General features: G+C 38.6%; 3 protein-coding genes and 2 pseudogenes across 3 annotated transcripts; 1 reads left to right on the top strand and 4 right to left on the bottom strand.

Moving 5' to 3' along the window:
- The first annotated feature begins 14,109 nt into the window (after nt 1–14,109).
- Nucleotides 14,110–15,493, top strand: LOC115977771 (transcription factor MYB114-like). The gene is made up of 3 exons (XM_031099790.1): nt 14,110–14,378; nt 14,545–14,674; nt 14,796–15,493. Exons 1-3 carry the CDS (start codon nt 14,237–14,239, stop codon nt 15,127–15,129), a joined length of 606 nt encoding a protein of 201 aa, XP_030955650.1. The 5' UTR covers nt 14,110–14,236; the 3' UTR covers nt 15,130–15,493.
- A 13,185-nt stretch (nt 15,494–28,678) lies between these two features.
- On the bottom strand, nt 28,679–32,076 carry LOC115960283. The gene is made up of 3 exons (XM_031079090.1): nt 30,887–32,076; nt 29,230–30,793; nt 28,679–28,918 (listed from the first exon to the last, which is right to left on the bottom strand). The coding sequence occupies exons 1-3, from the start codon at nt 32,074–32,076 to the stop codon at nt 28,679–28,681; spliced, it is 2,994 nt and encodes a 997-aa protein (XP_030934950.1).
- Nucleotides 32,077–36,385: 4,309 nt separating this feature from the next.
- On the bottom strand, nt 36,386–50,516 carry LOC115975177 (annotated as a pseudogene).
- Nucleotides 50,517–59,727: 9,211 nt separating this feature from the next.
- LOC115960267 lies at nt 59,728–60,775 on the bottom strand. Its single transcript, XM_031079066.1, has 2 exons — nt 59,952–60,775; nt 59,728–59,917 (listed from the first exon to the last, which is right to left on the bottom strand). The coding sequence occupies exons 1-2, from the start codon at nt 60,773–60,775 to the stop codon at nt 59,728–59,730; spliced, it is 1,014 nt and encodes a 337-aa protein (XP_030934926.1).
- A 3,498-nt stretch (nt 60,776–64,273) lies between these two features.
- LOC115974836 lies at nt 64,274–70,376 on the bottom strand (annotated as a pseudogene).
- Nucleotides 70,377–72,089: the final 1,713 nt, after the last annotated feature.

Below are 72,089 nucleotides of genomic sequence, written 5' to 3'. Positions count from 1 at the left end.
TAGAATATGTACTGGTTGAAGAACCTTGTTGCACATTCCCACCATCAATCTACCAAAACTTCATAAAAGTAGTTTCTGCATCCATTTTATGCTTAAACTCCTTGTATTCTGCTCTAGAATATTGATGAACTTGGGTACATGCTTCTTCCCATGTGTCATACACCCCAGACACACGACCAATAAAAACAACGTATGTCTTACCCTTTAGATGGTTAATAGGATAAATAGTTTAAAAACCCAAATTAGCGTTATGACATACATGTTTTTAGCTTAGGAAATGATTTGACATACAAGGCAATGTGTAAGCAAGAAGATGATATTTACCAAAAAATAACCTGCAATACAAGGTAGTGTAGACCCATTCAACATCATCTCAGCAAAGTCTCCACAATAATTGTTGTTAAACCATCCAAATTCATAAAAATATTGTAACAAGCCCAATTCAAGAAAAATGCTAATTTCAATGAACTAAAATATTCAGAAGTTGCCATATACCTTCACAAACACTATTGCAGATAGCATTATGCACATATATTTTTTTATATACAAATAAATCTATAAATAAGGATAAATAAATAAATAAATATATATATATATATATATATTGGATTTGGTACAGGGATGGGGAGTGGTCGGTTTGTCGGAGTTGCGATTGAGTGGGAAATTTTAGGGATGGGCTTTGAGGAGTTCGTCGGAGTGTGATAGATGGGGTGTGGTGGGTTTGAGGAATGGGTTTTGGGAAATTTTAGGGATGGGTGTGGTGGGATGCTCAAATCGGTATGGGTAGCTATAGTGGGTAGATTGGGTTTGGGCATTGCTCGATCTGGGCTTGCTTCATCGGAGTTGGGTTTGAGTAAGATGGAGGGGATGAGGAGTGGTGGGGGAGAGAAGGAAAGCTGTAAACGAAGACAGAAAAGAAAGGAAGGAAGATGAAAATACTACTCACCGTCGCGTGGAGGGGACGAGGACGGTGATCTTACTGACGAGGCTGTGCTTGGGTTGTCTTCAGGTGGAGTGGACTTTGAGCTCTCTCTCACTCTCTCTCTTCGGGTGTGTAGTTTGCAAATAGAATGAAGGAAAAATAATTGTGTAAAAGGTTTTACGGGTCAGCTAGGGGTATTTTACAGTCAAGGGAAAATGATTTTCAGTTTGACCTTATTTGCATGTTTACCCAAACACACAGGATGGTGTAAAATAATTTCCCAATTCTATTCTCCACCGAAACAAACGCACCCTAAAGCAAACTTTTGAAATCCATTCCGCATACTAGAATGGCCAGAATTTTTGATGTCAATGCATAGATTGGTACAACCAATCCGGTTATTCCATCTCAATTAAAATTTTGGCCCATATCGAGCATTCTAGCGAAATTCTAGTTATTTTGGAAAATATCAATTAAATTTCAAGGAAATTTCAAGTCGTACCTTTGTCTATGAAATTTTATGAACCATTGCATCTTTATTTATATAATGTTATAAACCTTATATAGTTATCTCCTTTCTTTATTTGGGTTTTTTTGGGGGGGGGGGGGTGGGAGATGAAAGAAGCTGCAGTGGTATCTCACGAACTTCTTTCTAGGGCACTCCCTCCTTAATATATAAACCATCCTTCTCTTAGGTAAACTTTTAGGATATGTTTGGTAACTATTTTTTTTTTCTCTTATTTTCTGTTTCCAAAAACAATTTTCTATTTTTGAGACTAAAAAATTTGTTTGGCAATCCAAAATAGACAAAAAAAAAAAAAAAAAAAAAAACTGTTCTTAAAATTCATTTTGTGAAGGAAACTGAAAACATGCAAAAGGCTGTTCTCAATTTTTAATTTTCAAAAGTCAATGAAAACACACATTTAATTTAATGAATCTGTCTCATTTAATGAGTTAGCATTAGAGTTTATATCCTAGTAACAACATATTTTAGTATTTTTTTCTTCAAAAAACTATCTTTTTAATTTCAACTAACCAAACATATTTTTGATTTCAAAAATACAAGAAAATTGTTTTTTCTTTATATTCCCCGAAACAAAATTTTGAGAATAAAAAATGAAAACTATTACCAAACATAACCTTAACATCTGGGGATTTGATAGGTCTATTGTCTGCTGAGTCATTTCATGCTACTACTTTTTAGCTTAGAAAACAACCAACTTTACCATCTAAAAATAGTAATTTTTTTGGCATAAACTTCTTTGGATACTATTCATTTTAATGCTTGTGGACTCTCTTTTGTGCCCGGTATAGGAGAAATTATAAAGTCCTCTGGTGGAATACGTCACTTGTCCACCATTCCACTAAAAAACTTCCACTTGTTTAAAATTGCTGACTCAGTAATTAATTTTTGTTTAAAAAAATTTTCTAACTAACAATTTTAAACATGTGGAAGTTTTTTAGTGGAATGGTAGACCACATAACTTGTCCACCATGTGGATCTTATAATTTCTCTCGGTATAGGGGCATTCTATTACTTTGTCATTTTTTCTCGATAGTTTTTATGTGTTTATGTGGGTCTATCTTTATGATAATCACGACCCTAAATTATCCCTCAATTACGAATCTCAAGATGGAGATTCTACTATCAATAATGATTCCCCCTAATTAAGGGATTTACATGGAATTAAATTAATTTAAAGGAACATTAAGAAAAAAACTTACAAAATTACTCTTTATCAAATGTTAATGAAAATTACATACAACTTCTCAAGATAAAATATTTTACAATTCTTTGGTCTTAGATACAATCTAAAAAAATAAATAACATAAATACCACAACTTCATTTCCTAATTACATTCTAAACATTAGAAGAAGGAAAATTGCACATAAAGACCTAATTTACATCTCATAAAAGAAAAATAACACAACTTAGATACAATCTAAAAAAATAAATAACACAACTTCATTTCCTAATTACATTATAAAAACAAGAAGGAAAATTGCACATAATGACCTAATTTACATCTCATAAAATATGTTTAGGAACTAAGTTACCAAGTAAGAATATATTAGGCACCATATAACTCCAAGCACATATTGTTCACATAATAAAAAATAATAATAAACTATAACCTTGATACAAACGAAATGGAAACGATCAAGTAGAAGTGTACCTTTTTTTGTTAATGTTACATCATTCATTTATTATTAATGTATTCAAAATCGGACCATTGATTTACATTTTCATTGTCCTTAACATGGATGCCCAACTGATGTTATTCATAATTTAATAAAATATATTACAAATAAAAATAGTTTTTTTTTAATCTTTGATGATCTTAATATTTTGCAAGTATTTATAAAGAGGTAATGATATTTGACAAAAAATTTAAAATTTTAAACTCATTTTAGTAACATTATATATAATCGAAATTAATTTATCAAATATAATTGATGATGTGTAATATAATCAAAATTAATTTTCCAAATATTATAGCATAGTTAGTATTATACATGTTGGTACATATTGAAAATTTTCAAGAGACATGTTGAAAATTTTCAAGAGATCTCTTAGTGTAAAATAGAGAGAGTTTTCTAGAGTAAATTTAAAAATGAGTGGAGATAGTAAAAAATTGAGTGAGAGAGATGGTGTATACACCCGAAACAAGATATACAATCTCCATAAAAGGATGAATACGCAGATTAAGATGGTTGGTTTATGCTCCGAATATTCTCTAGACACATAAGGAAGGTTGCATGGAAAGGTAGGGTTTCCTACCTCTTATAAAAGGTCATATTTCCTGCTATCTTGAAGGTGTGGAGCAATACGCTGTTTTCATAACAAAAGTTCTTTTGCTAATCCTTCTGTTGGCAGCAGGCATCCATTGCGCATTTGACTCTAAATTTAGATGAAGTTATATTATTCTCTATGATTCCACTCTTATTATGACAAAATTTCCATTTCTTCTTCCCTGTTGTTTGACATCCATTTTCTTTTTATTTTATCTCTTTGGAATCCTCCATTAACCTTATTTGAGAGCACGTTCTCAATAGACTTAATAACCAGATAGCAAGGGATCAAAGTATTTTAGTATTAGTTGATAACGGTGTACCATTTGGGATTATGCTAAATATGTGTGTGTGTTTATTTATGTAAATATGAGTTTATTAATTTTTATTGTGGGGCTAGAGAATTTGTGATCCCTACCCACTTTACATTAAGGCCCAAGGCCCACGTCGAGGATAGGCGTTACTGAGGACATGCAACGGAAGTCCAAATGGCCTAAAGATACAGCCGATGACGATTCTGTTCTCGGCATCCTAAGGCGCTCCTAGAAAAAATGGCGAGTATGGTATAGGAGCGGTTCAAGGAAAAGCTAGACACCTCCGCATTAATGGGTAAAGGATCCCTGAGCAGTGTGGCGACAAGGGACAAGGGAAATGTTGCCATTATTGCAATTAAGTACTTTGCGCCTGACAGAGCAATACTTTTCAGCTTTACAACCACCCCCAACCACTTTGGGTATGGGCGGATAAGACAAGTATCAGCCCTAGAAAGTTGGACCTACACGTGGACGTTGGAGGGAGGGTAAAGACTAGTATAAAAGGAAAAGGAAGCAATCCATAAAGGGGGGCGGGGGGCCAGGGCTAAGAACCAGAGTCACCCAGGCCGTGCCAAGGAGAAAAATCTTCTTGGGCAAGCATAGTTCACCCCAATACAATCATCTCAAACACCATGACTGACCACTGTCCAGTGACCAAGGCCTAGCCTTTTAGCCCACTCTCTACAAATTTTATTGTTCGGGCCTTTAACGTACGAATCCAATACTAGTTTGGGATCATTACAAATTGAGTCCTTATATTTATGTTTATCAACATAAAATTTAAAATTCATATATAGTCTAAGTACATTAATCCAATATATTAGCTTAAATAATATGTTTTTTTTTTCAAAAGAAATTTTAATTTTTTTTATTGTACCAGCCGAAACACTAGAAATATCCCTAGTACAGGTTGGTACAATTTGACATTTTATCTAATAATTTTAGAGGAGTACTGATACCAGTTTAATGACCAGTATGGTATATTTTCTCAATATGATAGATACCATTGGGGTATTTATTTCCTTGCAAGACAAAATTTGTCCTCGTTTTGAAGCTAGGCCTACTTAGGTTTAACATAGTATTTTCTCAACTTGTAGAATTAGGCATTTTAAAATTTTTTTTTTTAATCTAGAATGTTTTTATTTTTTTTTTCATCTATATTATATTTTCATGTTTCAAAAAGGATTAAATAAATTGTCCCTTTCTTCTGGCAAAGTTTGTGATGCGCGAGAAATTATTCGGTAAATGAGATCTTATCCAATTTTTCATTACTACTAATCAATGAGATCTTATCCACAAGATTTCCCAAATAATTAGATTGTTGCATTTAAAAAAAATAAAAAAATTTTAAGTCCTATTATTCTCTCTTAGTCTTAACAAAATAATACAGTTCGACAACATCATCTAATAATAAATACATGCATAAAAGTGGTAAAAAAAAAGGTATCTACAAAGCATACCTCAGCCATCAATCTACTTCTTCTTTGAGAGGCACCAAAAAATTGTAATTTATAGGTATTTCCAAGCTGACCACCAACTTGTCTCTCAGGTCTTGTCATCAAACCTAGCATCAAAAGTACCTAAGGCGGTCTCACATTTCCACCTATAACTGAAATCTCTATTTCTTGCGCTGCTATAAAATTCCCTAAATTTAGTTTGCAATAGTCATCCTGCCCCCCTAGATTCTACCTTGCAGCTAGCTTTTAAGAACCATGATAGGATCAAGGTGAAATTGAAATGAGCGCTTGAAAAAGTGGCATTTTTGTGAACTAAAAGCAATGTTTTTCGGAAAGTTTGAATTCCTATTGACAATGCTTAAAGTCTATTGGAATTTGCCCCACTCCTTGCTTATTTTTTGAAACTGAAAGAGGAAATGTGGGATAGAATCCGAAAGACTTTAGCATTGTCAATAGGAATTCAAACTTTCCCGGAAAAACATTGCTTATAGTTTACAGGATGGAACTCTTTCAGACGTTTATTTCAGTTATACCATGCTTCTACCATGGTTCATTAACGCTGCATCGTGGATTCTAGGGGGCAGGGTGATCACTGCCCACTAAATTAGAGAGAAATGAGATTTTCAGTTAGAGATGGTAATGCGAGACCTCCTTAGGTACTTTTGAGGTTAGGTTTGATGACTAGACTTGAGAGACAAGCTAGTAGTCATCCTTGAAATCCCTTTGCGTTACAGTTTGTTAGTGCCAATCAAAGGAGAAGCAGATTGATAGCTAAGGTATGCTTAATAGATACTACTCTTTTTTTTTTTTTAATTTTTTTTTTATATACACCAATTCTATATATGCATGAATTTATTATGACAGTGTTGTTAAATTACAGTTTTTTGTCAAGCCCAAAAGAGATTATCATATATAAAAGATCTACTATGCTTTCCAAATTATGTTGTCTTCGGCTCTTTGTTTTAAATATTATGGATTTTTTTTTTATAAAATTTTTATTAAAAAATCTACTCTCAATGGTTTTTATATGTTTCATTAAAAACCTAGTTTTTAAATGTTTTTATTTGGAAAAAATTTTGTTTCTAAAATGTTTAACAAAATGATTTAAAATGAAAAAAAAAAGTTTTATTAAAAAAAAAAAAGAACTGTTGAGAGACATGTTGTGGAAGAAAGGGAAAAAACTGTCTTCAAAGAGAGAGAGAAATTTATTTGAAAAAAACCTAAAAAATATTTTTTTCCAGAAAAATTTGAGTCAGGTCAAGTTGAATACGTAACAAGCCCAACTACCCTTTCCCAGCCCGATCCATGACTATGGACTAGGCCCTCCCGCACGTACCCTCAAACTAAAACCCAAACCCACTCTGAGAGAAAACACACAAACAACCTAGGCCCCCCAAAAAGCTAGTCCAGCGTAGACTCCGCCCATCCAAAAAAAATACTTAGCCAAACTAATTGGTCCTTGGCCCAAATAAAATGCACCTAGCCCACACATAACAGCCTAAAAAAGGCCCAAACCCATAACAAAAGCCATAAATACATGGGTATTTGGGTGTCTCAGCCCATACTCAATCACTTCACCTAAGCTCTAGCTAACTTCAGATTTAACCGTAGCAGAAGCATTGATTGATCTTTTATTCACTTGACTACTAGGTTTAATGGGAAATAGACAGTTTTTATTTTTTATTGTATTTTTGGTCTAGGTTGGATTTCAATCCTTTTTATAAAGTTGTTAAATTTCGAGTTTTGTCCCTTGAAATTTCAAAAAGAGAATAATTTTATTCATGAAATTTGTGGTAAGTTCAATCCGATTTCTTAAATATGAGGTTGATTCAAATTTCATTTCTTAAATACATGAGATTGGTTGAAGTTGGTACTTAAAAGTTGGGGTGCCATAAAAAAAAGAAAAGAAAAAAAGTTGGGGTGCCTTAGCATTTATTAATCACTTAAACAAAATAATAAACTAATGGACCAATTATATTGTTCTCGCTTCACTTTTTAAAAAATTTGGGACCAAAATCGAATGTAAAAAAATAATAAAAAAGGGTAAAAAATGCAATATATATACACACACGATTAATAAGTAATGACTATACTACTAAGTTAAAAAACTTTTGCACGTATAATTAACATAATGAAACATAACATTTTCATTATTGTCTACGCTTCACAATCAGGGAAAAAAAGTGCTAATACTTTTGCATGTATCTCATTTGTTTTATTTGTGCATGTATCTCATTTATTTATTTATTTATTTTTTGCATGTATCTCATCCGGTTTATTTTTTTGCTCTTATTTTATTGACTTACCAAGAATTTTTGAATAAAATTGATTGATATCTTGAATTAATGATAAAGAACAATTATCATGAAGTAGATATTAAAATTTGAAATCCTATAGTATTTATAATTAAAAAGAAATGAAGTGATAGTTGTATGGTCATCATGTCAGGGCCCAGCCCATTAACCTTTGTTGGGCCAGAGACCAAATCAACCTGGCATGCGTCGACCATCCGAGCAAATATAAATAGATAGTGCCTTGGGGGAATCGCCCGCTAAGCACCATTTGGCGTCGGGTGCAAGTTTCAAGAGAATTCTTAAGAGGTTCCACTTAATTAGGAATCTTGGACAGAGGTGGGGACCGCATGATAGGAGGGATGGAACATCATCATTGAAACCCCACTAGAGGGACACTATAAAAAGGAAATGAAACAAAAAAAGAAGGGGTTGGCAAAAAAAGAGGTGGAGAGATACACGAGAGAACAAAGAGTAACGATTTAAAGGGGAGATAGGAGGATCCAGCTAGGTATTACATGGTCATTCTTGGGAAACACATAATCGGGCAAAGGATCATTACAAAGACCTTAGTACCTCCCTGTGGGCGTAGGGATGGCAATTTCTGCCTGACCCGCGGGTACCCGGCCCAGCCCGACCCTAATGAGTCGGATTTTACCCGGCCCGATAAGGAATAGGGTCGGGTTTGGGTTTTTTTTTTTCAAAAAACCCGAACCGGATCCGGGTTTTTGTAAAAATCCAGCCCGAACCCGACCCGACTCGGATATATATAATTATATAATTACTAAAATATCCTCATATATATATATATATAATGTTATAAACCCTAAAATTTCTAAATCCTCATTTCCTTTCAGCTCACACAGCCGCCCCCTCATCTCTATTCTCTTTAGTCTCACTCTCTCACTCACAAATCTCACTCTCTAACTCACAAATCTCACTCACAAATCACAATCTCACCTTCGGCCAACTACCCAACCCCTCACCGCCGATCCAAGCCTTTGTCACCGTCCCAAGCCTTCACCGCCATCCCAAGCTCTGTCAGTGTCATCGCTCTCCCTCAAGCGACCTTGCCGACAAGCACCTTAAGAGATCAAGCACCTCTCCTCACGGACATCACCTCGCCAGACCCTCCTCCACCTCACAAGGCCACAGCTCTCTCATCTTTCTCACCTCGTTGAGAACTCAAGCTTTTGCACTGAAAATCGTTCATTTTGTTCAAAGAATCAAATTTGTATTTTCTAGTTTAAGTGTTATTTTTGTTGAATATGATCGGCTTGTTTAATTTTGTAGGCTCTATATGTTAATTCTTGTTTTTACTTTTGATGTGGGAAAATTTTGTAATGAAAAAAAAGGGTTTCCAATCTGGATTTTCTTGAGTGTCTCCTACTGTTTGGTTGTTGAGAAAATCAGTATTAGGTAAACTTTTTTTTTGTGATTGGGCAACAGAGTGGGCCCTGATCTGGCAGGGCTTAACAGGGCTCGTGGGGCCCGGCGGGGGCGGGTCTGGGTCTCGGAAAAATAACCCGTTTAGTAAACAGGCCGGGTCCGGGTATGAAAAAACTCGGTCCGAACCCGACCCGTTGCCATTCCTATGTGGGCGGCTAGATCAGTTCTTGTGGGCCTTCCCCTTGTAGGAAATTTCCTACCCATCCTAACATGTAAATTGGGAGCCCAACCAAGATTTATCGGTGTTCTAAGTTTGGCACCACGATAGTAATTATTATTTCAATCATACCATAACTTCAAATTAAAATTGAATAGTGAATTGGTGATTAACAACAAATTTTCTTCCAAACATTAATTAAGAACTCCTTGACTTATCAATAATTTTTGAATAAAACTAATTGGTATCTTGAATTAATGATTAAGAGTAATTATCATGAAGTAGTCGCGTGAATATAAAATCTTATTGTATTTATGATTAAAAAAAAATGAATGCAGTAGTAATTATTATTATTATACTCATTCCGTATATATATATTTTTTTTTGAGAGATACTCATTCCATATCTTTGAATTGAAATTGGATAGTGAGTTGGTGATTGATATCAATTTTTCTGCCATTCATTAATTAAGAACTCTTGCGCGCCCAGACATCAACCTTGATACTTGGTATGTATTTTACCAAAAATTGAATTACAAATTTGAAAGGTATTGGGGAGCTCCTTCTGAGAACCAAAACGTGCCTTTTTATAATTGCGTCACGTGCATCTAACGGGGTTGCCCACAGTAATGATGGTCGTAGACTCGTAGATGTGGATGAGCCTCAAGTATGTCCTTATCATGAGTACATTTATTTATAATGAAATCTCGTAACTTCATGATCTTTATGATCATACTTCTGCCGCAAAATCCATGGAAAATCTTGCTTCTCTGCTTCACCTACTTATTATTATTGTTGACTATCAAACCTTTTTTTTTTTTTTTGATACCATATTGTTGACTATCTAATTGTCTATTCGGTTAATAAAATGCCAATAATTCTGGACAGTAATAACTTAAAACATTCGTGCTTCTTTTTTTTAAGAAGCACTAATGTTTATTTATATATCTTAATGTAATAATTGATTTTGATATTATCATTAATATAATGATGCACCTTAACAAAATAAACAATTACATTGTCCATAAAATTATTGAAGTTGCATCAAGTTGAACTATTTTTATACAAACATAATATTGAAAATGTTTAGTTTACTTTTAACTATAGAAAACATGTTTTTCATAATATTTTTTGATTTATATATAAGATAAACGGGACTTTAAAAATAAATTAAATATATACATATAGTACTTGTAATCTATGATATATATATATATATATATGATTGTGTTTGTATATGAAATTATATACTATTTAAAGAAAATATGATTTACCAAAACAATAACGTGTCAAATTGTGATGTTTTCAAAAGCTAATGTACATATAGTTTCATATACAACAACAATTCTAAAAAAAAATATATTACCAACTACTGTAATTATCAAATTATATATATCTATATATAAATATTGTAAAGACACGATTCGCGACGGACTGTAACAATATCGGGTTCGGGCCACGTAAAAAGGCCTAAACAATATCATTTGTAGAGCGTGGGTTTAAAAGGCTAGGCCTTGATCGCCAGGCGGTGGGTTTTTCGTGGTGTTCGTGCGTGTCTAGGTTATCTTCACCCATGGAGTCTTTCTCCTGGAGGTGGGCTGGGAGGCTCTGGTTTTTGGCCATTTTTCCCAGCCCCCTGGTTGGTGCACTTTCCTTTTTATTATATAGTCCGTCTTGGTTGATCCTGACCCTCCACTTGTAGGTCAGGCAGGAGCTTATTTCTGTATCCATTCCATCAACCGTCCTGTCTAACTTTCTATTAGTTGCATGGATCGAAGTTTACACCGTCCAAACGTCTTTTCTCATTAATCAGTTCTGGGTATTAGCAGGTGCATTTACTGAAGAGGGGACGCATTTTCCTTGGTCCAATTTCACACCCTGCTTCCCTATGGGCCCCATTCCGTTCACATCCCCTTGAGGGGGCTGTTTGGGGATTGCCTCCACCATGATGTTGGTCTTCCCATTGAAGCTCTGGAATGCGGAGGACAGGGTAAGTTCTCAGTCGTTCCCCTTGCTACCCCGGCCATTGATCATTCGTCCTCGGCAAGATACCTCCTCGGCACGGGCCCTGGGCCCAGATAGAGTTTGGGCCGGATTGCAGACCTCTCGGACCCACAAATATATATACATATAAACGAGAAATAAAAATTATGTAAAGTTAGACTTTACCGTGCACGCATTACCATAATAAGTTTATTTATTCTAACTTATTACAGAATTTTTCACCTCTTTATTGCTTAACTAGTTGACATATTTTGTTATGTCTAATGTAGATATTTAAGATTTAAATCTCCTTTCTTTTATTAAAAAAAAAAAAAAAACTTAACATGAAAATCACTTGAAGATGAAAAAAAAGGGGAAAAATTATTTTAATATGAATAGTAGTAAAAATAAGCTGAATAATAAAATAAGTTGACATTTTAATTTGAATCCAAACACACACTACGGGTTTGTTTGAATACTGCTAATTATTTTACTGAAAATTGAAAATTTATTGTCGAAAACATTATAACAAAATATTTTTTAATCCGCATAACACATTATTCACACATTTTTTTTGTTGGCTGGTCCATGAACAGGGCAATGCAACCAACAAAAAAAAAAAAAAAAAAACACAAACTCAGAAACCGCAACAGTCAAATGCATGCTACATGTTCATTTCTGATATTGGCCCAAAATTTTAAACTGTCTTGTTAAACTTAAATATGAGATACCAAACAGTGCATGTGAAGATTTTATTTATGGGTTGTGTTAACGGGCACCTTACGTGCCCGTTAACAACACACTTTTGGGTAACTTTTTTAATTTTTGTCAATTTTTCAGTTTTTGATCATTTTTTTTTAATTTCTTTTGGCAATTTGATAACTTTTTTTTTTAATTTTATTTTATTTTAATTGAAACGTCAAAAAAGGAGAGGTTAACAAGCACCACACAGCACTTGTTAACATTTCCCTTTATTTATTTTTCATTTTGGGGTCAGATACGTGGGGGTGCATTCAGAGACTAACTAGAGATATGTGGGGATGGACTATGACTATGTGTCATTGTTAGCTGTAGTTCTCTGTGTCTGCCACAGTGTCTCCGGGGTATTTACTATTTTTTGTCCAATGTATTTAGCATCATGTGCGCTTCTTTAATGAAGATTCTCACTCAATGCTCTTCCAACGTAGATATTTCCATAGATGTGATTCAAGGGTTCGTATAATTATTAAATCTCGGGTATAAATTAATAATCCAATAATTCCAGGTCTAGACGGTTCTGAAACTTTGTGCTCAAAACTTTTTTACTTAACTGACAATATTTTTACCATGCAGCCTAATCCTTAATTAAAACCCATAAAAAGACCAGCCACATTTTCAAATACAATGCTTTCTAGCTACAATTTGAGTTTCATTTTTTAAGAACCATGAGAATAAGCAAATTAAAAAAAAAAAAAAAATTACTGCTTGTTCAGAGCAGTTAATATTGGGAGATGGGTACTTCATATAAAGAGCTGCCACTTTTTGAAGTGTCAGGTATGGAAATGGTAAAAGACATACGAAAACCACAAAATAACATTATGAGCACCATGTTGAATATGACATTTCTTTAATCTTTGGGGTCAGAGTTTGATACATTATTCATGTCCAGAAGTTGATGAGCTCCATCTCCAAAATTTGGACCCCAAACTTCTAATCCATGACAGAAATCAATTTCCAAGTTGGACTTTATAGCAGCCTGGCAAAAGCTATAGAAAAAGGTAGGGGTAGGCTAGTATGCTTCATTATTAACAAGCTATGCTCCAGATAAGAACAAAGAAAGTGAAAACCAGAATAAGGCACAACATTTTTGGTTGTAAAGGCATTTGACTGATAGACATTATCCATTTCTCCTCTACTTGCAATTATAAATGAGGAATCTCACAATTACTTGCAATTATTTTTATGCTTCTCACTTTTGAGTGTACTTTATGTTTCCCGATATGATAACTTACAATCACTTAATTTTATGATGAATTTGACTGCTGTTTTGATCTCTATATTTAACTCTCTTGTTGTCCTCAAATTCTTCATTTCTAGTAGTCATTATTCCATTCTCTGCAAAACACTTTGAATACCGAGCGTACCACATGCGAATAAGCTTCTAGCCTTGTATTATGTTCCTTCTATAAAAAGATCTTTTCCTTTTCCTTTTTTGCAGTATAGAAAAGAACTCTTGTCTGTTTAAATACGGAAAATGTTAAAAATCACAATCAATAATGTTTCTTTTTTAATCGGAAATTTGATATGAGTTTTATAAATCTCTTAATTATTTCTCTAAATTAATAAATAAATTTGTAAGAGATATTTATAAAATTTATAATATTAGTCTGCTATCACTGTTAAGACATATTTGTACAAATATATTTTGAACACTTTGTTTTATTTTTTATTTTTTTGAAACGGCAGCCATTGTCCTGTGTACCTTTTTGTTTTCGATTAATGTGTCATATTGTTGTTTTGGTCCTAGTGATAATTGCATGCGCACTGAATCATACGTACTAACATTCACATACTACATTTTCTCATCCTTCAATCATTATCCACATTGACATCTCGTAGCAAAATTACTGAAGGCTCCAAGGTCTTGGTCTTTCACTCATTTTATAATTGGTTAGTTGGGTTTCAATTACTCTCGGAGAAAGGTAGCTAGATATAACTTACAAGGTTTGCTAAAAAACAAAAAAGATATAACTTATAAGAGACATAAATCCCACAAGCTTGTGAACGATACACACCTTGCTAACACTAACCACTTCCTTCTCTACTCTCTAAATAGAAATTGAACAACTAGAACTAGTGTTGCTTGCACAAAGAAGAAAGGAGGAAGAGAAATGCCAATGGCTCCATTGAGCAGTCGATGCACTAAGAAAGAAGCTAACAGAGGAGCATGGACAGCTGAAGAGGACCAAAAACTAGCTCAAGTCATCGAAATCCATGGTCCAAAGAGGTGGAAGTCAGTGGCAGCTAAAGCAGGTAAGCATATAAATTCCGACTTATAATGTTCCAAAATGAAAAATTTGTCAAATTTTTTTGCTTAAACCAATTTGGTCTTGCTCTTGAAGATATTTAGTTTCTTTCTTCTTTCTTTTTTGGTCATTCTTCTTCTTCTTGTTATAATGGTAAGTCCAAACTCTTGCAGGTCTAAATCGATGTGGGAAGAGTTGCAGGTTGAGATGGATGAATTATCTGAGACCCAATATTAAAAGGGGCAATATATCTGACCAAGAAGAGGATTTGATACTTAGGCTGCATAAACTCCTAGGAAACAGGTAGGCTTGTTCTTTATATGCATGCCAAGGTTTCAGTTATTTTGTCTTTGTATGCATACATGTTGAACATATATATATGTGCTAGCTGGTTTTACAGCTAAATTAATTGGTGATTGTATAGGTGGTCTTTGATTGCTGGAAGATTACCTGGTCGAACTGATAATGAGATTAAGAATTACTGGAATTCTCATTTGAGCAAAAAGATAAAGCTGAAAGAGAAACAAAATAGAGGATTCATGGTGCAGTCTGAGCATGAAAAAACAAATGTAATGGAGATGGACCATATAGTCGATAGAAGGGAAGAGGGTACCTCGACAAGAAATGTGGACTCACAGGGTAGCTTCATTGGGGATGACCTCTTTAATAGCTCTAGCGAGGGGCCTCTAACTTTGGAGTGGATGAGCAAATTCCTTGAAATGGACGAAAGTTGGTTCGAATTGTTGCATGATATGTGACTTTTTTTTTTTCTTGATTTTGTTGTGGATTATGCATCTTTCTGTGATTCTATCACCACCAACTTAGCTTTGATAATCCAAGGAAAATCCCACTTAAGGTTGTTTTTTTTTTTTTTGGTTGGGTAAGGATGGGAGGGAGAGAAGGGTTTGGGAAAAGTTTAATGTTATCTTATTGGTTATGGGTGCATTTGGGATAGTCCAAAATTACTTAAAAGGATTTTCCTTGGATTAGCAAAACAATGTTGGTGGTTTTTTTTTTTTTTTTTTTTTTTTTTTTGTGGTGAAATATTTGTTCAATATTATTTATGGGAAAGTTTATTTGCAGATTGTAAGAATATTTATGGTGAACATGAGTCATGTAACATGACTAAGCAATAGTAAATGTCGGTAATATCTTTGTCCTATCAAATGTGCCTTTAATCCGTGGACTGTCATACTAGGGAATAAACCATAGGACTCACTATCTAGTTGTTCTTTCAATGCAGGAGGAAAAAATAAAATCGAGTGATTCTAATTTTCTAATTATCGTAGAAAAAAATGTTGAAAAAGTACTAGGGCCTAATCATCTAAAAGACTAAAAGCAGGCAGTGGGGTCTGACCTAGTCATACAAAAAAGGCGCCGACCACTTTCTTGAGCGTGGTCCAAATTTTGGTCAATATATCAAATAATGATCCCACGTGTGTGAGAGCATCTCTTAAGAAAACACATTTTGCTTTCATAAAAAAAGAAAAAGAAAACACATATTGCGAGTTAATAGACTAAAAAATATATATATCAAAACTAATGTTCTCTACTAATGCTTTGAGAAACCAATAATTTTGGAAAATATCTTGGAGTACTTACCCATTTATTTCAAACAGTACCAATAATTGTCAATTCTTAAATTTTTTTTTTTTTTGAAACCGTCAATTCTTAATTAATTGCACCTATATATAATATTATCTAAAAGTAAAGAGTGATATTTATTGTTATTATGTTTTATTTAAGCTAAATCAATGTAGCATTTCAGTCCATTTTAGTTTATTTTGTCCAATTTGGATCACTTTTGTCCACTTGGGTCCATTTTAGTCCACTTGGATCCATATTGGTTCATTCGGTCCACTTTGATCCATTTTAAACTAATTAAGTCTTAAATTGATTCTTTTTGTATGTAGGTTTTTTCAGTTTTGGATTTTTTGGACTCAAAAATTCTTTTCTTTCCTTAATTTTTGGGTTTAAAAGTATAAAATGTTATTATATTTGGACTAAACTCTTTAGTTTTGGGCTAGAAAATACAAATAAAATGGGTATTAGAAATAATAGATACTAGTTGCTAACCTGTGCAATGCACGGGATAGTTTTAAAAAAAAAATTATATATATTTACTTTAAGCATGCTACAAAAGTATAATTACATTTGAAATATAATCAAACATTATAGGAAAATTAAACAATTGTATACAATTGCTACAAAATATGTAGATGAAAAAAAAAATGTAATAAATGAATGTTAACTCTATACAAATCTTGATAGGCAAATATATCATTTTTTATTTAATAAATATATTTCTTATACTCTGTAATCTAGAATATTAGATGATACTCATATTTTACATGAGCACAAAGAAATTAAAATATAATAGACGTGTGAATGAACATTATGATTGTTTATACTGGGTTCATATTGTAAGAGGTCAATCATAAAGTTTTAAATATACAATGACAATTACTGTGGGGCCCAATAATTTAAGGGCCAAGCCCAATTGCTCCTGGGAAGTCCGAAGGCCCAATCCGAGGAGAGCTGTGGCCCAAGCTCTACAATACAGAGCACAAAACAATTTTTGGGAGGCAGCCGAGGACGGTTCAGTCCTCGGCAGATCCTGAATCCCACCGAAATAAATGGGTAAAACAGGTATAGGGACGAATTCGTGAGGAGATCCAAAATATCTTGGGGAAGTTATCCTTACTACCCTTCCAGATAAGACCCAACACATGACAGAGCCGTACTCTGCAGCCTTATCAATCATACCCAACAATTCTGGGATTAGACTGATGGGACAAATATCAGTCTTGTATAGATTGACCCTAGACGTGGACGAAGGACAATCAACACGGACGAGTATAAAAGAAGAAAGTAAGTAAATCTAAAGGGGATCCCAGCCCACCCCCAAAAAGAGAAGGATCACATGGGGGAGAACATCTCAACAACACCGGACTTCACTGAAGAAAGTCCGTCGTTGGAGAACCGGGGAAAGGCCTCAATGGTCCTCGGATCAACTCCGAGGAGTCCCATCCCATAGGGTACGACGTCTTAAGGCTTAAATGTTCAAGCCCAACTCCTTTTTCTACCTGAATTCCTCTAAAACCAGGATTGGACATCGCCCCGTGACCAGCGGCTAGCTTTTTAAGCCCACTCTCTACAAATCATATTGTGAGGGATCTTTCGTACGCGAGCCCAACATCCTTATTGGGCCGCCAGAGAATTGTGTCCTTACAATTGGCGCCGTCTGTGGGAAAGCTTGCGCGTTGGCGCAGGTGGCGGTGGAGTCAGCTCTCTAGCAAGCAGAAATTTCTGGGATTTCCCCCGTCTCCGGCGACATATAGTTGTTGCTCCGACGTAAGCTTCTGCTAGGGGCTACGCCTCGCAGTGCTAAGGGCGCGGGCGTCTCTAGGGGCTTCCAGCCTCAGGCCAACTGTCCCCGCCTTGGTGTAGGGGCTGGTGGTTGAAAAATAAAACAAATAAAAAGATCACAAGTTTTGGACAGAACCAAGGCCTTGCATGGTCCTCGGACTCAAGCCTATGGGGAAACCAAGTACATAAAAGAAATCTTACAAGGTTTGGACAGAATCAAGGCCTTGCATGGTCCACGGACTCAAGCCTATGGGGAAACCAAGTACATAAAAGAAATCTTACAAGTTTGGACAGAACTAAGGCCTTGCATGGTCCACGGACTCAAGCCTATGGGGAAACCAAGTACGTAAAAGAAATCTTACAAGTTTTGGACAGAACCAAGGCCTTGCATGGTCCACGGACTCAAGCCTATGGGGAAACCAAGTACGTAAAAGAAATCTTACAAGTTTTGGACAGAACCAAGGCCTTGCATGGTCCTCGGACTCAAGCCTATGGGAAAACCAACTAAAAAAAAAAAGGAAGGAAGAAACTACTATGGCATATAAACCTCAAAATCCATCCGAAGAGAACTTCTCGTTAACAGTTGGGCCAACCCTTTAATTGCACGGGTTCCCTGGTCTGCCCTCAAATCCCCAGTGTCAAAGGGGCTGATACGATACGGCACAGTATGTTACCCCAAGGGCACGATCCAAGTCCGTCGCTGCTCGGCTGCTCTCTCGGATATTCGTCTAGCGTGCATCACGCAACGCTCAGCAGCTATCTCGGTTAGTTCCATGAATTCAATCTATTGAGGATTACCATGGTTATACTTGATAATATTTGCGAAGTTTAAACTAATAAGGGTTTGTATTAAAGTGTTCTTCCGCCCAGAGTATTGTTAAAGGCAGGCTTAGACTTAATATTCAGACCCAAAGTGGTTGTTGCAAAAAAAGAAAGTATGTATAAAGAAATAAACGCATCTTTTATTAAGACAAAAGAACAGTACAGTGTACAATAAAAGCTGAAACCAAATTACATTAGGGTTAACTGCGTAAGCAAAAGAAAAGTACAAAAGAGTAAAGATGATGCCGAGGAGATATCTCAGAGGAGAGGTTGGCTACTGATCCAAGATGTCATCTAAGGAAACTATTCCTCGACGCTTCTACATGCCCATGACTCAGGCAGCCAAAGAACCTGACCTCAGGCTAACACCATCTACAGGAAAGCTGCAGGGAGCCGGAAGTTGGGAAGCCCCCGCAGAAATTTGCCTGCTACAAGGCAGACGGCGCTGATGGCGGAAATTCCTTCTTCTGACATACCAAAAATCTGGCATGACCAGAACCTGCTTCGGATTTTGACTAAAAGAGGGAGAGACATCCTTTCCCTTCTCTCGAACTGAAATATTCTCTTGAGTCTACGCCTCCTTGGCCCGTACATCACTATCTGAAGTCTCAGGAAGACACGGCGCTTTTGTGGCGGAGAGAGCTCCTTTGCCCCAATCCTCGCCTCAAACATGATGTACTAAGAGAGGAGACTGAAGAATTCGTGCGAAGATAAAGCAACTTTCTCTCCTATCTATTTAAAAGATGAGGTGATGGCATTTAATTCACGCAGCGTCCCAAGGAACGCTACAGACAAAATGTCTCCGGCTCGATTTCCAATGCCGTCTGCAACCCTGAGATTAAAGGAGCCTCGTGAAGGCGCACCTCGAATACTGGGACGCCAACAAGTACCGCGTGACCAAATACTACGGAAATGCCTCTAAATCTGTGGGTCTAATAAATTCGCGGCCCAGGCCCGTTCTGCATGGAAGCCCACGGACTATGGCCCACACCAAGGAATAACCGTTACCAAGGACAACTTCCTGCTCGGCAACTTATGAGACACCTGAGGAAAGACAGGTGCAAAGAGAAAAAGGGAGGGCATAAAGTTTTGGACAGAACCAAGGCCTTGTATGGTCCTCGGACTCAAGCCAATGGGGAACCAAGTACAAAAAGTTATTATCATTGCAAGTTTTGGACAGAACCAAGGCCTTGTATGGTCCTCGGACTCAAGCCTATGGGGAAACCAAGTACAAAAAATTATTATCATTACAAGTTTTGGACAGAACCAAGGCCTTGCATGGTCCTCGGACCCAAGCCAAGGGGGTAAGTATTACTTTTTATTAGTCTGCCTTATTATGCCGAGCACTTCCATTAAAGTTATGGCAACATCTTTTTATTATTAAATATTTTGGTCTTAGTCGTCATTGATTTAGATGCTATATGATTGGGCCGAGCGGCGCTTACAAATTTGTAAAAACAAAGAGACAGAACATGCAAAGTGAAATAGAAACAAGTTTTATTAATATGAAAAATTATTACAATGTACAAAAAGAGGCTTCAACAAGCCTATACAAAAGAGGAGCTGCCGAAGCAGTACTAACATCCACAGTACGGATAAACAAACGGTCAAGCGCCTTTTAAACTTGTCTTCGAAGTCTCTCCAATCTTTGCCTCATTGTTGCTCATACTAAGAGAAGAACTCGCTTCAAAAAAAAAAAAGAGAACGAAGAAGAAGGAAATAGTAATGAAGAAATCAATGAAGAAGATGGAGGAGATGAACGAAGAAGATGGAGGACATGAGTAAGAGAAGGAGGAGAAGAAGAGTGGGAGAAATGAAAAGACAAAGAGAGGAGCAAAAGAGGGAGAAGGACAGCACCAGGGCGGAACTGGTGCTGGGAAGACTATAAGAGGAAGACGGAGGAGGGCATCAGTGAGCAAAGAGAGGGAGAAGCAGAAGCACTTCGCCCCTGCCTCAGCCCTGACTCCTAACACACTGGTGCCATGTTAGGTACGCTCGTGAGGAGCCGAGTGGTGCTGATACTGGGTGTTCTCGACTCAGTCACGCCGAGAATCCGACATGACGAGCCCCTGCTTCGGATTTTGGCTGAAAGAGAGGCGGGACAGATCTTAAGTCTGCGCCATCCTTGCCCCGATCGAGCCATTTCAAGCTTTATCGGAACATGGTGTTTTGAGGAGGGGCATGGTACCTTCATCATTCGTTATGATAGGCGTGTACTGATATGGTGTATAACAAACGGGCTAAGCAGGCGCTAAAGAAGGCTACGGGTTTCAAGATCACAGAGGGAAGGAGAGGAGTCTGCACGAAAGTGATGGCCTCCTGCTTGCCTTCTTATAGGAAGGGCAAAACGGAGGGTATTAAATGCATTCAAGTTTCCCAAAGGAATCTGAAAAAAAAAAGAGGCGTCCGTTCCATCTCCCCACCTTACCAAATGAGCCGCCGGACATAAATGAGCCTCGTAAAGAGGATTCATTAAGGGCGCGTCTGGGACAACCAAGCGGCAGGAGTAAATCACGAGCAGATTAGACGGAATCCCTTGAAAACCGGCTAACTTCCTGGATAGGTGGAAAACCGCTCACATAAATGCGGGGTTGAACCAAGCAAGCCATATTAAAGGCCCGAGTTTGCCAAAACCCTCCTTTCCAACCCGAAAGTCGGATAGAAGGGTCTTGAGGGGCTATTGTGGGGCCCAATAATTTAAGGGCCAAGCCCAATTGCTCCTGGGAAGTCCGAAGGCCCAATCCGAGGAGAGCTGTGGCCCAAGCTCTACAATACAGAGCACAAAGACAATTTTTGGGAGGCAGCCGAGGACGGTTCAGTCCTCGGCAGATCCTGAATCCCACCGAAATAAAGGGGTAAAACAGGTATAGGGACGAATTCGTGAGGAGATCCAAAATATCTTGGGAAAGTTATCCTTACTACCCTTCCAGATAAGACCCAACACATGACAGAGCCGTACTCTGCAGCCTTATCAACCATACCCAACAATTCTGGGATTAGACTGATGGGACAAATATCAGTCTTGTATAGATTGACCCTACACGTGGACGAAGGACAATCAACACGGACGAGTATAAAAGAAGAAAGTAAGTAAATCTAAAGGGGATCCCAGCCCACCCCCAAAAAGAGAAGGATCACATGGGGGAGAACATCTCAACAACACCAGACTTCACTGAAGAAAGTCCGTCGTTGGAGAACCGGGGAAAGGCCTCAATGGTCCTCGGATCAACTCCGAGGAGTCCCATCCCATAGGGTACGACGTCTTAGGGCTTAAATGTTCAAGCCCAACTCCTTTTTCTACCTGAATTCCTCTAAAACCAAGATTGGACATCGCCCCGTGACCAGCGGCTAGCTTTTTAAGCCCACTCTCTACAAATCATATTGTGAGGGATCTTTCGTACGCGAGCCCAACATCCTTATTGGGCCACAGAGAATTGTGTCCTTACAATTACTATATTTAAACTTTGCACATATGCAAATAATAAACTATAACAGGCCAACATTACTAGTTAGCAAATAATTTTAGATCTAAAAATGTTTACTTTGTATATGTTTGTACTTTGTAGCAATGGTCAATGACGTAATAGATCAATTAAACCATTTTAAGCAGCCATTAAAACAAAAGAATTTATCAGACTTCTATATACAAAGATTCATTTTAACCACATAAAATTAATCATCATTCTAAAAATGTTTCTATGTAAAATTTTCTCACTTTAAATATAGATTTGCAACACATGCAATAATTCTAAAATTGAAAATCCAATTTAAATTGCCCATGAATCATATAATTCGTACCTTGAATGTTTAATCATGAACATGACTTTCCACCCTCCTTGTATTTTGTCTTACTGATGAAGATGATTCACTCCTCCAAGTCTTGCTTATCAACCGGCCTAAAAAAAATAAAATAAAAATTCATATATATATATATATATATATATAAGACCATCAAAAAATAAAAATTACATACTTACAGTTTTACACATAGTCACCTTGAAGATTCAAGACAAAGTGACATTACCAAAGCCTTACTAATTGGAGCGAATGCTTCAAATAATAAAAAAGAATATTACTCTTGATTCCTAAAATATATATGTATTAACCATCAACATCTCATTATATTTTCAATAATATATATATATATATATATATATATATGTACATGCATGTTAAGTTGTTAACCATAAAAATAACCAAAAATTGTTTACCGAAAATCGGAGAAGCCATAATCTTGGTATATGAAAAAGATAGGGAAACAAAAAGAACAGAAACCCCAAACATAGTGTAAACACAATTGAGATAAAACAAATTGCAAATTTAATACTTATTGCACATCATCTCACTTAATTGTGACTAGAAAGCATGTTTAAGTATTTCATAGCTATATAGTTTTGCTGAAAGAGTGTAAACTCTAAACCCAAATTCAACTGACTATTTTGATAGAATCATAAAATACACTAATCAATTTATACTAACTTAGGTTAAAAGAGTCCTATCATACTACTACTACTACTATTACTTTTTTTTTCTTTTTTTAATTTGAGTTTCTCAAGATTTAGTGTATGCGTATATGTGCAAGTATTTTGTTCAATAATTGAAGAGAGTTATATATATAGATGATTTTGGATTAAACAACCATGAAGATATATATCATGGTTAGCTATAGTCTAAATACGCAAGTCCAAAGCCAGCAAATAACTTGTTTATTTAAATTTGACTCTATATGTAGTAGTATAGTATAAGTGTATAATCATAATTTTATTTATAGTAAAATCCGGTTTTATAGTAAAATCATAATTTTTGTTTATTTATTTAAGTAATGCTGATGTGGAAAATTATGGAGAGGTCAAAGGTTTCGGTTATATATATATATATATATATATATATATAATATATATAGATAATATAGATGAGCCCTTAAATTTCTTCAAAAAAGAAAAAAAGAAAAAGAGAAGAAGATATGAGCCCTTAAAAAGTAGTAATAAAAATGGTAAATATTTAAAAGATTACCTTATAATTCAAGTTTCAATATATACATGCATTATATTTATATTTGGAAAGAAGAAAAATGCTACAATTCTAAACTTATATAATAATTTAAACTTAATATTATATGTGATATCGCTCCGAATCAATAAGGTGGATGATCTGGTTTTGGTGGGCTACTGAAGTAGTGGATGGCCTACAAGAAACAAACAGTCAAAGAGGAGACCGGAGAATACCGGCCAAACCCTCTCCGATGAAGAAGTTAGTCTCGCAGAGAAGGGAGTTCCAAGTATTTGGGAGTAATGTCTCATAAAAGTTCTTACCTCTGTCGGGTTCAGACCGATCCTTTATATAGGGATCCTGGGGATGGTTATTTGTTCAATAACCTCCCCAAGATTTGTGGAAGCCAACGAGTCCGGAGTTAACTTCCTCAACGGCTACTAAAATTGTAACCGCTAACGGAAGTTAACTTATTTGATGGATTTGTTGAGATAGTTGCGGGTTTAGTAACCGCTACAGAGAGTCAGAAGTTCTAAGTGTTGCGTATTCGTCCGTCTGGTGGAGGACTGTTTGGTCGTCCATGGACATTTGAAGGTCGTCCATGGACGACCTTCATCATGGACGACTTTATCGACCATGGGAGACTTCACTGATCAAGAGTAGTATTATTGTCCATGAACACTTTTACTTCTTCTGGGGTGATTCCAGGTCGAACTTGCTCAATTGGATCTGGACGACCACTTTGGACAAACTGGAGTTAGACTAATTTTCTGCTCCCCTATCAGTTGCCCCTTTGTTCAAAGGGTTGTCCAGGATATTGTTGTGATTTTAATAAAATTTTTCTTTTTGTGAGCCACGTGTCGCGAGGCTATTGGTTGGCCAGTCGTGTCGAATCCATTTCCCCAAGGAATCGCCACGTGTCAATTTTTGAATGGCGAACGTCGCTTCAGTGACCCGGTTGCTGGGGCCTATAAATAGTGCATTCTCATTCATGCCCCTTACTTTCCTCTCATTTTCCCCTCTGCCATCTCGTCCAAGAGCCTCGTCTAACCCTCGTCCTAGTTCTATCAGGTATTTCTTCTTTCTTTTTAGGTTTTTATCTTAAATATGTCTTCGTCTAGTAGTATAGAGAGGGAGATAGACGAGTATCAGGACGTTTCTTCTGGGAGTGAGGGTAGTGAGGATAGTGTAGATAGCTCGTCCTGTAGTGATTCCTCAGACGAGCATTACTCGTCTGGGGTTCCTAGCATTCCCTTACAGGAATTCCAGGAACTAAAACGTAGGATGGCTTCTAGATCTGGGGCTAACTCATCCAGACAGCCATCTAGCTCTCCTCAAGACGAGGAAGAGGACGAGGAGTACGTCATTTATAGTTGTGCCCCAGAGGTAGCATCCACCTTAGATACTGCCAAGTTAAAAACTCTTGTAGATAGATACCAAATTCCTAAAAAACTTAACCCTCGTCTACCCAAGGCTGGAGAATGGTGTTGTTCTCCTTCCTCTGGTTTAGGGGTATATACTTCTTACCTTTTAGCTGGCCTTAGGTTTCCTCTAAATTACTTCTGTAGAGACCTCTTCCAAAGGTTGGGTATTGGACCTAATCAGCTCAACCCCAATGGTTGGAGGACGATAGTTGCCATGCAAGTGTTATGTCGTGAGGCATTGGAAGGGAACCATCCAATAACGGTGGACGAGTTCCTTTACTGTTATAAGCCCTCGGAGATAAAGAAATCTACTGGTTTTTACCAGTTCTCGTCCAGGGGCTCTTATTACAGTTTAATTAAAGGCCGTAGCTCGCCTGACCAGCTTTGAAAAAAAGAATTTTTTATTATTTCTGGAAATTGGGCTGGGGACCCAGCTGATGTGGGTAGTCCCCCCTTCCCACATTTTACCAGCCCTCTAGGTCGTCTTCGTCCTGAGGGTATATTTTCTTTCTATTTTATTTCCTTTCTCCTTACTTTTTTCCTATCTTTCAATTGTCTAACTCTTTTTCTTTGTTGATGCAGCTGTTGCTCGTCCACGCTTGGACAAATTTTACCTGGACCAGATAGACGTGGTTCGTGCCTTCCCTGGGAGGACTTTCCACGATTTGGTTACTCTCAGTCGTCTAGCTGCTTGGGGACTTGGCCCAGTGCCTAGAACCTTAGTCACGAGGAGACTACTCGTCGAAGTAAGTATCGTCCACTTCATTTCACTTACCTTTCTTTTTTTTTTTTGATTGGCTTTCCTCATTGTAGGACTAACTACAATGAGGGAAAACGAGGAGAAGGCAGTGACTAGTGGGGACGAGGATGTTGTTGCGCCTCCGTCTGTCCAAGTGGCTTCCGTTCAGGCTGGGAAGAGGAAGTCTAAACCAATATCCAGTACTGTAGACTTGGACGACCTCCCAAGCCGTCGAGGCCCTAAGAAGCAAAAGTCTGCTAAGACTTCCCTTCCCAAGGTCCCCAAGTTTGTACCTCCAACAGTGAACTTGGACGAACCTTTGGTGGATGTGGAGCCCGTCCAAACAGTCCATCCCGTTCAGAGCGATCTTCCCCCTCCACCCAAAGCTTCTCGCAAGCCCAGCTCGTCGGAGACCTCTGATCGTCCTTCCAATCTAGTTTTGGACGAGGGTTATGCATGGAGGACGTTCAAAGGAATCGTCACTGATCGTGAAGTGAATGAGTGCTATAACATGTCAGTGAAGGAGTTTGAACATTCTGGCATCCATGACCTTTTTAAGGTAAGTCTTTCCCTCGTCCTTGTGAAATTTTTTTTTTTTAAAATTTTATTTTGAACAGGATGTCTAACTCCCTTTCGTCCATATGCAGGCTATGTCAAAATTTTATATAGCAACCTGCCAAGCCAAGGAGCTCGCTGCAGAGGCTAAGACGACTAATGATAAAGTCAAGGAGCTGAACAATGAAGTTCTGCTAAAGAAGGGGGAGGTCCTTAGGTTGACCGAGGATTTTAATCGTCTACAAGGAAGTGAGACGAAACTGAAGAACGAGGTGGAAGAGCTTAAGGCTGACAACTTAGAGAAGGATACCCGCATCGTCCATCTTGAAGGATAAGTTTCAGAGTTTACCTCATCCTTGGAGAAGGCACGTGAAGAAGCTATTGCGGCCTTTAAGAAGTCTGATGAGTATAAGAATCGTCTAGACAGTCATTATGCAGCTGGCTATGAAGACTTCCGTGCTGATGCTAAGGAGGCATATCCTGATTTGGACTTCAACTCCTTCAAGCTTCCCCTTGCTACGGAGAGTTCCTTGTTGCAGACGAGTTCCGAGGACGTCAACATAATGGACGACGCTAATACTGAAGTCACTTAGGACGACCCCAAGGCTAATTTGCCCAAATGATTTACAATTTCCTTGAAAATTTGTTTTACTTTTATCTGGAAGTGCCTGTTGTTTTGGGCTTTGTTTTTTTTTTTTTAAATTCCAGTTCATATAAGTACAATTGTCTCGTCCAAGATTGTGGACGAGTTTTATATACAGTTTCATTTTCACAACTTAGGGGGTTTTTGGACGTGGGTCGTCCACCCTTCTTTAAATTTCATGAAAAAATGAATACTTCTATTTTTATCTTCCATTGTGTTTGAATATATACATTTCCAGCTTTATGTATGAAATTTTTATTTTCATAAGTCATATCATTTGAGACTATGTGGTTCGTCCATCCAGGAATTCAGTTCGCCTCGTCTTGATTATGGGGGTGAATTTTTTATTACATCACCAAGATAGAGTAAATTGATTCCTTTCAGCTTATGTATAGTTTGTCTATGAATGACTTCCTTTTTGATTAGATTTTTTCATCATTCAAAATTATGGACGATCATTTTTTCGTCCTTGATGATTAGACTTCCCAGCGATTTCTCGTCCAATGCAATGGATTGTTAAGCTAGTTTTGAGGTCTTTGCTCGTCCATGTCTCGGACGGACACTTCTCGGATTTCATCTCGTCTTGAGCTTTAGACGGATATACCCTTAACTTAGGTTTCATCTCGTCTTATGCTTTGGACGGATGGACCTTAGCTTCATTTTTATCTTAGGTTTCATCTCGTCTTACGCTTTGGACGGATGTACCTTGTTTCATTTTTCCTTTGGAGGAAAGCTTATGGACGATATATCCTTGCGTCTAAGGATTTCATTCGTCCATGCTTATCTTTCTTTTTTGTGGATCAATCTGAATGAACATACAAAGGATTCCAATAATATACTTGAAAACACAATATATATATATTTGAAAATCCAAACTTATGTAAACATTCGTCCACAGGCATGGCACATGCTCGTGAGCTAGTGCCTTATTGAATTAAAAATACAAACCAATTCGTCCATGAATAGCACAAAAGTGAAAACACTAATGTACTTTCTAGGGGATTATTAAAATACTTAAAACACACAATAGTAGTAAACAAACACTTCTGCTCGTCCAGGTATCTCGTCCAAGGACACTTTTGTCAAGAGTCAGCACTTATTGATGGTATTTCCTTAGGTGCTCAACATTCCAAGGGTGTTCCAGCATCCGCCCATCCAAAGCTTCCAAATAATAGGATCCTTGCCTCTTGCAGTTGATAACCCTATAAGGTCCTTCCCAATTTGGCCCAAGTTTCCCGTAGGCCGGGTTTCTTGTTGCCAAGGTAACCCTCTTCAGGACGAGATCCCCGATGTTGAAACGCCTAGGCTTCACCATGGCGTCATATTGCCTTGCCATGAGATTTTTGTACCTCGCTGTTTTCTGTTCTACATCCATCCTGACCTCGTCCATAAGGTCAAGGTTAAGACGGAGCTGTTCTTCATTTTCTTCAGCTTGATACTTCCTCACCCTATGGCTCGTCATGTGTACTTCTGCCGGTATAACTGCCTCACTTCCATAGGCTAGTTTAAAAGGAGTTTCTCCTGTTGGAGTTCTCGATGTCGTTCTATAAGCCCATAAAACACCTGGTAACTCATCCGGCCATACTCCCTTTGCCCCTTCGAGCCGAGTCTTGATAATTTTCAACAAGGATCGGTTTGCTACTTCTGCCTGGCCATTGGCCTGTGGGTGGGAGGGTGAGGAGTAATGGTTCTTCATTCCAAGCTGTTCACAAAATTCCCTGAAAGGTGTGTTGTCAAACTGTCGTCCATTGTCAGACACTAATACTCTAGGTACCCCGAATCTGCATACAATGTTCTTCCAGACGAAGTTCTTGACATTCTGCTGCGTAATTTTTGCTAAGGGTTCGGCTTCCACCCATTTTGTGAAGTAATCTATTCCTACTACCAGAAACTTCATTTGCCGAGTTCCAGTTGGAAAAGGCCCCAAAATGTCCAGTCCCCATTGCGCGAAAGGCCAAGGGGCCATCATTGGCGTGAGATATTCTGCTGGCTGTCTGGGAATGTTGCTGAAGCATTGACATTGATCACATACTTTGACATATGCCTTAGCATCAGTTTGGATGGTTGGCCAATAGAATCCGCTACGGATGACTTTATGGACGAGTGATCTGGCTCCTGAATGGTTTCCGCATGCTCCTTCGTGAACCTCCCTCAACATGTAGTTTGCCTCGTCCGGAGCCAAACATCTTAAGAGAGGCTGGGAAAAACCTCTTTTGTATAACACTTCGTCCATAAGTACATACCTGGCTGATTTGACCCTGAGCTTCCTAGTTTCGTCCTTCTCTTCTGGAAGCCTTCCGTCCTTCAAGTATGATACTATTGGGGTCATCCAATTTCCGTCACCCTCTATCTGCAGCATTTCTGGAAGGTCTATACTTGGCATGTAGTGTACTTCATCCAACTCGTCCAACGCTTCATTCCCAGATGCTTCCTTCGCCAAAATATCTGCTTCCATATTCTCTTCCCTCGAGATTTGAACAAAATCAGCTTTTTTGAATTTCTTTACAAGGCGTACTACCTTCCTTAGATATTTCTTTATTCTGTCTTCCTTGGCTTTGCATGTCCCATTTACTTGGCCTATGACCAATTGAGAGTCTTCCAAGACAAGTATTGAGTCTGCTTCTACAGACTTGGCCAACTCCAACTCCTTTAAAAGGGTTTCATACTCCACTTCATTGTTAGTAGTCTGGTATTGCAAACGGGCCTTGTACTTTAATTTGACTCCTTCTGGCGACTGCAAAACAACTCCTATTCCTCCAGCATACAATGTAGACGATCCATCTACATGGACGACCCATTTGTTATTGTACTCTCCTTCCCCAAGATCCTCGTGACTCGTAGTGAACTCTGCGATCAAATCTGCTAGGGCTTGAGCCTTTATTGCATTTCTCGGTTGGTATCGAATGTCGAATTCACTAAGTTCCACCGCCCATTGAATCAGCCGTCCTGCGGCTTCCAGCTTGTTCATTGCCTTCTTAAGCGGATGGTCCGTCATGACATTGATAACATGAACTTGGAAGTAATGTCTTAACTTCCTAGAAGCTGTTATCAGTGCAAAAGCCAATTTCTCTATAAGCGGATACCTTCCCTCTGCTCCTCTGAGTGCTCGGCTAGTGTAGTACACAAGTTTTTGTACTTTCTCTTCTTCTCTGATTAAAGCTGAACTTACGGCGTGTGGGGACACCGCTAAGTATAGGTACAGTTTTTCTCCTTGCACAGACGGACTTAATAATGGGGCAGTAGTGAGATAGTCCTTCAGGTCTTGGAAGGCCCTTTGACATTCGTCCGTCCATTCAAATGCCTTCCTGAGGACTTTGAAGAAAGGTAAACATTTGTCTGTGGCTTTCGAAACAAATCTGTTCAAAGCAGCAACTCGTCCTGTGAGGGATTGGACTTCCTTGATACTCTTCGGTGGCTCCATGTCCAATATAGCTTGGATCTTGTCTGGATTCGCCTCGATTCCTCTTTGCGAAACCATGAACCCCAGAAACTTTCCCGATGATACTCCGAATGCACACTTACTTGGGTTCAACTTCATCTTATATCGCTGAAGTGTTTCAAAGGTTTCCTGTAGGTCATCTAGATGGCTTCCCTTGTCTATGCTCTTCACAAGCATGTCGTCGACATAAACCTCCACATTCCGTCCTATCTGTGGACGAAACATGTGATTTACCAACCTTTGATAAGTTGCCCCTGCGTTCTTCAAACTGAGAGGCATCACTTTGTAGCAAAACAAGCCTTGGCTGGTAATGAAGGAAGGTTTTTCCTGATCAGCTTCATCCATCTTGATCTGATTATATCCTGAGAAGGCGTCCATGAAGCTCAACAACTGATGGCCAGCCGTAGAGTCCACCAATTGATCATTGCGTAGTAAAGGATAACTATCTTTGGGACATGCCTTGTTCAAGTCAGTGAAATCTACACACATTCTCCATTTTCCATTTGCTTTTTTCACCGTCACCACATTGGCTAACCAATCCGGGTAATAGACTTCCTTAATGAACTGTGCCGTGGTCAGTTTCTGAACCTCTTCCTTGATCGCCTTATCCCACTCGGGAGCGAATACCCTCTTCTTCTGACGAACAGGCTTAAAAAAGGGGTACACATTCAATCGATGAGTGATCACATTTGGGTCGATTCCTGGCATGTCGTCATGACTCCATGTAAAAACGTCGATACTCTTTCTCAGGAACTGGATGAGGTCTTTTCTTGCCTTCTCCTTCATACCTGTTCCAATTCTGGTGAATTTCTCGGGATCATTTTCTTGCAAAAGAATATCTTCCAATACCTCTGTGGGCTTTGCAATAACCCTTCTTTCCTCGATGCTCATTGTCTGCACCTGTTCGTCCAAAGCCATCATGACTAAGTAGCATTCTCTAGCTGCCAACTGATCTCCTTGTGCTTGCCCTATCCCGTACTCCGTAGGAAATTTGACTGATAGATGGTAGGTAGATATTATCGTCTTCCAACTGTTCAGAGTTGGTCTTCCAATAATGGCATTATATGAAGATGAACAGTCCACCACGAGGAAATTGACTTCCCTAGTTATCTGCTGTGGGTATGACCCTACCACTACTGGTAACGTAATGGTGCCTACGGGCTGCACCTTCATTCCTCCGAACCCTATCAGTGGTGAGCAAACTGGATGAAGTTGATCCCGCTCAAGCCTCATCTGTTGGAAGGCAGGGTAGTACAATATGTCTGCTGAGCTTCCATTGTCAACTAACACTCTCCTGGTTATATAATCTGTAATAAGCAGAGTAATGACAATCGCATCGTCATGCGGGTGATGGATCCTTTCAGCATCTTCGTCGGTGAAGGAAATGGCCGGCTCGTCCCTTGATCTCGTCCTTGGTGATTGTCCAGAGAGCTGGACTTTTTGCACCACTTTGAGATATGTCTTCTTCGACTTGGAAGATTGCCCCATCGAGTTTCCTCCAACGATAATCCTTATCTCTCCTAGTGGGGGCCGGGACGATTCCTCCATTTTTCCTTTCAACTTCTCATCTCTATGATCCCTTCCAACGAAGTGCCTCAGCTTTCCTTGTCTAATAAGATTCTCAATCTGCTGCTTCAGGTCATAACATTCATCCGTGTCATGCCCATGGTCCTTGTGGAAGGTACAATATTTACTCTTATTGCGCTTATTGGGATATTCCTTCATCTTCTCTGGCCATTTTAGGGAAGGGTCGTCTTTAATTTGCATGAGCACTTGATCAAGTAGAGCATTCAGGGGCGTATAGTTCTGGCTTCTTCAAAAAGGACCCGTCTTTCTGTTATCTCGTTCCTTCTTATCTTCCGTCTGTCCCTTCTTTGGACGAGGGCCTTGTTCTGAGTGGCGTGCTGGATGCGCTTCCATCCTTTCAGCTCTTTTCCTCTTCTTGGCTATGATCGCATCTTCTGCATTCATGAAGTTTTGAGCCGAATGGACGAGCTCAGCCATAGTTTGAGGCTCCTTCTCATATAGCTTGTGGATAAATAAATCAGAATTAATCCCACTGTGGAAGGCTGCCAGTAGAAGCTTGTCATCCACCTCGTCCACACTAAGGGCTTCTCTGTTGAAGCGAGTGATGAATGACCGCAGGCTTTCGTTCTCCCCTTACTCTATGGTCAGCAAGCTGGACGAAGAACGCTTGTGTCTTTGTCCCCCGATGAAGTTATTAACAAACAATTTGCTTAACTCTTCGAAAGAACCTATAGAACTTGGAGGTATTTTGCTGAACCAAACTCGCGCCGGGCCTTTAAGGGTGGTAGGGAAAGCTCTACACATGATTTCATCAGGGACCCCTTGAAGGTGCATAGTTGTCTTGAAAGTAGCAATGTGGTCAAACGGGTCACGCATTTCGTCGTATGAATCCAGGGAAGGCAGTTTGAATTTTGATGGTAGAGAATGACTGTTGATGGAAGCCGTAAAGGGAGAGTCGGTTCTGTGGACCAAATCTTCTATAGGATTCGTCCTCCTCATGTTCTCTTTCATTTCCTCCATGACTCTCTTCATTTGGTCCATTTCTTCTTTCAAGTGTGGTACCGTCCGTGAAGTGGTGCCTCTTAACTGACTTCCAATCTTAGGATTTTTTCTATCGCCGTGACCTTCTGTTTGTCCTTCACGTTCCTCACGTGTCTGTCTTCTCTGATTGATCTCCATTCTTAACTCTTGGTTTTGGCGAGTCAACTCCGCCATTGCAGCCGCCATAGATTGCACATGTTGAACAGACGATGTCTGCATGATTGGTGCGGATTGGCGATCGTGTTGGGGATCACTTGAAGCGCCTCTGCTTCCCTGACGGCCTGGGCTAGTAGCCCTCGACCTGGTCCTGACCATCCTAACCTTTTGTCGCAGAAAAGAAAGTTGCAAAACAATCTCTTTCCCACAGACGGCACCAACTGATATCGCTCCGAATCAGTAAGGTGGATGATCTGGCTTCGGTGGGCTACTGAAGTGGTGGAAGGCCTACAAGAAACAAACAGTCAAAGAGGAGACCGGAGAATACCGGCCAAACCCTCTCCGATGAAGAAGTTAGTCTCGCAGAGAAGGGAGTTCCAAGTATTTGGGAGTAATGTCTCAGAAAAGTTCTTACCTCTGTCGAGTTCAGACTGGTCCTTTATATAGGGATCCTGGGGACGGTTATTTGTCCAATAACCTCCCCAAGATTTGTGGAAGCCAACGAGTCTGGAGTTAACTTCCTCAACGGCTACTAAAATTGTAACCGCTAACGGAAGTTAACTTATTTGATGGATTCATTGAGATAGTTGCGGGTTTAGTAACCGCTACAGAGAGTCAAAAGTTCTAAGTGTTGCGTATTCGTCCGTCTAGTGGAGGACTGTTTGGTCGTCCATGGACATCTGAAGGTCGTCCATGGACGACCTTCATCATGGACGGCTTTATCGACCATGGGAGACTTCACTGATCAAGAGTAGTATTATTGTCCATGAACACTTTTACTTCTTCTGGGGTGATTCCAGGTCGAACTTGCTCAATTGGATCTGGACGACCACTTTGGACGAACCGGAGTTAGACTAATTTTCTGCTCCCCTATCAATATGTGTTCCATAGAATGAGGGTGTACATTTTAAAAAATTTCTTGGGTATGTTTAAATTAGTCAACTGATATATATATATACATATATATATATATATATGAGAAATTACACTTTGCCCACTTGTAGTTTACCTGAAAAACACTTTGCCTATCTGTAGTTTCAATATATACAGGCATTATATTTATATTTGGAAAGAAAAAAAATGCTACAATTCTAAACTTATATAATAATTTAAACTTAATATTATATGTGTTCCATAGAATAAGGGTTTACATTTAAAAAAAATTCTTGGGTATGTTTAAATTAGTCAACTGATATATATATATATATATATATATGAGAAATTACACTTTGCCCACTTGTAGTTTACCTGAAAAACACTTTGCTTATCTGTAGTTTAAAAATTAGCACTTTATTCATTTAAGGTTAACTCCGTTTATCTCTCATTATCCACATTTGTAAAAACATGGGTAAATTTGTATTTTTGTTATATATTTTTCCTCTCAAAACATAAAAAACTAAAAAATCAAAGGAAAAAAGATCTAAAAGCTAAGTTTTGTAAAAATTAAAACCCAACTTTTACATTTTCTCTTCATGCATCAACTTTTGGATCTTCTATTTTAACACATTGCAGTTGTAAATGCTAGCCAGAGAGGGAACAATAGTAAGAAGTTTCAGGATACTGTTAATGCTTATTTAAAAAAATAAAATATCTATTCTTATTTATCTGGAGAAAAATATCTAAGAAGTTTAGGGGTATTATTAGTTCCTAAGGTTTCAATTTTCTCTCATACTTTGCAAAGATTGTCAATTTGGTCTTCTGTCGTCCATGACCGGTAGTTGGGTTGTGATAAATGGCATTCTGTCCATGACCGGAAATTACACTTTGCAAAAAAGTGCTGTGTGTTAATCTGTTGTTGGGAATGAAAGAGACAAGTGGCATGTGATTAAGTGCAGTGTGTCTTACCTAGAGCCAAAAAAAGAAAAAAGAAAAAAAAGTGCTGTGTCTTTCTAAATGAAAAAGACAGATTCTGCATTTTGTGCAAACTTGTGACCAATTGTGAGATGGATTAATGTAGGTTATTGTGTTGCCTTGCCAGTGCCATTTAATAAATGCTTTTCAGATTAACGCAATTTATCAACACTTTGCATATTTGTCTTGTCAATGCTGAAAATGCATTTGGGAATAGCACTTCACAGATCACAGTTCACGCACACGCTATAAACCAAATTCATCAACTCCTTTCACACAGAAATTGCCAAGTGACGGTTTTTTATTTTTGTTGTTCCCTTTTTCATTACTCTTAATCCATCAGTATAACCTTTTGAAATTATCAAAAATTTTGTAGCTCAACTGAGTTTAAATCTCCTCTCTTCCATTAGAACTATTAATTTATCAAAAAGTTCAGTCTCCTCTTCCGGAAAAGACAGAATGGGAGTGATGCTTTAGGTTGAAGGTCCTTCACTTTTGTCTCTGTTTTTGCTCAAACATGTGTCATGAAAAGAAGATATAAAAGTTAGGTTTTAATTTTACAAAACCTAGCTTTTGAATCTTCTTTTTCCTTGATTTTTTAGTTTTTTATATTTTAAGAGGAGAGAAACATAAAAGGATAGTAAAAATATAAATTTACCCATGCTTTTAACGGAGGTGGGTAACGGGAGACAAACGGAACTAACCTTAGGTGGGTAGAGTGTCAATTTTTAAACTACAAGTAGATAAAGTGTTTTTCGGACTAACCATAGGTGGACAAAGTGTAATTTCCCCATATATATATATATAATTTGACTTACCTCTAGTACTTTTTAAAAATGAATTTTTTTTTTTTTTGTTTTAATGAGAAATTGTTATATCATCCACTATCTAAATAAAAGCTAGGGATTAAAACTCACTATCACTTATTATTGTATATTTAAAATAAAATGACATGTCCAATTAAAAAAGTATTGGAGGTAAGTCAGACTCATATGTATTAATTATACACTTTGTTTGCCAATCTTATGTTTTAAAATTTCCTTCTAATAACATCCTCTCTATTTCTATATAAAAAAATTATAATTATGTAATTAAAATATTTTTTTATTAAATTATGTTATTGGTTGCTATGAGTGGATAAAAAAGTAATTTAAGTTATGGATTCAAATTATAACTAATAACAATTTAACAACTATAATTTGTTGTAAAAGTATTATGAAAATGTGGTGACACTTTTCTTTTGAAAAAGGAGGCAACTTGAGAATGAAGCCAAATTTTATTTATTCAAAACTTGATTAGAATGGACAAATACAATTTTCCAGTTCACTGAGCAAGCCTTAAGCAACCACACTTGTCTCAGTTTGGCTGGGCGATCATGAGTCCAATTTATTTGCTTGGCTGGAAATAAACACTCTCCAATAATTAAGAACTTACATAATAATATGTGATTTACTACATCTTAGATTCGGTGGAGTATAATTGGAGCTCCATGTTGTGGCTGAAGAGTAACGACTAAGTAAGGAGCATGAGTATAAGTGGGTGAGAGCTGAAATGAAAAATTTTGAAGAACCATAGCTAGAGCCATCTTTGCTGATGACATTGAAAATTGTCACCAATAGATTACACCGTACTCGCGACTCAAAGCGAACCTGCACGACAAGAACAATCGAAGAAAACTTTTAGAGAGCACCGGTGTGGTGCCGGCCTAACACTCTCCGAAGGTCAAGTCAGAATTCGTTCTTTCACTTTTAGAGCGCTAGAGAGGGTCAATTAATCTTACCCCGATTTCCGAGAATGTCAGTCCTTTTATAGTGGTGGAGAGGTGGCTTTTCTTCTTGACCTCTAGATCTTTCCAATGTGGGACTCTGATACCAATTCTCCAAAATGTGGTGAGCAACGATTTCCCTTTTTGGATCTTAGTGCTTTTCTAGGCGATAGAGATTTCGGATCATGGGCCCATTCTGCGTCTGTCCGCGATGGGCTTTCAAAGCGCATGGGACCATCTTTACACAGGTCCAACAGTCTCAATCTGTCAGGCCCATTAAGGTAGGCCCATCAGGCTCTATATTTTATCATCTTCAGTTGCCCTCTTCACCCCAATGGTCCGTCCGTTTTTAGGTCAAATGATCAATGGGGTGACGATCCTAACGTAGGGGCATGACGGGGATTTTTATAACGGAAAGGGATCCGTGAGACTAAGAAAGATTAAACTGATTGACGGATTCATGCAATATAGGATGACGGTTCCAGACGGATCAACCCGTCAGAAGAAGATTCATCAAGTTGACGGTTACATGAAGGGTACAATCTGTTGATGTGCCCTGACAGGTTGTCAACATTTATTAAGCATGCCACGTGTCAATCTCTGAGTGGCCGTTGTATAGGATCAAAGCGTCGTTTCGTCTTCCGCGCATCTCCTATATATATATATAAGGCGCCTTACTCCCATTTTCACAATTTTTAACCAGAAATTGACTGTCAGAGCGAAGCCGTCAACCTTGTCAGAGCACTCCGTCGTGGACGAGAATCTACTGATTATAACAACCGTCACCCCTAATCCGCCAAGTGTGGTAAGTATTTACTTCAATACATAATCAAGTTACATTTCCGTCCATGCATTGTTGTTAGGCTTACTATACCCGTCAATGATTTCAAACCCGTCAGTCTTAGGTTTTATCGTCAATTGTAGGAAATGTCTAGTGCGTCAAGTAACCAGTCGGTGGTTCGTGACGGGACGGAATATGAGAATGTATACCCGTCCGGTCATAAAGACCAAGAGAGCCCCGGCGAAGATAGGAGTCCGTCTGCTTCCTCTTCGTCCTCTACAGATGAGGATGTAGAGATAGTTGAAATAGAGGGTTCTGATGACGACGGGAATCAAGCACTGGAGTCCGTTGTAGGTGCTGATGGACTGAGGAAGTTCATCATGTTGCCAGAGTGGACAGTGCATAAGTTCACATCCGTCATCAGGGAGAAACATTTCAGCACTTTTAGAACTAACTTCCAAATCCCGGACTACGTTTCCATCCATCTGCCCCATGTGTCGGAGAAGTGTTACTATGAAGGGGTAGAGGGTGTCGGAATATACGAGCAGGCGTTGAAGGCAGGACTTCGGTTCCCGCTCTCTACACTTCATAGGGAACTTTTGCACTATCTAGGGTTGTCCGTCACACAGATATCTCCTAACGCCTGGAGGGTCTTCATAGCCATGGAGATTCTCTATGGTGCATGGTCGAATGGAGAGAGGAGACTGACGGTCCGTGAATTTCTTCACTGCTACCGTCCAGACGAGATTTCTGGGTCAAGGGGAATGTATAGTTTTGCTAGTCGGAGCCCCTTGTTGAAGGTGATCTTTGAGACCCCAGACTCAAATAGAGACTGGAAGAGTCGTTACTTCTTCCTGGAGGGTAACAGATGGATGAACCATCCAGGGGAGACGGAGTACCTGCCCGTTGACACAACCTGGGCAGTGATAAATCAATTGCGTATGCACCCGTCTTAGTTTTGTACTGCTTTTCATATCCGTCCATTTTTATGTGTATATTCTGATCGTCTTTCTCTGTAGGTAGACGGCGCCCGCAAGTTAGCCTTGAGGAGTTCAGTTTCCTTGAAGAGATTTGCAGAAAAACTAAGCCGGAAGAAAGGACCTGGGCCAAGTTAGTGAACCCAAAAACAATACACTGGTATTGTGACGGTCCAGAACCTACCCGCGAGGCCATTGCATACGACGAAAGAATACACAAACGTGAGTCCGTCAACTTTTACTCTTGAATTTAGCCTTTAATTTGAGTAAAAATCTTCATCCGTCCTGTATTTGCAGAAATGGACGACGCAAAGAGAAGGGCGATGATAAAATCACTAGTCGTCGAGCAAAAGAAGACGGGTGAAGTTGTGGTTCCTAAGATGCCGGGGTCGTCGGCTAAGAGGAAGCAGCCGCCGAAGTCTGACCGTCCATACAAGTAGCCGAAGGTTTCATTGGAACCCGTTGTGGGATTGATGGCTGAGGGTGTTAAGACCGTCACCCCAGCCAAACATGGATCCGGTAAGGGCTTAATGCAAGCCCCACCCGTCAACGAGGAGAAGCCCCCTCCCCTTCTCCGTGACGACTCGAAGTTTGCCTTGGAGAAACTTTCGTCGATAATTTCCGCAGAGGATTACGAGGATCTGGGGAATCATTCGACGGAGGCAATGGGGGAGACGGGGTTATTCGCCGTTGGACAGGTAACCCCTTTTTTTTATCCGTCATTGTATGCCCGTCCACTCTTAGTTTTCTATTTAACACCTTTTTAATTTTGTCTATTTCAGTCCTTGGTTATGATGAAGGGCCTGATGGATCGCTGCCTCAACCGTGAAGCGGCTCTGGAACGTGTACGGACAAAGGCTGGGCAGACGGAGGAGGAGCTTAGCCAACTATATAAGTGGAAGTCCACAATGGAGCAGAAGTTTGAACTGTCTGAGAAGACCAGGAAAGAGTTCGAACAGAGGACGGAAGAAGCTGGGAAGGCCTTGAAGGGAAAAGAAGATGAAGTAAAGGACTTGAAGAAGAAACTCCGTCAGGCCAAGGATGATGCCGTCAACGAGTATCGCGACTCTGAGGCATTGTTGAAGGAGCTGGGGGGATCGTTCCTTCAAGGCTTTGACGATGCACTCCGTCAGATAAAAAAGGCCTACCCAGATCTGGACGTGTCCATGATATCCGTCAGTGATCAAGATCAGACATCTGCTCTGCCCGTCGCTTCAGACAATACGGAGGACCTTTTCGGAGACGAAACAGCTCAGGGTGACGGAGAGTCCGCTGTGCCGAAGGAGGTTCCTGTTGCCGACCCCAATAAAGCAGATTAATTTCTTGTAAATGTTGAGGAGGATCCGTCCCCTTTTTTATATGTTTTCTGTACTTTGAAGACGGTTTGTTTTAACTCAGCTTTTGTACCGAACAATGTTTTTCTTTCAATATATATGTTTACGCATATTTTTGTTGCTGGTAAAGTATTTGTATCCGTTAAGGATTTTTCTCTCCGTCTATTTGTATGTTAAGTGTTAATTTGGACAAACCGGTCTGTTGATCCGTCCACTTTAAAAAGCTTTGCTCACTTCTAATCGGACCCGTCCACTTTATGGATAGGAAATACTATCCGTCCACTTTGTGGTGGCTGACCTTTATCGTCTTGTTGTTCGTCCACTTCGTGGGCGTTTTAGAACCGTCCGTTTTGGGAGCATAATTATATCAGCCGTTTTATGGTCCGTCCACTTTTGCGGGCAGCTTTTTATCTAGACGATGGTCCGTTCACCTTGCGGTGGTTATACCGTCCACTTTACAGACTTATAAAATTATTCACCGTTTTGGGTGATCCGTCCACTTTGTGGCGGCTATACCGTCCACTTTATGGACTTGTAAAATTATTCCCCGTTTCGGGTGATCCGTCCGCTTTGAGGTGACTATTCGTCCATTTATGGACTTGTAAAATTAGCCCCGTACCCGTCCACTTTGTGGCGGCTATACCACTTTATGGACTTGTAAAATTATTCCCCGTTTCGGGTGATCCGTCCGCTTTGCGGCGGCTATTCCGTCCACTTTATGGACTTGTAAAATTATTCACCGTTAGGGGTGATCCGTCCACTTTGTGGCGGCTACACCGTCCACTCCACTTACGGACTCGTTCTTTTACTGTTATGGAGATCCGTCCATCTTGTGGACTATGTAGTTATCCTTCTGGGACGATCCGTCGGACGCCCATCTTGTTGATTTCAAGTAATCATCCCTGTAGGATGATATCATCCCTGTGGGATGCTCCGTCCATCTTGTGGACTTTATCTTGTATCCGTCCATCTTGTGGACTTTAAGTTGTCATCCCTGTGGGATGCTCCGTCCATCTTGTGGACTTTATTTTGTGTCCGTCTCATGGACTTTTAACTAGCTCTCGTTATCTTTGTGGACAATTGTAATGACATCCAAGTAGAAGATCATAATTGTATCTAATTATAGAGATGCGTAAAGGAAAAGTGCCTGCCCCCCTGGGCTTAAAAAAGGCACGACAAGATTGTAGCAAAAGAAAAACAGTTAAATGAAAAACTTATAAAAAACTTAAAAAGCCAAAAAAAAAAACATGGTTGCCGTTCGCCGTATTACTATCACCGGTAGTATTTTCTCAAGTGCTCAGCATTCCATGGATGCGGTAGCTTCTCTCCGTCTGTTGTCTCCAGGTGGTATGTTCCTTTCCTTTTCCATGCCGTGACTCTATAAGGTCCTTTCCAGTTGGGGCCGAGTTTTCCTTGTGTAGGGTCTCTAGTTGCACCTATGACCCTCCTGAGTACAAGGTCTCCTACTTGGAAGTTTCTGTGTCGGACCCGGGAGTTGTAATGTCTGGCCATGCGATCCTGGTATCTAGCGATCCTTTGTTCCGCCGCCGACCTTACCTCATCTATTAGGTCCAGCTGTAGCCTCATGGATTCGTCGTTCCTGCTTTCCTCATGGTTGTGAACCCTGTAACTTGTGAGCCCAACTTCTGCTGGGATGACCGCCTCACTCCCGTATGTCAGTCGGAATGGCGTCTCTCCTGTTGGAGTCCTCGCCGTTGTCCTGTATGCCCACAGTATGCTCGGCAATTCATCGGGCCATATGCTCTTTGCCCCCTCGAGCCGAGTCTTGATAATCTTTAGCAGGGATCAGTTCGTGACTTCAACCTGGCCATTAGCCTGAGGATGGGCGGGTGATGAGTAGTGGTTTTTTATTCCTAGCTGTGTGCAGAAATCCCGGAAGTGGCCGTTGTCGAACTGCCTCCCGTTATCTGAGACAAGGACTCTAGGAATACCGAACCTGCATACGATGCACCGCCAGACAAAACTTCTAATGTTCTTTTCTGTAATGGTGGCCAAGGCTTCCGCTTCTACCCATTTTGTGAAGTAGTCAATACCCACTACCAAGAACTTTAGTTGCCTTACCGCCGTTGGGAAAGGTCCCATGATATCTAGTCCCCACTGAGCGAACGGCCATGGAGCCGTTATAGGGGTCAGTTCTTCAGCTGGCTGTCCGATAAAATTGCTGAACCTCTGGCATTTGTCGCAGCTTTTAACGTAAGACTCGGCATCCTTCTGCATGGTTGGCCAGTAATACCCAGCTCGTACCAGTTTGTGCACCAATGACCGCGATCCAGAATGGTTCCCGCATATCCCTTCGTGAACTTCCCTCATTACGTAGTCTGCCTCTTCAACCTCGAGGCATCTTAGATAAGGGCGGGAGAAACCTCTCTTGTAAAGAATGTCTTTTATCAAGACGAACCTCGCCGCTTGGACTTTTAGCTTTCTCGCTGCCTCCTTCTCTTGTAGCAGTAACCCGTCCTTCAAGTATGAAGTTATCTGTGTAGTCCAGTTTCTTTCGGAGCGTATCTCCTGCATGTTGTCGGGGTCTGTTAGTGGAAAGAGTTGAACAAAGGAAAGTACATTACCCGGTGTCACCATATGTTCTGCTGAAGCGGCCTTCGCTAGCCGATCGGCGAGCTCATTTTCTCCCCTGGGTATTTGGACGACCGTCGCTTTTAGCCCGTTGACACTCGCCCTTACTTGATCAAGATATCTCTTCAACCTTTCCCCCTTGCATTCATAATCTCCGTTTACTTGATTGGTCACGACTTGAGAGTCGCAATAAACGACCACACATTCAGCTCTGGCGGCTTTGGCTAGGTCGAGTCCTGCCGCCACCGCTTCGTATTCTGCTTCATTGTTGGTAATGGGGAAGTCGAGACGGACCATACATTCGATCTTGTCTCCTTCAGGTGACAGCAATACTATGCCGGCCCCTCCAATTCGCCGATTGGATGATCTGTCGGTGTAGATGCTCCACTGGGGGGGTTCTTCTGCCCCCTTGTCCTCGTCATGCGTAAACTCTGCTATGAAGTCGGCTACAGCTTGTCCCTTAATGGCCACGCATGGACGGTACTTGATATCAAACTCGCTCAATTCTATTGCCCACAGCGTCAGTCGACCTGCGGCTTCAGGATTACTCAGTGCCCTTCGCAAGGGCTTGTCGGTCATTACGTTCACGGTATGGGCTTGAAAGTAGGGTTTGAGCTTGCGAGCCGCCGTGACCAATGCAAAAGCGAGTTTCTCCATGGGTTGGTATCTTTCTTCGGCACCGCGAAGAGCCCGGCTGGCGTAGTATACAGGCTTCTGTGCATTATTCTCTTCTCTGATTAAGGCCGCGCTGACGGCGACAGAGGAGATGGCCAAGTAGAGGAAAAGTTCTTCACCAGGTTGCGAGGGACTCAATAGGGGTGGTGAAGATAGGTATGCCTTTAATTCCTCAAACGCTTGCTGACACTCGTCTGTCCACTCGAAAGATTTCTTTAATGTGCGAAAGAAAGGCAAGCACTTGTCCGTTGCTCTCGACACAAATCTATTTAATGCCGCTATCCTGCCGTTAAGGCTTTGTATCTCCTTCACATTTCGCGGGGGGGCCATCTCTACTATGGCTCGGATTTTGTCCAGATTAGCCTCAATTCCTCTCTGGGAAACCATGAACCCTAGGAATTTGCCTGCTGTTACGCCGAATGCGCACTTTCCCGGATTGAGTTTCATGTTGTAGGATCGGAACGTACCGAATGTTTCCTTAAGGTCCTCCAGGTGGTATTCCTCCTTCCGGCTCTTTACCAGCATGTCGTCGACATAGACTTGAACATTCCTCCCGATTTGCTGCGCGAACATCTTGTTCATTAGCCTCTGGTATGTTGCCCCCGCATTCTTCAGGCCGAATGGCATTACTTTGTAGCAGAATAGTCCTTGGCTGGTTACGAACGAAGTCTTCTCCTGATCGGCCTCATGCATGCGGATCTGGTTATAACCCGAGAAAGCGTCCATGAAGCTTAATAATTGGTGTTGAGCCGTCGAGTCTATTAGGACGTCGACCCTTGGAAGGGGGTAGCTATCTTTAGGGCACGCTTTGTTAAGATCGGTGAAATCCACGCACATCCGCCACTTGCCGCTCGCTTTCTTTACCATTACCACATTCGCCAGCCAATCGGGATAGTAGACTTCCCTGATGAAGCTTGCCTCTTGGAGTTTGTGGACCTCTTCCGCTATTGCTTGGTCTCGTTCCGGTGCGAACACTCTCTTCTTTTGTCGGACGGGTGGAAATGAGGGCAATACATTCAATTTGTGTACCATGACCGAAGGATCGATTCCTGGCATATCGTCATGGCTCCAGGCGAACACATCCTTATTGCTCCTCAAGAAAGCTACGAGCTTTTGACAGATTGCGGGTTTGGCAAGCGTTCCGATCTTGGTTGTTCTGTCCGGATTGGAACTGTCGAGAGTTATCTCCTCCAGCCTCTCTGTGGGTTCTGTCATCGTTCGGTGCTCTTCTATGCTCAAGGCCTGGATTTGGTCTTGCATCTCCATCATAGCTACGTAGCATTCTCGTGCGGCAACTTGACTTCCGCGTAGCTCTCCTATCCCATACTCCGTTGGGAACTTGATCATTAGGTGGTAAGTTGATGTTACCGCCTTCCACGAGTTGAGCGTAGGTCGTCCAAGAATAGCATTGTAGGCGGACGAACAATCGACCACCAAGAATGTCACGTTCCTGGTGATTTGTTGGGGGTAATCTCCTACCGTCACCGGTAACGTTACCGAGCCCAAAGGGAATACCCTACTCCCTCCGAAACCAACGAGCGGAGCATTTGTCGGTATTAGCTGCTCCCTGTCAATCCTTATTTGCTGGAGTGCCGGATAGTACATGATATCGGCCGAGCTGCCATTGTCGATCAACACTCGGTGCATGTTGTAGTCTCCTGTTCGCAGGCTGACGACGAGGGCATCGTCGTGTGGATGGTGTAGCCGCCGTGCATCCTCTTCCGAGAACCCAAAAACAGGGCTTTCTCTTTTTGCTATCTTTGGCACTGTGCCCGCCAACTGGACATTCTGCACCATCCGAAGGTATGTTTTGCAAGCCTTTTTTGACGATCCGGCCGCAGCCGTTTCTCCGATTATCATTCTTATGTCCCCTAATGGGGGTCTTGGCCGCCAGTCTTCTCGGCGGGGGTGTTGTTCTTATGGGGGTTGATCCGTTCTTCCCTTGTTGACGAACTTCTGCAGCTTCCCTTGTCGGATAAGGGCTTCGATTTGTTGCTTCAAGTCATAGCAATCGGCCGTGTTGCGGCCGTGGTCACGATGGAAGCGGCAATATTTGTCTCTGGACCTTTTGCTGGGATCACTCTTCAGCTTTCCTGGGAACGTCAGGGACCCTTCGTCCTTAATCTGCATTAGGACTTGGTCTATCGGCGCGGTTAACGGGGTGAAACTTGTGAACCTTCCGCTCGTGGGTTTTGGACGTCTGTCCTCCCTTCGGTCTCCCATCCTTCCCTTTTTCCGCCCCTGGTCCTGTCGGGGATCCTCTTGTCTGTCTCTTTTCTTGGGTCTATCTTCTTGGGCTAGTAGCGCGTCTTCGACGTTCATATATTTGGTGGCCCTGTAAAGCACCTCCGACATGGTCTTAGGATCGTTTTTGTACAAGGAGAACAAAAACTTACCCCCCTTCAGCCCATTCGTGAATGCTGCTACCAATATTTTGTCGTCGGCCTCGTCGATCGAGAGCGCTTCCTTATTGAAGCGTGATATGTAGGCTCGCAACGTCTCCTCCTCTCGCTGCTTGATATTCATTAGACAAGCCGTGGATTTTCTATATCGATGTCCTCCGATGAAGTGCGTAGTAAATTGAGCACTCAGTTCCTTGAAGGTGCTGATGGAGTTCGGTGCTAGCCGACTGAACCAAATCCTTGCTGTGCCCTTTAGGGTTGTAGGAAAGGCCCTGCACATAATCGCGTCTGCCACTCCCTGAAGGTGCATCAGGGTCTTGAAGGTCTCTAGGTGATCTAGAGGGTCCTTTACTCCGTCATAACTATCCATATTTGGCATTCGGAACTTATTCGGCAGGGGGAAGGAGTTGACGGATGTCGTGAATGGCGAGTCAGTCCGGTTGACAAGATCGTCAAGATCACTTGACACTCGACCCTTGAGAGCGTTCATCATTACATCCATCTGTTCCTTCATCGCCTGCATCTCCGCGATGAAGGATTGTGGAACCGTATCCGTCGGGGAAGGGATGTTAATGTCCCGTCGCACTGGTCTGCTCGGGGCGTTACTCTCCTGTTGTCCGTCCTGATTTCTCCTCTCAGCGCTGGTCCCTTCTTGATCCGCTCCTTGGTTATTGACCGCCGCATTCTTTTGGTTCAGCTGCTCTTCTAGGTCGTGGTTTTGTTTGGTGAGGCGCTCCACGGCTGTGGCGAGCGTCCTGACCTGTTTCTCAAGGGCAGTCGTAGGGGCTTCTTCTTCTTGAACGTCATTCGTGGTTGCCATTGAGCGAGTGAGTACCATGTAACTCTTTTGTCTAGAAAGTGATCGCTTTCCCACAGACGGCGCCAACTGATGACGTTGAAAATTGTCACCAATAGATCACACCGTACTCGCGACTCAAAGCGAACCTGCACGACAAGAACAATCGAAGAAAACCTTTAGAGAGCACCGGTGTGGTGCCGGCCTAACACTCTCCGAAGGTCAAGTCAGAATTCGTCCTTTCACTTTTAGAGCGCTAGAGAGGGTCAATTAATCTTACCCCGATTTCCGAGAATGTCAGTCCTTTTATAGTGGTGGAGAGGTGGCTTTTCTTCTTGACCTCCAGATCTTTCCAATGTGGGACTCTGATACCAATTCTCCAAAATGTGGTGAGTAACGATTTCCCTTTTTGGATCTTAGTGCTTTTCTAGGCGATAGAGATTTTGGATTATGGGCCCATACTGCGTCTGTCCGCGATGGGCTTTCAAAGCGCATAGGACCATCTTTACACAGGTCCAACAATCTCAATCCGTCAGGCCCATTAAGGTAGGCCCATCAGACTCTATATTTTATCATCTTCATTTGCTTCAATCATGGCGAAACTTTGACCAAGACATATTCTGGGGCCCCAGCCAAAAGGATAGAAGCCAATTTCATCTTTTGATGCTTTCCCAACTCCTTAAGAAAACCTCTCAGGATTGAATTCTTCTACATCTTCGCCCCAACATTTTGGATCAGAATGTAAGAACAACACTGGTAACACACAGTCGACCCCAGCTGGGATGGACATTCCTCCAATGTTAGTTTTACGATTTGTGTGTCGGAAGATAGTAACCGCAGGTGGGTATAATCTAAGGACTTCGTGCAATATCATTGTTACCTGCAATTAAATTCCATTGAATAATACATTTTAAATTCATGTTCGGTAGAATAATACTTCATTTTAAATGTTTATAAATTCATTTTTAATAAAGTTATAAATAATTTGAGAATTTTTATAGTAAAAGCTTTTAAAAACTATAAGATTTAATTTAAAACCACTCCTTAAGTACATCAGTGTAAAAGGCAATTTTATTCCTTTTAGCCGTTTAGGGTAAGGAAGGGTTCGTTATAAGTTTATAACTTCAATAGAAATGATACAAATGCCACAACAATCAGAGCAATTTTGGTAAAATTGTAAAAATATTGAAAGAATAGCAAGAAAAATTATTGGTCAAATTATATTTTAAACTTTATGCTTTAGGATTGATTTCAGATTAAACCCATTTCAAAAGTTTAAAATTATACATTGAAGTTTCAAATTGAACTCTGGACTTTTAAAATTGCATCAATTAAATCCCTTAATCAAACCCCCCAAATCAAATCCAAAATGTTCAGGCTTTATAATGATATGACTTTAAAATTTAAGGGTTCAATTTAAAACTAGCAAAATTATAAGTTTTAAATTATGACTTAATAAAAGTAAGCATTTAGGCACGTTGAGGAAAGAACTTACAATTTTGAGGTGATTTATTGCTTCAAAATCTAATGTTTTCTTTCCACAGACCCGTAGCACCTCATCTCTAGCCTTTTCTTGCCAATCCGGATGCATAGACAATAGAATCATCGTCCAAGTGAGCAAGCTGGCCGTGGTTTCTTGGCCGGCAAAGTAGAATAATTTGCACTCCTCTATAATATCTTCAATTGTCATTCCATTATTAGATTCTTCTTTGCATTGCAGTAGTAAGCCTAGTAAATCATTGTTCACCAATTGTCCATCTCGCATGGCTTGCTCTTTCTTGCTGATCATGTCCCGTAATATTGCTTTGATCTCATTGTCTATATTGTATCTTCTTTTGTTCTTCTTTGTGGGTATGAATCTGTACAAATAGGCAGTTAAGCTGTAATTAGTTGATTTTAAAATTAAATAAACAAATACAATAGAAAGTTCTTTAAAAAAAAAAAAAAACTGCTATTTTTTGGTGCATCAAGTGCCTTTCACTGCTTATTCAATATTCAGTCCAAAAGAATATTAAAGGTCCGTTTGAATTGAACTTATTGTTGCTGAAACTGAAAACTGAAAACTGAAAACACTATAGCAAAATAATTTTTAAATGTGTGAATAATGTCGTGGGATCCATAAACAGTGTTTTTTTCCTGCACAGTAAAATCATGTGATTTTACTGTTCATGCGTAGAGAAAAAAAAAAAAAAAAAAAGCTTGGGAACGTAGAACTGAAAACGCCACTTTCGGCCCACTCCAAACGCTCACTAAGGAAAAAGAAAATGTCCTATTTTGATGCTTATGTGTAATCCCCTGAATTATTGATTAAAACCCCCAATTGGAATTATTTAAACATCACAAATCACTTTCACAAGTTGTTAAGCAAGTATTTCTGTCAACTACAATTTCCCCAATTTAAGGTTTTAGTAACTATTTGTGACACCTGATTTGGGCCTAGAAATTTGGCCCTATATAATATTGTACCTGAAACCTGGGATGTATATGTTCCCATAGGCTTCGAGCACCAATTTAGCTTGCTCTTTCTGAAGTTCAAATATCCTTTTTCCCTCTTCATAACTGCTCCCAAAGGCTGTTCTAGTGATAACATCGCCGGCAAGAATTTGAAATTCCGCTCCAACATCCAGTTCATGTGATTCTTGAGGGCTAATCAATTTTTTCCATCGGTCAATCAGGCCTAAACAACTTGTTGAAAAATGCAGGCACCATTTTCTGTTAGGAACAACAATTGGTATGAGTGTTTTATATTTCATGTATTTGCTCATGTATTGCGTCTTAGATATGAATTTATGGTCATGTATGTAGCCACTGCAAGAATAATATTCTAGCATCCACTGTTACTTTCAGTCTGGATTTATAAATTTGATTTGATAGGACACTTAAGTAGATTTCCAAAATTAATTTTCTAAAACCACACAATTTGTCACAACTTGTTGAATTATTTTGCTTTCACATTGATTCAACACTTTATTTTTAACATTCACAATTGACTACATTAGAACTATGACACAATGTTTCTAAAATTTCTCATTAAATTTTTTATAAAATTGTTATTACATAAACCACATCATACCCTTCCATGACTCGATTGATAGTGTCATATACTTTGCATATAATTAATTGATTTTTGTAATTATTTAAACTATTTGATAGATTAGAAATTTCTTATATAAGGCATAACATTACTCCAAGAAAGTGTTAATTAAATAAATCATATTGGTTGCTTTAATAATTTAAACAGTGATTAACAAGGGATGGAGGAGTGGCCTACCTTCAACTTCTCAAGGTGGAAAGCAGGTGTAATAAGGCGTCTTCGCTTGGCCCATCTCTGTCCTTCCAATGTTGACACTCCCAGTTGTAGAATATCCACTAGAGGGTTCAAAGGCGGCTTTACAAAATCACCATTCTTATCAGCTAATATCAACCTCATTAATTCTGGGTCTGCAATTATTAGTCTTGGCCTTGTTTCCCTCCAACTCAGAGATACTTTTCCTGAAAAATTGACTTTAGAATCGGTTTCCACTTTCCAGTCTTTAAAAAACTCAGGTAAATACTGAAAAATTGGGACCCTTTTACCACTATCACTTTCAAAATAAATTATTTCCATGATGGTTGTCCAGGATTTCTTTAAATAACATTTTTTCCAACTTTTCATTACAAAAGAAATAGTTTCCGTTCGGAAAATTAAATTAAAGTGCTTTTTTTAGAACCACCCAAAGTTTTGTTTTGTGGGGTATGATTTCCAATGACACTAAGACCATTTATTCTAATGGTTATAATCTCAACCATTCATTTATAATAGACAATTTGACAAGATATCCCAATAAATAATTAGAATTGTGTGGTTATCATGTCTCAAATTTTTATTTTTATTTTCTTGAGTATAATCAAGATAATATTAGAGGTAACATAAGAATAAGACAACCAATGAAATTTCAATTATTTATACAGGTTAATAAACTTGCTTACCATAATTTTTCATCATTTGATAAAAAAATGGTGAGACACGGGGTGCAATCTGATGATTTAGGGACATCGGTTTGGACCAGGCTTCCTTCATGCACTCCCCACTCTCTTTCATATCACCATACAAAAGCTTGTAAGAAGTGCCTCTGATCCCTTGCTTCCTTAATTGCTTTCCCAGACTTATGGGTTTCCACCAAATGGTGTAAACTACCCTGATAACAGAATAAAGAACTATTATGGCAGAGGAGATTGCTAGGGTTTTGAAAATGTGATCTTCCATCTTCTTTTAGTAATGCAGTCTGAAAAATGCTTAGGCTTGTTTTCTAAAGCCAGAGAGTCTAAGCATATTTATAGGTGTTTAAAACAACTTTCTGATCATACATACCTCCATATCATGGAGTCCACCCACTTCACCGATTGGGCCCACCTCTTATAACTTTACTTGTTCCCCACTCCTAATAAAACGATTTTAACAGTATATCTGATTCATTTATAGCAATTGAGAAAAAGGTAAATACTCCGTCTACAACAATAATAGTAAATTGTTTTTGGTTTTAATTTGAATTCAATACTGACATCACTTATTTACCTATCAATAATAGTTTACCATTTAAGATTTGTTATGTAAATATTGTGAAAATGTTTGAGACATAACATTACTTATGTTTACAATATATTTTACAGGAGTTAAATTAGCAAGTTTTTATTAGTTCTTTTTTGGGTCTACGATTGACTTTTTTTACCTACTAATAACAACTTGCCGTATTGGCACGATTGCGATTTTTTATTTTTATTTTTATTTATGACTATAGACTTATTGAGTTTAATATTCACAAATCCGTAAATGATCTAAGTTGTATATATACCGTTCGAGTTCAATTCAAGAAAATAATTATTTAATTGTGTTCGTTTATTTAGCAAATAAGTCATATTTAAGATTAAGTATAGCTTTGACTATTAAAAAAATCTAAGCTCAAATATAATAATATGTATATGAAATAGCTTGTGAATATGAGACTCAATTTAACCGTTCAAGATGGATTGTGTAAGTTTGTAAATATGTTTAAAGATATGGAATTATTATTTAAAATTTATTGATAATATAAATAGTTCATTTCGCAGTAAAAATAATATATAATTTTTTAACAATCAACGTTGATGAATAATTTTTATAAGTTCATAATTAAAAATCATTCTATCCAATTAACTCAAATAATACAACTTCAACTATTTTTTAGTTATTAACTATTAGTATAGATTTGTAAAGAGGTAACAAATTTTAGTTGTGATCAATTATATATGGGCACAACATAAGTTAATAAGGTAGTTCGTAAATGAGAATAAGTTTTTTATTTTATTTTATTTTTATTTTATTTTTTTTATGTGAAAATGAACCAATCTTGAACATGCAATCTAGTTTAGTGATGAATTCGAGTTTTACTAGTATTCTAAATAAAATTAAATAAACAATTCTAATCTTTTAATACTCAACTTGTTTATAACTATACATGCACAACATCATTGGTTAGAGTGAAACCTAAAACTTTATTATAGTGATTTTTGTAAAATTTCTCTTACTTTATGTTAGAGGTGGCATGGTTTTTGAACAAGAATCTTGTTGGGCTTTTTATTAAAAAAAAAAAGAAAAAAAAAAACCCAGCCTATTATAAGAAATTGGATTTCTATTTTTACAATATTTATTTTATTTTTGAGTCTGTTAAAATGAAGTATCACATTTTTTTTTTTTTTTTTTTGAGGTAATAGATAGAACTTTATTGATGTAAGAAAACTATAATCAGGTACAGTATGGCCGTGTGTCACCAGGCCAAAGATGAAACATTTCAAGCAGCTGCTGACAACCTGACTCTGTGATTGCATACCAGAAGGACTATAGCAGCAAACTGAATAGACAAAACTACCACAGTGTTGTGCCAACAAAATAATACTTTTTGACACAGGCACTACCCCTTACCATACTCTTGAAACAAACACCAAGTAAAACAACATTTTCCCCAGTCACGTAGTTGCTTGAGTAGCCGAGAGGGTCTGGTATGTAGCAAGCAGCTCCAGGGCCCCTTCATATATTACTTTGGATTGTGACTGAACATTTTGGAAGTAGGCTTTGTTCCTTGCATTCCAAATCGCCCAAGTTGTAGTGCACCACTGTTCCATCTCCTCCTGTGTCAGTTTCTTTTGCATCAACTTGAAGAGCTGGAAAAAATCTCGCGCATTGTTGCTGCATTTCTGCACTCTTCCTCCAGCCAACGACCACACATTGCGGGCTGTTAGAAATACTGAATGATTGTATTGTATTTCATCAATCAAAAAATATACATCAGTGCCTTAATATAGGAGACCTATGTGTGCGGTACAAGTAAAATGTAGTACAAATACAAGTGTGCTATACAAGTAATCTAGTTGGGCCTAAAGCCCATAACATAATATACGTTAACAGCCCCCCTCAAACTCAAGGTGGATGTGAGACCAGCTTGAGGTTGTCAACCAAATCACGAGTGCGTCCCTTAAGAAGTGACTTGGTGAAGATATCTGCAAGTTGATCTTTGGAGGAGACGGAGAAAAGCTTGAGAGCACCATGGACAAGATGATAACGGATAAAATGACAATCAATCTCGATGTGTTTAGTCCGTTCATGGAAGATATCATTGTGAGTAATATGAATGACACTCTGGTTGTCACAATAAAGGGGAGTAGCAGAGGATGTGGACACACCTAAATCCTTAAGAAGCCATCATAGCCAAAGGAGCTCAGATGTGGTATTAGCAAGGGCACGATATTCTGCTTCAGTACTAGAGCGGGCCACAAAGGTTTGTTTCTTACTTCGCCAAGAAATCAAAGAAGAACCAAGGAGAAAGCAATAACTTGTAGTGGACCTGTGATTAGTGGGATCTCCTGCCCAATCAGCATCAAAGAATGCACGGAGTACAAGAGGAGACTGAGCTGAGTAGAAAAGGTCATGGAAGAGGGTACTCTTCAAGTATCGAAGAATGCGCAGAACAGCAGCATAGTGAGTTGATCGTGGAGCAGACAAATACTGGCTCACCTGATGAACAACATAGGAGATGTCTGGACGAGTAACTGTGAGATAAACTAGGCTGCCAACCAATCGTCTGTAAAGAGAGGGATTAGACAATGGTTTCCCCCCTGAGGGAGTCAGATGTGCATTAAGCTCAACTGGAGTGTCAACAGTCTTGCTATCAGTGAGTCCAGCTCGAGACAAGAGTTCAGAAGCATACTTAGCTTGAGTAAGATAAAGTCCATCTGTAGAAAGAGTGATTTCAAAACCCAAGAAGTAGCTGAGATGTCCAAGATCTTTCATCTCAAATTGCTGACTGAGAAAACCCTTGAGTTCATGAATGCCACTGAGGTCATCACCAGTTATGATCATATCATCCACATACAGGAGAAGTAAAATAGTGCCTTTGTCAGTGCGACGAAGAAATAAGGCAGAATCATAATGACTGGCCATGTAACCCAAATGAGAGATGGTAGAGCTGAATTTGGCAAACCAAGCTCGTGGAGCTTGTTTAAGGCCATAAAGTGCACGTCGAAGGTAACAAACCTTGTTTGAGTCAACAGAGAGACCAAGAGGAGGTTGCATATAAACTTCTTCATTTAAATCCCCATTAAGGAATGCATTTTTGACATCCATCTGAAAAAGATCCCATTTATGGGCAGCAGCAACAGCTAAGAGGGCATGGACAGATGAGATACGAGCAACCGGAGTAAAGGTCTCTTCATAATCAATCCCATACTCCTGTGTAAAACCTTTTGCAACAAGACGAGCTTTGTAGCGCTCAATGGACTCATCAGAGCGAGTCTTAATCTTGTAGATCCACTTACAACCAACCACAGATTTCCCGGGAGGGAGTGTCACCAAATCCCAAGTATGATTTTTAGATAATGCATCAAGTTCCTCTTTCATTGCAATCTGCCATAAAGGGTCAGTGGAAGCCTCACGATAGGTGTGAGACTCATGTAGTGTAGCAAGAGCAGTGTAACAATGATAGTCAAGTAAATGTGCAGGAATAGATCTTACTCGAGTTGAGTGACGAGGTGGAATGTCTTGTGCAAGATCTTCAGGCGGAGCAGGAGCAGGGGATCCAAGCTTAGGGTTGGGGTTGGGTAGCTCGTCTTCAACCTGTTCATCTTCCACCTGTTCATTAAAGGGTGAACTAGGAAAGGGATCAGTGATATCTGGTGGTTGGACAGAGAAGTCTACAAGAGAATCAGGAGCAACTACAGGAGGATCAGGAGCAGCTACAGAAGGAATATGTGCCTCATCTGGAAAAAGATCTAAAACAAAGGAGGAAGATAGGGAGGCACGAAAGTGAGAGAGCTCGACAAAGAGGCGATGTTCCCAAAAGACAACATTGCGGGAAACACGAACACGATGAGAGACAGGGTCATAACACCGATACCCCTTTTGAGTTTCGCCATAGCCAAGAAAACAACAAAGGCTTGACCGAGGCTCAAGTTTGTTATGCTCATGTGGCTGAAGAAGAACGAAACAAGCATAACCAAAAGAGCGAAGGTGGTGATAGTCTGGAGATGACCCAAAAAGGCGCTCATATGGAGTTTGATTTTGGATAACCGGACTTGGAATGCGATTAATAGCATGAACAACATGAAGAGCAGCTTCGCCCCAAAAAGGAGCAGGAACTTTGGCAGAGAGAAGGAGAGCACGAACAGTGTCAAGAATATGATGAAATTTCCGTTCGGCTCTACCATTTTGCTGAGAGGTACCTGGACAAGTTAGTTGATGAACAGTGCCATAACACCGATACCCCTTTTGAGTTTCGCCATAGCCAAGAAAACAACAAAGCCTTGACCGAGGCTCAAGTTTGTTATGCTCATGTGGCTGAAGAAGAACGAAACAAGCATAACCAAAAGAGCGAAGGTGGTGATAGTCTGGAGATGACCCAAAAAGGCGCTCATATGGAGTTTGATTTTGGATAACCGGACTTGGAATGCGATTAATAGCATGAACAACATGAAGAGCAGCTTCGCCCCAAAAAGGAGCAGGAACTTTGGCAGAGAGAAGGAGAGCACGAACAGTGTCAAGAATATGACGATTTCCGTTCGGCTCTACCATTTTGCTGAGAGGTACCTGGACAAGTTAGTTGATGAACAGTGCCATAGGAATGCAAAACAGCTTGGAAAGCATATTGAGTATATTCAAGAGCATTATCATCGAAAAATTTTGATGCGTTTGGAAAACTGAGTTTCAACCATTTTTGCAAAATTAGAATATACTTGCAATAATTCAGAACGATGTTTCATATTAAAAATCCAGCTATAGCGAGAGTAATCATCAACAAAGACAACAAAATATCGAGACCCACCAATACTAGAGACAGAGGAAGGGCCCCAAACATCAGAATGAATAAGGTTAAAGATATCAGTGGATATTGATTCACTAGTATTGAAAGGCAAAGCTGGTTGTTTTCCTAATTGGCACGAAACACAATCAAAATTTTTTGTAGATACTGAACCTAACAAACCTCTAGAAGCTAATTGTTGTACCCGAGAGGAAGATGCATGACCAAGTCTAGCATGCCAAAGTGCAAGGGAAGGAATTGAAGAAGCTGTAGCAGCTGTAGCAACAGAAACAGGAGCAACAAGTGGAAGACGAAGGTTGTCCATGGGAAACATACGCCCAACTCCGGGACCAGTCCCAAGCTCCCGTCCCGTCCTCGGATCCTGCACAATACACCCAGAATAATCAAAGATAATGCGATAACCCAACTCAGCTAATTGTCCAACAGAAAACAAATTATAAGAAAGGTCAGGAACATTAAAGACTCCAGGAATCGAGAGATTGGAGGTCGCAACGGAACCTATATTATGACCAGACATTGTGGAACCATTTGCTGTGCGAATATTAAGAGGGTGTGGTGCAGGTTTAAGGTCAGAAAATAAGGACGAGTGAGGTGTCATGTGATTGCAACAAGCAGAATCCATAAGCCAAGAGGTAGGAGACATACCAGATAAAACTAAGAGAGAAGAGGAATAAGATGCATTACCAACCATATGAATGACATTGGCGATGATATTTATAAGGTCATCTCTGGAAATGGTGAAAGTGGATCCAGAAGACTGAGACTTTGCAGAGACGGGAGCCATAGGTTGGACACTCTCAGTGTTAGCAACAGTAGCAGCAGAAATGGAAACAACTGATTTGTTGCGTTGATAGCAAGTCTCAATATTATGGCCAAAACGTTTGCAAAAATTGCAAAAACGTTTGTTGGATTGTCGGCAACGATTGTTGCAAAAGGAAGAAGACTTGTCCTTATTCTTCATTTTGAAGCAAAATATGCAAAAATAGACTGCAAAAACGAAATCTACGCGAAAAACTGGGTAAGGAGCACCTGGACTGCAAAAAGTCAATTCTGCAGAAAAGTCAACGGTCAACGGTCAAAGTCAACGGTCAAAGGTCAACTCCAGTGATGACGTCAGCAAGATGACGTTATCGGATGACGTCAGCTAGGGCTGACGTAGATGATGAGGTGGCAGAGATGACGTCAGCGATGACGTCAGCAGATGACCTAGCGGCGCGTAAGGCGCGTAAGCGCGTGGTCCAATCTTCGCCGAAACTTCTGTCGGCGCGTGAGGGCGCGTGGCACGCCTGATGATGCTGATTGTTCGCCGATGACGTAGATCAGAGCAAGACGAATCCGATGACTGCGGCGGTGAGATGATCGGAGCAACACAGATGGCACGTGGAAAAGTGGCCGAATCTTTGATCGGCGCGTGGCGGCGCGTGAGAGGTCAGATGATGATGATTCCGGCGGCTATGTGTAGATCGGTTGAAAATCTACACGTTGATATTTCTTATGTCTTAATCGGAGGTCTGATGTGGAAGACCTGACGGAGGTAGTGATCTTGGTGGCGGTGATCGAGCTTCTGACGGTGAAGATTCAACCTTGGCACCTCTGAAGGCACAAAAAAAAGAGGTTTACTGACCGAAGAAGTCGAGGCAGCGGAAAACACCAACAAAGATAGGACTGCAAGACACAAGAAGGTTAGAGCAATGACTCTGATACTATGTTAGAAATACTGAATGATTGTATTGTATTTCATCAATCAAAGAATATACATCAGTGCCTTAATATAGGAGACTTATGTGTGCGGTACAAGTAAAGTGTAGTACAAGTACAAGTGTGCTATACAAGTAACCTAGTTGGGCCTAAAGCCCATAACATAATATACGTTAACACGGGCAAAGGGGCACTCCCACAGCAAGTGAGCTTCTGTTTCAGGGTGTTGGTGGCAGAACTCGTAGGTACTCTCCACGACCACTCTTCTTCTATACATGTTGTCTCGTGTTGGCAGAATATTGGACACAGCCCTCCACATAAAGTTTCTGATCTTTGGTGGCACATTAAGTTCCCAAATCAACTTCCACAGCTTGCCTTCCTCCCCAGCTCGTGAGTGTTCCGCTTCCACCCCTTGTTTTAATCGGATAGCAACTTGGTAGGCCGACTTAACGGAGAACTCGTGCTTCCTGTTTTCCTTCCATATCAATGTGTCTCTCATTCGGTCTCTACTGAGTGGGATGGCCATTATCTCGTCGTATATTTTTGTGGCAAACATCCCAGCCACTTTATTTCTATTCCACTGCCAAGAACGTTTGTCAATTAGCTCCGCAACTTTTAGGCTTGGTTGCACTTCCCCTTTAAAGACAGGTTTATGGGAGAGCCACTTGTCTGATTCAGCCATAATATTGACTCCATTCCCCACTCTCCACCTAGATCCTTCTCGTATCACTTCTCTTGCAGCCAACAAGCTTCGCCACACATAGGATGGGTTGTGGCCCAACTCAGCCTCCATGAAAGAGCACTCTGGAAAGTATCTTGCTTTATATACCCGATAGAACAAAGAGTGTGTATGGTGTAGCAATCTCTAAGCTTGTTTAGCCAACATAGCTAAATTAAACGCTTGTATGTCTCGAAAGCCCATTCCTCCCTTCTTCTTTGTTGTACATAGTTTCTTCCAATTTATCCAGTGTATCTTCTTCTCATTTTTTGTTTGCCCCTACCAATATCTAGCTATTATAGAGTTGATAGAATCACATAGGGATTTTGGAAGCTTGAAAAGGCTCATAGTGTATGTAGGGATGGCTAGTGCAACAGTTTTAATCAATATTTCCCTACCCACCTTGGAGATAAATTTTTCCTTCCACCCTATGACCCGCTTTGTAATCTGCTCTTGCATTTCTTTAAAAGTAGTTACCTTTGATTTTCCACATGCCATTGGAAGACCAAGGTATTTTTCACAATTCGTCATAATTCTCGCACCCAACATTTGCTGAATCGTTTGTTTGACCTCCCCTCTTGTATTTCTGCTAAAGAACAATGATGTTTTTTGCCTATTTATTGCTTGCCCGGATGCTACTTCATAAAGGCCCAAAATGTCCATTAGGCGCTGACATTCCTCTATTGATGCTTCATAAAATAGTAGGCTATCATCAGCAAACAATAGGTGGGAAATGCACACCCCATTTGGGCTAGATAAGACCCCATGTAGCTCTCTATTCTCCACAGCTCTTCTTATCATTCCAGATAGACCTTCAGCACAAAGTAAGAATAGGTATGGTGATAAGGGGTCTCCTTGCTTAATACCCCTTGATGGTTGGATAAAAACTTTCGGCTCCCCATTTATCAAAATTGAGTATGAAGCCGTCCTCACCATCTCCATTGCCAACCGGACCCACTTCTCATCAAAGCCCAATTTCTGCATCACTTGTCTAAGGAAACCCCATTCCACCCTATCATAGGCTTTACTAATATCTAGCTTCACCGCCATTTGTCCCTTTTTTCCACTCCTCTTATTTCGCATCCTGTGTAACACTTCAAAAGCTACAGTGGTATTGTCAGTAATTAGCCTATCTGGTACAAAGGCACTTTGGGCATCAGATATTACATTTGGCAAAATCAATTTCAGCCTATTTGCAATAACCTTTGATATAATTCTAGCTACCACATTTTCTAAACTAATAGGCCGAAAATCAGTCATATACAGTGGTTCATTATTTTTTGGAATCAATACAATATGTGTATAATTCATTTTATGTAGCATATGACTCGAATGGAGGATAGATAGAACAGCATTTGTGACATCAACTCCAACAAAATGCCAGAATTTTTGGAAGAAAAAAGGGGACATACCATCAAGACCTGGAGATTTTGACGGATGCATCTGAAAGAGTGCTTTTTGGACCTCCTCTGCTGTATAGGGTTGGAGGAGGCTTTGGTTCATCTTTGGAGTGACCACCCTATCCACTGAACTCAATACTGTATCCATTTTTGAGGGGCTTGCCGAAGTGAACAACTCCTGAAATAATTTTCAGTAGCTAATGCTATACCCCCATCAGTCTCCTGCCACACACCATCTTTATCATATATTCCTAAAATGTTATTTTTCCTTTGTCTCTGGCTTGCTCTCTGGTGGAAGAACTTTGTGTTCTTATCTCCTGCCTGCAACCAAATAGATCTAGATCTTTGTTGCCAATGAAATCTCCTTGTGGTACAGTATTGTATTAATTTCCTCCTTCACACTCCTAATTTCCTCCAAATGCTCTCTTGGATTGTCCCTAGTCAATTCCTCCAATATCCCTTGCTTCTCTTGGATTTTACTTTTTGATTGACCAAAGGTGACTCTACTCCACCCCACTAAAGCACTCCTGCATTGTTTAATTTTTTTCAAATAAACAATACATAGGGCTACCAGTAGTCACTGTATTACTCCAAACCTGTTGGATAACAGCTTCACAATCAGGGTGTGTCACCCACTTCTCCTCAAATCTTCGTGGTATTTTTTTAACTCGGTGTTGGTGGCTTAGAGGATGTGTGGTAAGGAGGATAGGGACATGATCAGAGTATGAAGCTTGAAGATGAGAGACCCGAGCCTGTGGGAATAATTCTTTCCACTCCATTGTTGCACAAGCCCTGTCAAGCCTTAGCTGAACAAACGCATCACCCTCCCTTCCATTATTCCAAGTAAAAATGTTTCCACTATACCCTAAATCAACCAAATTGCAGTGTAGTAGTGTGTTGCGGAAATTATTCATAAGCTGTAGTGGTTTAGGATTTCCCCCTTCCTTTTCCCTTGATTCCAAAATCTCATTATAGTCCCCAATACACAACCATGGGGCCGAACTCCTTGCTTTCAAGTGCTTGAGCAAGGACCAAGTTTCATGCCTTAGTTGTTCCTCCGGCTTACCATAGAAACCCGTAATTCGCCATGGTGGAGTTTGATTTGCCATAATAAGGGCATCTATATGGTTTTGTGTGTAGGTTTGGATGTGCAGGTCCACTTCATTCTTCCAGAGCATTGCTAGGCCTCCTCTTCTTCCTAGACATGGAACTGCTAACATAGAATCATAATGCAACTCACCTTGTATCCCTCTCATCTCCTCAATGGTTTGTTTTGTCTCCATTAGAAGCAAAATAGTGGGAGCTTTTTCCCTCACCAAGTCAGAGAGCACAGTCACTGCACGTTGGTTCCGAAGCCCCCGGCAGTTCCAACTTAGGACGATCATTGCTCTCGGTGGGGCTGAGAAGCAGCCACCGCCGTTGTTGTTTGCATGTTATCACTGTCATCTTGGCACTTCTGTCTCTTCCTACTCTCTAACTCTGTGTTCTTCTCACTTATCTCTAATTTTTCCTTCACTTCCAATCCTCTCTTCTTGCCACCTGCCTTCCTTATTGTTGGACCCGTGGGTATTAGATTGTTTTTCTTTAGTGGTTTCCTCCTGTATGGCTGCTGCTTGGCCCTCTCTTTTCTCTCTGTCGTGTTCAGTTTGGTGGCTGTGGTTTTGTCACTTAAGTGATCACGTGACTTAGGCATGATAGGTGGGGCGTTGGGTTTAGGGTTTGGGAGGTTTTTAGTGGCCACGTTAATGCTTATTGGGACCGAGTATAAGTGCATTTTGTCATCTTCTTTCAGCCCCTCAGTATCCAACTGTTGGTTATTTCCCTTTTCCGTAATTACGTCCAGATTCATTGTGGAGGAAGCAGTTATAGATGGAAAAGAATTCCCTTCCATAACTGATGCTGCATTAACTCCTGAAATGCTTATGGCATTTACTTCCTTCATCCCGTGATTTCCGGAGTTGCCATGCACGTTCCCATGAATTTCGGAGGTACCATTAATGTGTCGGTCTGATTCTGCTTGTGTCCGTTCTGCCGGCTCCGCCTTTCTCCGTTGTGGTTGGCTATTATTCTTGTTGCTGCTCGGTTCCTCCATTTGCCGGAATCCCGCCTTCATCCACTCCCCATACTGATTTTCCTGCCCCTCCGTACCTTGTGGCTGCTCACAAGTTTTGACTTCATGCCCAAGAATTCCGCATCGAAAACAAAAGCTGATCAATCTTTCGTATTTGAACGCCACCCATACTACTTCCCCATCAGGACCTTTGATTTTGCTTCCTCGTTGGAGCGGCTTGTCCAACGGTATCTCTCCTCGGATTCTTAAGAATTTTGCTTGGTCTGCGGCAACTCCCTGACAATCCACCTCAACCAGCTTTCCGATCCCCTTTCCTATGTCCATCGCTACATCTTCACTAAACAATTCAAAAGGTAGTCCCCATACTTGCACCCACAATGGGCAGTGTGTAAAATTGATTGTGCTCGCGTTCATTCCCTTTTCCCATTGCCGAAGTAGTAGATAATAGTTGTCAAAACTCCATGGCCCATTTTTAAGTACCCACACCAGTTGGCTTTCCATAGTAAATTTGAATTGGAATAGCCCTTCTCCCACATCGATAATTTTGAGATTAGAGCCAAACTTCCACGTTGTGCGTAGCAAGTTCTTCGCCGCTCTCTGATTAATTGGTTTAGTTGTTAGGAATTTTCCAAACAAACTAAGTGAACATTCCCCTAGTAATCTTTCCCTTTGCCGTGGACACACTTGGATAATTTCACCCTCCTCAGCTGTGAGGTTTATTCTCTGCATTCTTTCAATAAAGTCTGGATCCATGTTTGTTACTCTATGGAATCGTGAGAGACAAATGGAAGTAATAGAATAGAAATAGAAAAGAGTAGAAACCACTGCTAGAGATAGTGGAGGAAAAGCTCACCCAAAGTGAGAGGAAAAAGCTCCTACCTAGAGGAGAGGAAAAAAAATGTTTTTTTTTGTCCACTTATTATAGAAGGGAGGGAGTACAAAAACTATTATCAAAGGGGCGCAAGTACAATAATTACCCTTCTTTGTAATTACTCATTTATAAGGATAGGATTTGTGTTAATTTACATGAATGTATTTGTGCACAGTGACTTAGAGATTAGAATTCCATGGCCAAATTCAATACCAATAAATTACAAAATTCTTGATAAATATTTGCAATATTGAATAGTTGTCCATATAATAAATTATGAAAATTCATGGTAATTATTCACACATAGATATTTGATTTTTATTAATAAGATGGATTTTAAAAAGAATTGTAGGGAGGATAAAATCTACGGGAGCCTAGTCAACCCCAAGACTTCCAAGAGAAAATACTTATAATTTAATCATTCATTGTTCCATTTGAAGTATAATATCCCTTAATTTCCTTCATACTCTCAGCTTATGCTCACTAGCATCCTTAATGAGGTGAGGTGCACAGATATGACCCATCTGAATCCTCTACTCTTGCAGGCTCAATCCCAATGGGTAAGGTGCTACTACGGTTACGCCTTGGTTGAAGATGCTAGCTTAGGTCGTTCCCTTACCCATTTTTTCTTTCATAAAAAAAATAAAAAATAAAAAAATCCCTAAAAACAATCATTCACTATACACTTTACTCACAAACTCATGTTCGTTTCGTGAAACCCTATGTGTTATTGTTGTTGTTGCTATTGCTGTATTGTCTATATACGGATTTTGATCAACATATTTTCTGGGGTTCAGGAAGTTGTTTGTGCGTTGCAAATTGAGACCTTTTTTTTTGTTGCAGAAATTATTTAGTATTTTCTTGCTTAATTTTTTTAAAGATGGTCCAACAAAAGCCATCCAAATCCATTTTTGTCCCAACTTGCAGCCCACGTAATCAAAGTCTGTCCCAATTTGCAGCCCAAGTAATCACTTTGACTTATGAATAGGAAGGGAGTAATAATTGAGAGACCATTTGTAGATGTAAGAAAGTGATGGTGTGAAAATTGTGTCCTCATGCGTTGGTCCCAAGACAAGAAAATTGCAGCCCAGGTAATCACTTTTTTTTTTTATATATGACAAGAGTATACTAATAGCCAAGTGAATTAGGGATGGCCAATGGGTCATGGAGGGTCAAGTATGACAAAATTCAACCTGAAAAATCATCGGCCCTTCTGGCCCAAGTGATACCCGGTCATTCTAGAGACTGTTAACTCAGGGGTTCTAGCCCATAACCAATTACCCAGCAAAAAAAAAAAAAAAAAATTTGACCCGAAAATTTTATCCATGAATACTCAAATTTTAATACCAATTAAGTACTTGTACCTGATTTTTTATCCATGCATATTCATAACTGCTTCGAACCTGGTTTTTTTTTTAAAAAAAAAAGAATTTTAGAATAATAGTCGTATGACCACATTGTGTCGGACAACTAAGAACTATTATTCCCTAATTAACTTTATCTTAGAAGTTGATTTTCACCAGTTAAGTGAAGAAATAAACTCCCTAACACAACCCCAAATAGCGGTAGTGTATCTTACCACTTTGACAACGGTAATACCACGTATCAAACCAAAAAAGAAAACGAAATTCCATTAGAAACTCAAGAAATGATTCTACCGATCTCAATAGGAAGTGACTAAAAGTTTTTATTACAACTTACCAAGTATAAAAAAAGCCATATTTTGAACAGGGAGATAACTTGAGAGTGAAGCCATATTTTATCTATTCAAAACTTGATTAGAATGGAAAAATACAATTTTCCAGTTCACTGAGCAGCAAGCCTTAATCAACCACACTTGTCTCAGTTTGGCTGGTCACGAGTCCAATTTATTTGCTTGGCTGGAAATAAACACTCTCAAATAATTAAGAACTTATATAATAATATATGATTTAATACATCTTAGATTCGGTGAAGTATAATTGGAGCTGCATGTTTTGGTTGAAGAGTAATGAGTGTGTGAGGAGCATGTGAATAAGTGGGTGAGAGCTGAAATGAAAAATGTTGAAGAAGCATAGCTAGAGCCATCTTTGCTTCAATCATGGCGAAATTTTGACCAGGACATATTCTGGGTCCCCAACCAAAAGGATAGAAGGCAATGTCATCTTTTGATGCTTTCACAACTCCTTCAGAAAACCTCTCAGGATTAAATTCTTCTACATCTTTGCCCCAAAATTTTGGATCACAATGTAAGAACAACACTGGTAACACAAAGTCAACCCCAGCTGGGATGGACATTCCTCCAATGTTAGTTTTACGATTTGTGTGTCGGTAGAGAGCAACCACAGGTAGTTATAATCTAAGGACTTCGTGCAATATCATTGTTACCTGCAATTAAATTCCATAGAATATTACATGTTAAATTCATGTTCAATAGAAAATAGTACGTTTTAAATGTTTTTAAATTCATTTTTAATAAAAATTATATATAATTTGAGACTTTTGAAGGTAAAAGCTTTTAAAATTATAACGTTTAATTTAAAACCACTACTTAAGCATAGGGTATAAAAGGCAATTTCAAGGTTATAATTTCAATAGAAATGACACAAGTGCTACAACAATCAGAGCAATTTTGGTAAAATTGTAAAAATATTGAAAGAATAGCAAGAAAAATTATTGGTTAAATTATATTTTAAACTTTATGCTTTAGGATTGGTTTCAATATGACCCTTTTCTAAAGTTTCAAATTAAAAATTGAAGTTTCAAATTGAACTATGGACTTTTAAAATTGCATCAATTTAATCCCTTAATCAAACCACCAAATCAAATCCGAAATTTTTAGGGTTTAAATTGATATGACTTTAAAAATTAAGAGTTCAATTTAAAACTAGCAAAATTACAAGTTTTAAATTGTGATAATCTTAAAATTTAGGGTTTGATTGATAACTTTGAAACTAAAATGTTAAACTTGAAGCCATTCCTAAAATATAGGATTTAAAATGTAATTTACCATTAAAGAAAATAAAAGAAAAGAAAAGGAAAAAAGAAAAGAAAAGAAAAAAAGATAGTAAGCATTTAGGCTCCGTTTGGTTGGAATGAATATAGGAGGGATGGAAAATGAAGAGAGGAAAACATGAGAGAAAATGATGTTTTCCCTTATTTGGTATAGGAAAGAAAACACAGAGGATGGAAAATGTTGAGCTCAAAAATCCACCCGGGTCCACAAATTTTTTTCCTCCCGATTTGGGAGGAAAACTAGGAAGAAAAGAGAAAAGGAGGGGACTTAACACATAAATTACATATTTACCCCCTACTTGGTGTGCTACGTGCCTGACTTGTGAGTCAGGTCCTTTTTTTTTTATTTTTTTATTTTTATAATGTTCGTACAACACCCTTTCTTTTTTCAATTGTTTTGGTTTTTTTTTTTTTGAGATAAAAAAAAATTGTTTTGATTTTTTATTTTTTGAAAAAAAAGTTTTGGGTTTTTGAACTTCTTATCCTCTTTTTATTTTAGTTTTTTAATGAAGAAATCATTCATACATATTTTTTTAATAAAATATAATGTATTATTTTTGTTTTACCTAAATTGGATATAATGATAATTTTATACTAACTTTATTTTTTATCCTCTCACTTTTCTTTTCAACCAAATAAAAGAGTTTTTCATCCCTCCATTTTTCTATCCTTCCAACCAAACACATACGAGAGAAAACTAAATTTTTTTTATATCCTTTTACTTTTCTATACTCTCTCCATTTTCTATCATCCCACTTTTCCACTCTCCCAACTAAACGGACCCTTAGGCATGTTGAGAAAAGAACTTACAATTCTGAGGTGATTTACCGCTTCAAAATCTAATGTTCTCTTTTCTCATATCTGTAGCACCTCATCTCTAGCATTTTCTTGCCAATCCGGATGCATAGACAATAGAATCATCGTCCAAGTGAGTAAGGTGGCCGTGGTTTCTTGGTCGGCAAAGTAGAATAATTTGCACTCTTCAATAATTTCTTCAACTGTCAATCCATTATTAGGTAATTCTTTGCATTGAAGAAGTAAGCCTAGTAAATCATTGTTCTCCAATTGTCCATCTCGCTTGGTTTGCTCTTTCTTACTTATCATATCCCGAAATATTGCTTTGATCTTATTGTCTATACTGTTGGAATTATGCTTAAAAAGTAATAATTCAAGAGAAACAAATATAATACATCTATCAATTAACAATTATATCATGTGCATATGTAATAAAAATCAACAATAAGATGTGAGAAATTTACATATTAGATTATGTTATTCAAGGACCTCACAAGCAATCAGGATGCTCTCCCCAGCTGGTCAGGATTAACAAGAGTTTTATTTTCTCTTTCACACCCCCTTGCAAGTGTGGCCTTGACAATATTTATAATATTCAGAAAGGACATGACTAGCCATAAAATCCTTCCTATCGTAATAATACTTCATGTAACAAAAATGTTACATTTGTTAATAAACAACTTTATTAATTAGATTCATTAATGAAGAAGTTTATTAATGTGTTATTACTTTTGTAAGTCCATGCTAATACATGGATTCATCTATCGTTCATATCTAGAACTACTATAATGACAAGACCTTTAATAGGAGTTCAAGTTACTGGTATTGACACGATAGATTTATTAAAGCCAACACTCAACGTGCATGAATCTCATTATGGAAGGACTTCCGAGATTATTATGCACTAACCATCGAAAGACTAGCCCTTATTGTCTTCCATAGTCTGAGCAATTTTAACTTGCACCTCCCTTCCATTATGGTCCAACAATGTACCTATCAGAATAGGCTGCATCATGATGGATATGGTCAAGTCAAGGACTACAATGAATGCATTCATAATCTTAGTCTACTAAATCAAGTAAACCTATTTCAATATATCAATATCTTACATCATAAAAATATTGCATAATTTCACAAGAGACTGAATATTTATTTGTTAATAATAGAGGCATCATACATATTATGTTGGGCCACATTATTCTAACATATACTGTATCTCCTTTTGTTCTTCTTAGTGGGTATGAATCTGTACAAATAGGCAGTGAAGCTGTAATTAGTTGAGATTAAAATTAAATAAACAAATACCGATAGAAAGTTCTTAGGAAATTAACAAAGAAAGAAATTCATCGGATATTTTTTTGGTGCATCTAGTGCTTTTTACTGCTTTATTCAATATTCAGTCCAACGAAAACTAAGAAAACGAAAATGTCCAACTTTGATGCTTATGTAATCCCCTGAATTATTGACTGAGCCCCCCAATTGGAATTCCTTAAACATCACAAATCACTTTCACGAGTTGTTAAATAAGTATCTCTGTCAACTACAAATTCCCCAATTTAAGGTTTTAGCTAGTAACTATAGTCTATTTGTGACACATCTGATTTAGGCCTAGAAAATTGTCCCTATTATAATTATTATGTATATATAATATGGTTACTGTTCAATGATGAGTTAAAAGATTGACATTGTACCTGAAACCTGGGATGTATATGTTCTGATAGGCTTCGAGCACCAATTTAGCTTGCTCTTTCTGAAGCTCAAATATTCTTTTTCCCTCTTCATAGCTGCTCCCAAAGCCTGTTCTAGCGATAACATTGCCGGCAAGATTTTGGAATTCCACTGCAACATCTAGTTCATGTGATCCTTGAGGGCTAACCAATTTCTTCCATCGGCCAATCAGGCCTAAACAGCTTGTTGAAAATGCTGGCACCATTTTCTGTTTGAACAACAATTGGTATTAGTGTTTTGCTTAATATGGATCCAACACTTAACTTCATCACTCATACTCGACTACATTAAAACTGAGTCTGTGACACAATGTTTTTACCTTTCTCATTAAAATTTTATAAAATTGTTATGGGATGGATTAGAAATTTCTAACATTACTCCAAGAAAGTGTTAATTAAATAAATCAAATTGGTTGCTTTAATACTTTAAACAGTGATTAACAAGGGATGGAGGAGTGGTCTACCTTCAACTTCTCAAGGTGGAAAGCAGGTGTAATAAGGCGTCTTCGCTTGGCCCATCTCTTTCCTTCCAATTTTGACACTCCCCGTTGTAGAATATGCACTAGAGGGTTCAATGGCGGCTTTACAAAATCACCATTCTTATCAGCTAATATCAACCTCATTAATTCTGGGTCCCCAATTATTAGTCTTGGCCTTGTTTCAATCCAACGCAGAGATACTTTTCCTGAAAATTTGACTTAAGAATCAGTTTCCAGTCTCTAAGAAACTCAGGTAAATACTGAACAATTGGGACCCTTTTACCACTACCACTTTCAAAATAAATTATTTCCATGATGATTGTCCAGGATTTCTTTAAATAACATATTTTCCAACTTTCCATTACAAAAGAAATAGTTTACGTTCGGAAAGTGAAATTGAAGTGCTTTTTTTTTTTTTTTTCTAAAGTACCTCTCGAAGTTTTGTGGGGCATGATTTCCAATGACACTAAGACCATTTATTTTAATGGTTGTAATCTCACCCATTCATTTATAAAAGACAATCCCAATAAATAATTAGAATTGTGTGGTTATCATGTCTCAAATTTTTATTTTTATTTTCCTGAGTACATCAAGATAATATTAGAGGTAACATAAGAACAAGACAACCAATGAAATTTCAATTATTTATACAGGTTAATAAACTTGCTTACCATAATTTTTGACCATTTGATAAAAAAATGGTGAGACACGGGGTGCAATCTGATGATTTAGGGACATCGGTTTGGACCAAGCTTCCTTGGTGCACTCTGCAATCTCTTTCATATCACCATGCAAAAGCTTGTAAGAAGTGCCTCTGATCCCTTGCTTCCTTAATTGCCTTCCCAGACTTTTGGGTTTCCACCCAATGGTGTAAACTACTATGATAACTGAATAAAGGACTACTAGCCTTAGAAGCTCTTTTATTTTTTGGATAAAAATTAATAATTTGCATTTATTATAATTTGTGATTTCTACTTTTTCCAATCACAAAAAAAAAAAAAAAAAAAAAAAAAAACCTAAGGGTGTGATGAAGAAATTATTTCCCCCATAAATGCATAAATCAATACTACCAAGAATTTTGGAAGATAATTGTTTGCTCAACAAATGGTTTGAGTCTTGATTGCATTAGCCAATCTCAATTCCAGACCCCGTAAAATGTGTCCCTAACATCAAATCCATTGAAGTTATCAATTAGTTGCTAAGGTTTGGCTTAATTTTAAAAAATAACTATTGAAAAGCACAAATTGAACAAATTGTCAAAAAATTTATACAAAGAAAAAAAAACATGAGATTGATGAGAATGAAACTTGGCCTTCACAAATATAAGATAAATATAAAACTGACTAACAAACATGGAGGTTAGTAGTGAAAAACAAAAATAAAATCGTGAGAAATTACATGGTAGTAAGTGCTTTTTAGTGGGGATGTTGGGATGATAAGGATGGATAGAAGTTATAGTACTGGTTTTATAGTAAGAGTTTTTTTTTTTTTTTTTTTAAATAAAAAAGAAGAGATTTGGGAAAATAAAAACTTGAGATTAGAGTAATGAAATTAAAAAAAAAAATTGAAAAAAAAGGGGGACAGAAGAAACAAATACATCGTGATGAAGTAAAAAAAAAAAAAAAAAAAAAATTGAATACATTGGGTGAGTTTTGTAGATTGGAGGAGTTTTAAAATTAACAAAAGAGTGATCTTATTTTGTAGGGAGTTAGTGAATAGAAGTAGGAATTTAAATCAACGTAAAAGTAAGAGTTTATTAGAGGTAGGAAGACATTTCAACGTGGAAGTATGAATTTATTATTTTTGTCAATTTACTATTTTAACCTCATTTTTAAGTTTTAGGCAAGGTATTTTTTACTGTAAAAAAAAAACAATAACTAACTTTTTTTTTGTCAATTTACTATTTTAACTCAATTTTTAAGTTGTTGGTTAATTAATTTAGTGGTATTTTTGACACAAAAAAAAGTAATAACTAATTTTCTAAATCCTTTAATATATACAGATTATGGCAGAGGAGATTGCCAGGGTTTTGAAAATATGATCTTCCATCTTCTTTTAGCAATGAAAGTCTGAAAAATGCTTGGGCTTGTTTTCTAAAGCCAGAGAGACTAAGCATATTTATGGGTGTGTAAACTACTTTATGATCATACCTTCATAGAGTCCACCCACTCCACCGATTGGGCCCACCTCTTGTAACTTTACTTGTTCCCCCTCCTAGTTTAATAAAACGATTTAAATCGTATATCTGATTCATTTATAGCAAGAGAGAAAAAGAGAAATATTTTGTATACAACAATTTCATAATAATTTCACAATAAAACTTAGGTAATAAATTATTGTTGGTTTTAATTTGGACTCAACACTGACATCACTCAATGAAAATTAGGATTTGTTATGTAAATATTAAGAAAATGTTTTCGATATAGCATTACTCATGTTTACAATATATTTCATAGGAGTTTTTTTTTTTTTTTTTTTTTGAGAAAATTTCAACCTATGGCGTCCACTCCTGATAATAGCTCTTTATCATCAGATCAAGACACCAATCAGTTTTTGGTGTAGGCGGGAATTGAATTAGCAAATTTTTATTGGTTCTTAATTGGGTCTATGATTGACTTTTTTTTTACCTATTAATAACAACTTGCTGCATTGGCATGATTGTGAATTTTTTTATTTTTTATTTTATGACTATAGACTTATTGAGTTTAACATTCACAAATCTGTGAATGAACCAAGCTGTATATAAACCGTTTGAGTTCGATTCAAGAAAATAATTATTTAATTGTGTTCGTTTATTTAGCAAATAAGACATATTTAAGATTAAGTATAGCTTTGACTATTAAAAAATCTAAGCTCAAATATAATAATATGTTCGTGAAATAACTTGTGAATATGAGACTTAATTTAACTTTGTGTGTGTGTGTGTGTATACTTGGTATTGGATTGTGTAAGTTTGAAAATATGTTTATAGGATATGGAATTATTATTTAAAATTTATTAATAATATAAATAGTACATTTTGTAGTAAAAATTAAATATAATTTTTTAACAATTGAAGTTGATGAATAAATTTTATAAGTTTATAATTAAAAATCATTCTATCCAATTAACTCTAATAATACAAGTTCAACTATTTTTCAGTTATTAATTATTAGAATAGATTTGTAAAGAGGTAACAAAGTTTAGTTTTGATCAATTATATATGGGCATTGCATTAGTTAATTAGGTTGTTCGTAAACAAAAATAATTTTTTTTTTCCATGTGAAAATGAACCAATCTTGAACTTGCAATCTAGTTTAGTGACGAATTCGAGTTTTACTTTTATTCTAAATAAAATTAAATAAACAATTTTGAACTTGTTTACAACTCTACATGCACAACATCATTGGTTAGAGTGAAACCTAAAACTTTATTATAGTGATTTTTTGAAAATGTCTCTTACTTTATGTTAGAGGTGGCATGGTTTTTGAATAAGATTCTTGTTGGTCTTTTTATAAAATAAAAAAAAATACAAAAGAAAAAAAAACCAAGCCTATTATAAGAAATTGGAGTTCTATTTTTGGAATATTTATTTTATTTTTGAGTCTGTTAAAAGAAAATATCACTTATTATAGAAGGGAGGGAGAACAAATACTATTATCAAAGGGGCGCAGTTACAATAATTACCCTTCTTTGCAATTACTCATTTATAAGGATAGGATTTGTGTTAATTTTCATGAATGTATTTGTGCATAGTGACTTAGAGATTAGACTTCCATGGCT

Source organism: Quercus lobata, chromosome 2, assembly GCF_001633185.2.
Source record: "Quercus lobata isolate SW786 chromosome 2, ValleyOak3.0 Primary Assembly, whole genome shotgun sequence".
NCBI classification, from domain to species: Eukaryota; Viridiplantae; Streptophyta; class Magnoliopsida; order Fagales; family Fagaceae; genus Quercus; species Quercus lobata.
Note: the sequence above shows the minus strand (reverse complement) of the source record. Positions and strands in the feature narration are given on the sequence as shown.

What these genes read in the sequence shown, in the direction of transcription:
- LOC115977771 (XM_031099790.1), top strand. Translation starts at nt 14,237, where the DNA reads ATGCCAATGGCTCCATTGAGCAGTCGATGCACTAAGAAAGAAGCTAAC. An exon ending in GTCAGTGGCAGCTAAAGCAG is followed by an intron (nt 14,379 to 14,544) that starts GTAAGCATATAA and finishes AAACTCTTGCAG; the next exon opens with GTCTAAATCGATGTGGGAAG. An exon ending in CATAAACTCCTAGGAAACAG is followed by an intron (nt 14,675 to 14,795) that starts GTAGGCTTGTTC and finishes GTGATTGTATAG; the next exon opens with GTGGTCTTTGATTGCTGGAA.
- LOC115960267 (XM_031079066.1), bottom strand. Translation starts at nt 60,775, where the DNA reads ATGATCGTCCTAAGTTGGAACTGCCGGGGGCTTCGGAACCAACGTGCA. An exon ending in GTGACTACTGGTAGCCCTAT is followed by an intron (nt 59,918 to 59,951) that starts GTATTGTTTATT and finishes TAAACAATGCAG; the next exon opens with GAGTGCTTTAGTGGGGTGGA.
- LOC115960283 (XM_031079090.1), bottom strand. Translation starts at nt 32,076, where the DNA reads ATGAAGGAATATCCCAATAAGCGCAATAAGAGTAAATATTGTACCTTC. An exon ending in GAAGTCTATTACCCGGATTG is followed by an intron (nt 30,794 to 30,886) that starts GTTAGCCAATGT and finishes TCCCAAAGATAG; the next exon opens with TTATCCTTTACTACGCAATG. An exon ending in GAAATTGGATGACCCCAATA is followed by an intron (nt 28,919 to 29,229) that starts GTATCATACTTG and finishes TCAATGCTTCAG; the next exon opens with CAACATTCCCAGACAGCCAG.